This window comes from Chenopodium album, chromosome 8 (genome assembly GCF_948465745.1).
Source record: "Chenopodium album chromosome 8, dcCheAlbu1.1, whole genome shotgun sequence".
Lineage (NCBI taxonomy): Eukaryota > Viridiplantae > Streptophyta > Magnoliopsida > Caryophyllales > Amaranthaceae > Chenopodium > Chenopodium album.
In genome coordinates, this window is record NC_137841.1 from 16,758,436 (window position 1) to 16,830,524 (window position 72,089).

At 37.1% G+C, this 72,089-nt stretch overlaps 1 protein-coding gene and 3 non-coding genes across 5 annotated transcripts; 2 read left to right on the forward strand and 2 right to left on the reverse strand.

Moving 5' to 3' along the window:
• Positions 1 to 19,265: 19,265 nt before the first annotated feature.
• On the forward strand, positions 19,266 to 19,371 carry LOC145556837 (small nucleolar RNA R71). Its single transcript, XR_014091931.1, has one exon. It is a non-coding gene; the product is annotated as a small nucleolar RNA R71 (small nucleolar RNA).
• An 8,529-nt stretch (positions 19,372 to 27,900) lies between these two features.
• Positions 27,901 to 41,071, reverse strand: LOC145555863 (protoporphyrinogen oxidase 2-like). Of its 2 annotated transcripts, none has more exons than XM_081617579.1 (19): positions 40,888 to 41,071; positions 40,755 to 40,794; positions 40,286 to 40,421; positions 40,104 to 40,169; positions 39,898 to 39,948; positions 39,721 to 39,777; positions 39,334 to 39,410; positions 39,004 to 39,040; positions 38,853 to 38,918; positions 38,468 to 38,508; positions 35,611 to 35,731; positions 34,833 to 34,979; positions 32,085 to 32,159; positions 29,329 to 29,452; positions 29,151 to 29,259; positions 28,969 to 29,043; positions 28,770 to 28,876; positions 28,322 to 28,433; positions 27,901 to 28,138 (listed from the first exon to the last, which is right to left on the reverse strand). In XM_081617579.1, the coding sequence occupies exons 1-19, from the start codon at positions 40,994 to 40,996 to the stop codon at positions 28,135 to 28,137; spliced, it is 1,554 nt and encodes a 517-aa protein (XP_081473705.1). In that variant the 5' UTR covers positions 40,997 to 41,071; the 3' UTR covers positions 27,901 to 28,134. The 2 variants fall into 2 exon arrangements, with proteins under 2 accessions (XP_081473705.1, XP_081473704.1); XM_081617578.1 differs by having other exon boundaries at positions 34,833 to 35,006.
• Positions 41,072 to 45,677: 4,606 nt separating this feature from the next.
• LOC145557080 (small nucleolar RNA R71) lies at positions 45,678 to 45,784 on the reverse strand. Its single transcript, XR_014092156.1, has one exon. It is a non-coding gene; the product is annotated as a small nucleolar RNA R71 (small nucleolar RNA).
• Positions 45,785 to 60,876: 15,092 nt separating this feature from the next.
• Positions 60,877 to 60,983, forward strand: LOC145557036 (small nucleolar RNA R71). Its single transcript, XR_014092117.1, has one exon. It is a non-coding gene; the product is annotated as a small nucleolar RNA R71 (small nucleolar RNA).
• Positions 60,984 to 72,089: the final 11,106 nt, after the last annotated feature.

Consider the following 72,089-nt stretch of genomic DNA (forward strand, 5'->3'; position numbering starts at 1 on the left):
AAAATAATGTAAATAGAGCAAAAAGAGCATTTAGCACAATCTTGGTGTGCTAAACATAGCTGAAGTGTCACCGTTGTTAATTACTAGAGGTAAGTTCATTAAAACTCTTAATTGTATAAGTTATTAATTATGTACATTGCACATGTGTAGAAAGCGTGTTCCAATTGTGTGTTTTTATTTTCAGAAAGTTTTTTTTTTTTTGAAATTAAATGAATTTGGAAAGAAAAAGAATTTGGTAAAAATATATCCTGTTAACTGAATTTAGAAAAATTAATTGAATATGTTCAATTAATGACTGAAAAGTGAAAAACTCTTAATTTCCTTCACACCGATTCATTTATTATAAAAGGAATCTTCATCCACCTCTTTCACCTCACTGTCAAATCAATTTAACCCCTTTTCAGTAAAAACCCTTTGAAGCTTAAAACCATCTCAAGAATACCATGGTCATCATTGCTGAAATCCTCTCATCAGAAAATTCTCAAAGCTCCGAAAACACCATTCAAGAGGAAACATCTCCATTAGCCATGGTGAACTACAAACCTTCTACAACTTCAACCAAAACCCCTGAAAATCCTAAAACCTCATCATCTAAACCTAAATAAGTGGAGAGTAAGAATGACTAAGAGGAGTCATCCGTTTCAAGTGTCCTTCAAAGACTGAAAGAGTGGAAAGAGAAGAAACTAAAAGGGAAGTCACTTGAGGAGCAAATAGAAGAGGTTGACAAGTTTTCTCAAGAGAAACAATTAGAAGAAACTAAAGTGGATGACGAAGAAGGAGGAGAGATGAATGAGGGAGAGGAAGTGAAAGAAGATCACAACAACTCAGAAAAGGAAGAATCAGAAAAGGAAGATGAAGAAGAGGATGTAACTGATCAAGCCGAACTTGAGTCACAAGTAGGGAGATATGTTGTAGGTCATCGTATTGATCTTGATTGGTGTATGGAAGCTAGGTTCTTAGAGTTTCTTGATTTGATTAAGTTCCAAGGCTGAGAATACTTGTTATCAAAAAGTTTCTGCAAACTATTTGTATCCAATTGCTATGACTGAGTTCTGTCAAAATTTTCAAGCAAAATTGGGGGTAATTTCTAGTGAAGTCGATGGTGTAAAAATTGAATTAAATGTTGAAGCCCTAGGTAAAATTCTGAAAACTCCAACTGAGGGGTATGAAACTTACATTAAGGGTAAACCTAGTGTTAAAGTAGGAAATTACTTGACTGGTAACATTGTTGAAGCCCTTGGTGGTTAAAGGGGGAAGAAGATAATGAGTCACAATGATTTAAGCCCGTTGAACAAGCTGTTGTTCAACTTAGTTAAGAAAACTATCTTGCAAAGAACTGCAAAGAAGGGGGAAGCATGCTTGATGGATATGGCTGTAATTTTCTATTTGTCTAAGAAAATTAAAGTAAATTTTCCTGCATTGATGTATCAGCACTTAGCACATTGTGTTCCAAGTAGGACAAAAGTGGGCTATGGAGCTATTTTGTCAACTGTGTTTGAAAGTGCTGGAGTAATTCTGAAGGGTAGGTATGGTGCTCTAGATGAGAAGCCAGAGAATGTGCTAAATGAGGAAACACTGGCTGGACTGAGTTTGGAGGTAGTAAAAGGAAAAATTCAAAGAATGGAGAAGGGAGAGAAAAAGAAAGAAAAAGATAAAAGATAGATTTATTGTATTGAAGCGCGGCGCAGTAATATAATTTAGCTAAGGTTTTTATCTCCTAGATTTATTGTTAATATGTTAAGTAGGTTAATGCATGAGATTTATTAGAAGCATGGCAAGTTAGCTTGGTAAATAAATTAATAAGAAAAAGATAAAAGATAGATTTTAGAAAAATATTTTCTAAAATGTTTTATTTCTTAAAATCGGTTTGTTAAAAAGATATGATTCTTTTTAAGAATATCTTTCTATCTTATTTTCCGGAATAGATTTTCTTCAAATAAGATTTACTTAAAACCGTGTTTTAAAGATAAGTTAAGTTAACTTATTTATCTTTTAGAAAACCTACTCATACTTGTATAAATAGTAGAGATCGAAATGATTTAAGGTTTTTGTGAGTTTATGCGTGAAGAAACCACAGAGCATTAATTGAGTAAGTTTACCAAGCTTGTAACCTTGTCATATTAGTTTCGGATTTCGTGCATAGATTGCTATCATATACTAGGTGTCATACACTTGTATTGGTTTGGGTTATTTGGGTGAGTTTGTTATTTTTTACATTGCATACTGATGTGTCTATTTTATATAGTATTTTACCCCCGTCTCTTGGTCATAATTAGTAGTGTTTTTGGCTCTTTAGAGCCACTTTTATTACTAATTGGTGTTTTCTAGTGTTTTCGTAGATTTGGTTGACTTTTGCAGCGATTTGCACTTTTGGAGCATTTTCCCGAGATATTACGGAGCAATTACGAGCATTGGAGAAGCACTACCAGTTTTTATAGCCCAGGGCCGGTTAGAGCCATCGAACCGGTGATTAAGGGCTCGATATATGTGATACCGGGGCGTTTGGACCAAGTATTCAAGACCCGAAGAGGAAACCTAAATTGGCCCAAAGAATTGGAGCCCAATCGAAGTCCAAACAGTGGCCCAAGAGAGCCGCCCGACCAAAGAGGCTGGCGCGCCCGGCCGGGCGAGGGAAGCAAAGGCCGGCGCCCAAAGACGCGCCCGGCTGGGCGCGAGATTCTTACCTAATAGAGAAAAGGCGCGCCCGATCGGGCGGTGCCTCGCCCGATCGGGCGCGTGTTATTGTTAGATGTTACTTATTCGACGTTTAAGTTTGTTTTAGTTTAGGATTCTTACGAAGTATAAATACCTCTCCGTAAAACGAGTTTAGTACCCTTTCTTTACCTTCTTTTACTCTTTCTTAATTATTTGTTAGATTTTCTCTCTCTACTTAACTTTTAGATTAGTTTCTCTCTCTCATACTTTGTTTTAAACTCTATTCTTAATTCCAGATTTATTTGGTAACGATTTCTCTTCTCTTAATCTTAGTTGTTTATTTTATTCCTTGGATCATGTCTTGTTTTATTGCTTTGATTAGTTTAGTTTTTATTATGTGTGAGTAGTTTTATTTCTAGGGTTTGTGGGGATCCATAAATAATATAAAGGGGTAATTTTTTGTTGTTAATTGTCAATGCTAGATTAATTTCCTATTGATTGATTTAATGCTCTGTGACTAGATTTGCGCAGATCTTTTATGCATGAGTTTGACAATATTGATTCGAGATTCGACAGATGAGAATTAATGTTTAGGTCTAGTTTCAATAGGCAGGTTAATTTATAAATGGTTAAGTCGAGATTCGAAAGATGAGATTTAATACCGGTAAATTAATTGTGTGATTGTAATACGTAGCGAAAGCCCTTTATGATCTGATTAATGTATGCATTGATGATTGATTATTGTATTTTTACCCTGGAATATTATTTATTGGTGAACCTATGCCCTAGATCCTTTTATTCATTATTATTTTCTCCTTATTCTTAATCTTCGTAGTTTAGTTTCATATCCAAATTTACATATTGGTTACTTTATAATTTAGATTACTTTAACTAATTAGGAATAGAAAGACTCGTTTCTCTGTGGATTCGACCCTACTTCCCTATCTACATTAGTTAGAGGATTTAGGAATTACTTTAGATTAGGGGATACGACTTTACCCAGTCACATACAGATTGTGTAAGCTTCTAGGGTGAAGCTGAGAGTTTTGTACTTTGGTTGTACGAGTGCATCTAAGTGTGGGACTTAGATTGGGTAGGATAGGGTCCTATCGAGTAGCAAGTTCTGTCTGGAACTTGTGAGTAAAGGTCTGTGTATAATAGGTTGTAACTTGGTTTTTTCTGTATTATAGTGAAGTGGTTTGTGTTTGAAATCCCTAAGGTAGGGTCGAGGTTTTACTTCCAGTTGGGCCCTGGAAAGTTTCCTCGTAAAATCTGTGTGTCTTTGCAAGTTCCTAAAAGTATTGTTTTATTATTCCGCGAAAAGTAGTCACTAGGAACTCACATACAATTCACCCCCCCTCTTGTATTATTCGTCTCAACTAACAATATCTTGTTGAAAAGATCCATTAACTAGTCAATACCAATCTTACCCAAACACCTCCACACCTCTATCAATTAGGGGCGGATCTACATGGGTGCATGCTGATGCACGTGACTAAGTAGTGGTGTAAAAAAAAGTTTAATTAAACAAAAAAACAGAAAAAGAAAGACGCGTGATATCTGTGAAGCAAAACTGCAAAAGGCCACTAAATTGACATTCTATCTCCTCCCTTCTCACTCTTTTCTGACTTCCTCCTTTCTCTCTCCTCCTTTCTGACTTCCTCTTTTCTTCTTGACTTCCTCCTTTCTCACTCCTTACTCTCTCCTCCATTCTCTACCGTTTTGTTTGCAAATCATGAGCCTTCATTTTTTTTCTCTTCAAAGTTTACGGTTTTTTTTGGTGAATTTCAACCATGAAAATAATTCAGATCTAGAATTTTCATGGTTGAATTTGAGCATTTAAACCCAAAAAGGTGAAATATTTCAAGGTATATGTTGATTTTTTGGGGTTGATTTCGTTTTAAGTGGTTTAATTTTGATTTTGTTGTTTAATTTCGATTTATTTTGGTTGATTTCATTGATTAATGTTTTATTTTTGTGGGTTTTTGGTGTGATTTTTGTGGGTTTTTGGTATGATTTTTGTGGGTTTGCATGTATGGTATTTTTATGTTTTGTTCATTTTTTTTTTTTGTATTTAGATCTGAAAATTTTATGTTTTTTTTTCTTTATTTCGAAATTTTGGTGATTTTTGGTTGGTGGTGGTGGGTGGTTAACGGTGGCTGGTGGTAGGTGGTGGCTCACGGTTGTTAGATGTGAAAACGGAGGTGGTCAGGGCAGGAGTAAGGTTTTTAGTGGTGGTGGTAGGGGGAAGGCCTTTAGAGTGACTCACAAGCACGAAAATTCTAGATCCGCCACTGCTATCGATACACCATCAGGGCCAACTGCTGTAACACCCCCAAATTACTCTCTAATATTAACAATAATAATACAACTTTAGGGAGTAACTTGGGCGTATTACCGCCACGTGATTACGCAAGGCTTAACAGAGTTTTGCAGCGAAAAATGGTACTTGTCTTTCATTAATAATAATAGTAATAATAATAGTTTTAAAACACTTCCAAAGTAACTACAAAAGTAACTACCACACTAATACTATATTTACTAAATTAAACTAGGTGATCACCGCCCATCGTTCCCAATGCAGCATATAGTTCACGTTGTTCGATTGCCATCACCTACCTATTCATCAAAATGATGAGTAGGGTAAAGCCAAAACAAAACAAATACGTATTAGCCAAAATGCTAAGTAGATACAAATGCTAGACATGTAAATTGATTTAATTAATTAAACATGCTTTCGAAGAGATTTAACTTTAATAAATCATAATTTATCCAAACCATTCATGAATAGGAGTTCATGTATAAAAGCTTGTCAAAAGAACAAATCTCTGAAATAACGAACTTTCCAAAGAAAATTCCGGATAGGGTGGATCAATCCATATTTTCATAAATCATTTTCCCATCTAAGTGTGCACACCCCCCAAGCTAGTAACTCCTTTACATAGTGCTATCAAGGGGAAAGACTAGGTCATACAAAGTCCATAGTCTTCAACTTACTTCGCATAGTGGGAGTTAAAAATCCAAAGATCCAAGGAATAAATCCTGTTAAATAAACTTTCCAATGTCCCATACTCGGGATAATTAAAACAATAAAACTTCCTTTTTAAAACATCTTGAATATCAGTACAAGTTTATAATCAACCATATTAAACATTTGAGATCAAACACTTAAAACATGTTTCATCGAAATATATTTCGCAAACATTTAAACATGGTTCGAAATCACTTAACATGTAAATCACGTTGCATCTAAAATTCACTTTATAAAAGATCTAGCCACGTGTGCGTACCTTGATCTTTAAACACAATTACGGAGCTCCTAATTTCGAACCCGAAATTCCTCCTATAACAAACCAATAATTCTAATCAAATACTTTTCAACCCATAGACACGAGGACTTAGAATACCGACTTTATCTAGTTGTGCATGAACAATTTATTATCATAACCCTTATATAAAATTAACACTTGTATTTATGAAATAATCTTTAATGATCCATAATAATAATAATAATAATAATAATAATAATAATAATAATAATAATAATAATAATAATAATAATAATAGGAAGTAGTAGTAGTAGTAGTACGTAGAACATAGGAGTAGTAGTTGTAGTAGTAGTTGAGAGTAGTAGTAGTAGTATCAGTGTAGTTGAGAGTAGTAGTAGTAGTAGTATTACTAGTACTTAGTAGTAGTACTAAAATGAGAAATATATGGCTTACTTACGGTGAGCAACGCAAGGAAGGAGGTGGCGGCAAGGTGGTGGCCGAATGGCGACCGTAGGGTGGCGGCGAGGAGGTGCTCGTGAGGAGTTCAAGACTACAAAATGAAAGCTTAAAAAGAAGTACATAGGGAGGAGAAAGGAGAAAGAAGAAGGAAAGTAAGAAGATGAAGTAGGAGATGGTGAAGTAGTGCCATGGTCTCATGGCTATTTATAGCAATGGCTTTGGTACTATTTCAACCTTCACCATTAATGGAGGAAGCAAGTGGGTTGGTTTTCTCCCCCTTTGCCGACATGTTCACCAATTCTATTATTTTTTTTAATAAATATATATATATATATATATATATATATATATATATATATATATATATATATATATATATATATATATATATATATATATATATATATATATATATATATATATATATATATATATAAGTACAATGCTAGGTAATTGATGTACTATTTTTGTGTCGTACTAATATACTACACATATGAATTGGACTCGTGTATAAATAGCGAATATGGTACTTTGTCGTCTAAATCGGGTACAAGGTATTAACGGTTGAAATTTTGATTTGGATACGACAAACTTTGACTTGACTCATATAATTAAAATCTTTATAAAATATAATCTCAAAAATTATCTTCGTAAAATCATATTGATATTTTGTATAATAATAAAAATTTCGGAAAAAAATCCATAGTTAATAATAAGTAATTTAAAAATACGGGGTATTACAACTGCCTTTTTAGGCTTCATCTTCTTTAGTGCAATGTCCACCTCTACTCTCCCAATCCTCCTCACATACTCCATGTTGATTTCTTCATCACTCATGGGGGTATCTCCTATCACAACTCCATTACTTTTATTTTATGAATTTTTTTTTTTAAAAAATGAAGTACAAAATAGCAATCATATAAGGTTGAGAACCTTTATTATTAGTTGATTTAAATAATCTTAAAAGGATCTCATTTTTAATTATCTTTTAAAACACTTTTCATTATATAAAAGTGCTCTAACAGACTTATTGATGGGCGTTAGAACGGTCGCACATTCCACACTCAATCAAACACATTTATTAACAAACACCTTACAAACCAAGCATAATGACAAGTAAGAGTTCGGTCCACAAGGAACGGGATATGGTTGCCAAAGATCTTAACACTTAAGCTAATTCGAAGTCAATGGTGAATTGGGGTTCGTCAAGAAGACAAACAAACTATGGTTCTAAATCAATGGATTGAGGACACTAGGGAATGGGATCCACTCGACCAAGGCAAATAGACAAACGGGGAGTGAAAATGATAAGATATAGCAAGGACTATATGTAAGATCAACCCCATGCAATTAGGAAACAACTCACACTACTAAACTTAGATTCCTCATTAGTTTAGCAATAGAAGATACATAATCAAATTATAATAAGTAATGTCATGCTTCATTCACATTTCCATGTCAAACTAAGCATATCATGCTATCAAGCTCCTAAATCAAGGGTAGCTAATCCTATCATTGAAGAACTAACAAGCAATCTCATATAATCAATTTAATTGCAATACAAGCATCAATGCTTCTCCCACATTTGCATAATTAACCCAAAAGGTTGAGCTTCACCCAACCCCTAGCAAGTAGACTACTCACAACTCATATTTATCAACATGCAAACAAGTATTAGGGTTCTAACTTCTTCAATAATTGGGGAAAAATGATTAACAATTGAAATAACTATCATCCAATAACAAATTATCAAGAACTAAGAAGATTTAAATATCATGCAACAACAAATAAATTCAGAAATTAAATGAAGAAAAGTAGAAGGAAGTTACTAATTGAGGCTTGAAATTGTTGAATACAAAGTGCCAATCTTGAGAAACAAACTTGAAACCAACTATTACAATGATTGAATTGATGAAAATTAAGCTAAATTAATTAAAAGGAATGTTTCAAACTAAGAGGAGTCTCTAAAAAATAGGCTATATCTGTCTAGGTTACAAATGAATAAAGGAGGAAGTATTTATACTCCCCGTAACACATAGGGAAATCCGTCAAAGAAAACGGATTTCCCATCGAGGAGCGCCCGCTCCGAAAGTAGGAGTGCCCGCTCCACAGCCAGGAGCGCCCGCTCCTCAAGGCTGCACGCCCGCTCCTCATAGGGTGTGCAATTCTTGAAGCTTTGGCAGAAAGTTGGCAGAAAGATCGGAGCGCCCGCTCCTGAGGGGTGCACGCCCGCTCCTGCTGGAGCGCCCTCTCCATTCTTTAATTCTCTTTCCTTAAACACAAACCATGCACCGAAATCTTGCCTAATTGAGTCCATAGACCTGCAAAACATGGACAAACACAAACCAAGAGGGGGAAAGCCGAGACAAAACATTTTCATTCAAAATTGGGTTAGAAAGAGGGGAAATGATCGCAAAACCGGGTTTAAATTAACACAATAAGTGGTCAAATAAACCACTTATCAAATCCCCCCAAGCTAGCCAAATGCTTGTCCTCAAGCAATTCACATTGCCCAAAAACAAACCCAAAGATCAATTTGCTCAAAGAAAAGCACATGCATAGATATAAGAATACTTAAGCAATAAAACTCGAGCATGAGGTATATGCCTAAGATTAACCACGGTCATGACTAGCCAAAGCCTAGCTAACCTTCCCGAAAATACTCAACTCAAGCCTATTCAACATATCTTACCGCGTCCCTATAAAAAAGTTCAAATCCCCCCCCCCCTAATGGTAGTGTCTCGTGACTCCACGAAGGAGCCGGAAAAACATAGATAAAGCGGGTTTTGAATGCTCGACATCTCAATGAAAGAGTACCCTCTCCATATGCTTGCGAATCAACTCCCTCCACCGACAAAGGCATCCACTACTCTCCTAATCATTACAAGACTCAAGGACTACGACACAAGGTTAAGGCATATATATAAAACTAGAAGTGTTTTGCAATATGAGCCGACTAAATTGTATCATTTGTAGCAAACCCAAAAAGGCTTCTAACCTTGACCCAAGTTGCAACTATGAATGAACTTTTTAGAGTACACCCCCAAGCTTATTTGGTTGCTAGGGCGGTGACAATACATTCCTTCTTCGCATTATTTCCCTTCCTTTTTATTCTTCATTCATCCCTTTTTTTTTTTTTTTTTGGTATATACATCACTAACTACTAATTATAGAGAACTAAAAATTAAACTATGGAAATGGTAATAATAGAAATAAGGAAAATGATATGCCTTAACCCTTTGTGAATAAACATTATATGACACCTTTTATCAATACTAAGAGTAGTTTAGGCCACGGCCTTGGGAGTTGAGACTCAATTTCTTGATCTAGGTACCAAATCAAAGAGGATCCTTGCCACTCATGCAAAATGTAGTAGGCTTGAAAAATAATAAAACCTCACCTTTTTTGGAACAATGTGGGATCAAATACTACCATCCGGGGATCAAATTCCTTTGAGATAGGCGACTCCATCTTACCACAAACCTAGACTTAAAGTCTCGTACATTCGGGAAAGTTATTCTCACACTAGCCTAAACTAACCAATTCTATTTTCAACCAAGGGCATCTAAACCATGCTCGGAATTTTATTACGAAAATAAAACAAACATCCACCACATACAATTCAATATCATCGTTGCAAACCGATCAAAGGCAAACAAAATCCTTTTTTTTAGCTTTTTTTTTTTTTTTTTTTTAAATTTTTTTTTTATTTTTAGAAAGCTGAAAATGGGGGAAAGGAAAACTAATTAAAGAATTTGGATATTAGGGTTTTGGATATTAGGGAATTTGGATGTTAGAGGGTTTAGAGGATAAGAAAAAGAAATTTGGATATTAGGGGAAACCATCATCATAAATCCGCACAAATCATCATCAAAATTCATCATCAAGAAAGACCAAGGACAATGCCAATCAACCCATGATACCAACCAACAAGCAAACCAACCAAAGCATAATCATATCAAAGCCATAGATAAGATGCTCCAAATAGCACACACATAAGGAGAAGTGAGACAAAAACATCAATATGCAATTGTTCTAGCCTAGGCATGCCATAAAAACGTGAAAAGGGCAACAACCAACCTAAAATAGGCATGCAAACTAGAACATAATACCATATGAATCCTACCACAAGTCCCAAAGGCTAAACTAAGCCTTTCATGCCAAACATTCCACATACAAACTCAAACTTCTCCATACATAGCACAAAAAGCATCACAAGAAAGCACACATCCTACCAAAACCAAAACCCACTCATAGGCATAAAAACCCCAAGACTACCCCCCAAGCTAGACTTTTGAATACCGTACCCACAAAAGATAGACACGAAGAGGACAACTCTCCCCCCCAAGCTAGAACTTGACACCGCCCTCGGTGTCACAAAAGACGGGAAAGAGTAAAAGGGAACGGTAAATACAAAAGCCTAAGCCTACTCCCGATCACTCCTCCCTACTCGGCGATGGCATGAAATTGTAGTTAGGATCTACATCGCCGGAGTAGGAAGGTTGATCCACATAGGGAGGGAGATCATAGTTGGGGCTACTACGGTAATGACCGTAGTCCGGTGCATCACTAGTGCCCCAACCACCATTATACCCGGGTGGGAACCCGAAGTATCCCCTTTGGGGGTGGTTATCGATCTCCTCTAGAGTCATCCTACCACATGTCTCGGGGACGTGGTAGTAAGAGGGGTCCCCCCTAAAATCACAACCCCCGGGTTGTGTATAATCGTAGGGAGGGAAGGAACAAAGCTCCGAAATGGAGCTACGGGGTCCTTGCCAATAAGAGTAGGTGGGTTGGTTGTTGTTCCAACCCGTAACCGGCCCTTCTTGAACGGGTCGGTGAGGATAGTTGACATAAGGGAGAAAGTCTCCCCTTTCTACGAGGTTTTGGTAGGACATTTGGGAGACATAGCTTTGATATTCATTTTCTTGGAGAATTCTTTGGTTAGAAAGGTTAAGGTGGTGGAAAGCCGACTCGAGGTTGAAGGAGGAAGATGAGGAGGAGGATTGACCGCCCATGAAATTTGGAATGGTAGAAATGCTATGGCGGCGGGGTTGAGATGGTTGATCAAGGTCGGGAACATTGTCGGGGAGTGGCTCATTTGGCACTTGCCAAGTGGTTCCGACGGTGTTCATAACCGCCGCATTAGGGAGAATGCAACGGTGTTTCCCTTTGACCAACCAAGAGTAGGTGGTCACATTTCCCTGGATTTCCACAATCATATTCATTGTGGCAAAACCGGCAAGGTTAAGAGCATTTGGGCCTTCAATTGGGGTTAATTGGTTAACCCAATCGGTGAAACCCAATGCCTTGGCGATGATTGTGATCATCCCACCACACTTAATCTCACCCGTCAACTCCATGCTCATCTTAATATCGTAGCACCGCTTTATGAATATGTACCCCATATTCACGTTCCCCTCAAGATCCCCCTCAAATCGGGAAGCTATAAAGAGGCATTTAATCTCCTCTTTTGTTAGCTTCCCGAGATCTTGCTTAGTGAAGCAAGCATACCCCATAATTCTCATGGATATACGGAGTACGGGGTGGATGATATGGCTAGCGTGACTAGACCGGGATGTGAATGTGGGGTACCCCGCGATAGTGCTCCACCAGTTACACTCGTCGTAACTGGTGAGCTTGTAACTATCGGGTCTGGTTATTTGGTTGTTAACGGGCCACCCGAATATCTGATTGAGGTGAGTTAAGCTTATGACTTGAGGTCTATTGAACATGTTAAACTCAATCTCGCACTCAATCGGCTCTCCTTCCCCACTAGTCTTTACCACGGTTAGGGTGGATAGGAATTCGAGAGTGAGTGATTCGAATGTTTCCTCCCTTTTTTTAAGGAATTCTAACCATCCGAAATTAGCAGCCACTTGACGAATTCCGTCGTCTATTCCTAGAATTTGGCAAGACTCTTGGTCATAGAATCGTGTTGGAAGCATTTTTCGCGAGCATAGCTTTTTATGGAGACCTTTGGATTTTTCTGGTATTTTTATCAAAGGAGGAGGATTGGATTGGCTTATTGCTTTGTTTTGGGCTATTGTTTGGTTTAGGGATTCGGTAGGGCTTCCGGAGGAACGGTTTTCATTTATTTGGATGCCGGAAGTAGTCTTCCTCTTCTTCCCTCCCGCACCTCCAAATAAACGAAGAACCATTTTGAATTTTTTTTTTTTTTTTTTTTTTTTTTTTTTTTTGACAGGAAAGCTTACAAAAATCACCACAAACAACAGTCAACAAACCACAAACAATCTCCTTAACTTCAAACCCCCAAATAAATCCAATGTACCTGCTCACAATTCAATAATAATTCCACACAACCAACCAACAATCTCAACACAACAATTCCCACACAAAAATTCACAAATTCACAAAGTATAATCAATTTTTCATGCACAAGCCATTCTCTTACTCCACAATTATCCACAAAAATCAACAATTTAATTATCAAAGGCAAGAAAATTTGTTCAAATCACCTAATCATGCAACTAATTACACAACAATCATGAAATAAACAAATTGAGAGAAAGATTGAAGAAAAACCCTTAGGTTTAAGAGGGAAAGTGAAGTAAGGAAGAAGATTATACCACTTAGAGTATGAAAATACTCTAAAATCCTCCAATTTACCCAAATTTCTCCTTTTCTAACAAGCTTGGCCCCTTTCCCTTTGATTTTCTTCAATTCCCACTTGTGGGTCTTCAAAATTTTTGCCTAAAATTTTGTAAAATTGTGGTTTTTTGGAGAGAGAATTTGATGTAGATTAAGAATTTGTGAATTTTGATTGAAGAAAGTTGAGATTTGATGATGAAAATGAAGAGAGAAGTTGGAGAAAGTGAGGGTTTTTAGAGTGAGAAGTAGATGGGGATGAGGAGAAAGAGCATGAATGTTAGAATGATTGGTGAAAATGGGTGAAGGAGATTAAAATAAGGAGAAAGATTCCCCCCTTTTTTTTTACCCGGATCGGCTGGAGCGGGCGTGCAGGGAAGAGGAGCGCCCGCTCCGATCCTGGGAATTCACTTCTGTTTTTTTTTTTTTGAATTTTCCTGTGAGGAGCGGGCGTGCATTTTTTGGAGCGCTCGCTCCTGCTGGCGGATCGCCCGCTCCAGGTTATGGAGCGCCCGCTCCGAACTCTTCTTCACCCTTCTGTTTTTTTTTTAAATTTGGTTTACCCTGTGAGGAGCGGGCGTGCAAAATTTGGAGCGCTCGCTCCTGGCTTTGGAGCGGGCGTGCAGATCATTGGAGCGCCCGCTCCCATTCTTTGGAGAACCTTCTGTTTTTTTTTATTTGGGACACCCTGTGAGGAGCGGGCGTGCAAAATTTGGAGCGCCCGCTCCTGGGGGTGGAGCGCCCGCTCCGTATTCCGGAGCGCCCGCTCCAAACTTACTGGAACTTTCTGTTTTTCTTCTGTTTTGGCTGAAATTAATTTCCTGTGACGAGCGGGCGCGCAAGGCTGAGGAGCGCCTGCTCCTCACTGCTTAATGCTTTGATTAAATTCTTCCTTACTTTCTTTTTTTGCTTCCTTCTCCTACATTAAAACCACAAGGACATAATTCAACAAAATTAGCCAAAATCAGATATTCTCAACACTCTTATTCTTTTCTTCTCTCACTCATTGTTTAATTTCTCACTCCTTTTTTTTTTTTTTTTTTTTGGACTCTCTTTTCTCTCCTTTTTTTTTCTTTTTTTTTTACTCGGGTTGCCTCCCGGAAGCGCTTCTTTAACGTCAATAACTTGACGACCTCCACACTCAGGAGGTAAGATTACATTGAGTTGATTCTAAAACACCTACATGAGCACCCTCGTAGTAAAGCTTGAGGCGATGCCCATTCACCTTGAAAGATCTCTTGCCGTCCATATCCCAAACTTCCACGGCTCCATGAGGAAACACTTCCTTAACAACAAAAGGTCCACTCCACCTTGATAAAATTTTCCCGGGAAACAATTTCATCCTAGAGTTGCAGAGGAGTACCTTATCGCCTTTTAGAAATGATTTCTTTTCAATGTTCCGGTCGTGGCAATCCTTAGTGCGATTCTTATAGTTGCTAGCACACTCATAGGCTTCCAATCTTAGCTCTTCAAGCTCATGCAAATCAAGCCATCTTTGCTCTCCCGCGCTAGCCAAGTTGAAGTTAATCTTCTTGATTGCCAATTGAGTTCGGTGTTCAAGCTCCACCGGTAGATGACAAGATTTTCCATACATAAGACGATATGGAGTTGTGCCTATTGGGGTTTTGTATGCCGTTCTATATTCCCATAGAGCGTCATCAAGCTTTTCCGACCAATCCTTCCTATTACTTGCAACCGTCTTCTCAAGGATTAATTTAATTTGACGGTTGGACACTTCCACTTGCCCACTAGTTTGTGGATGATAGGTAAGGCCGAATCTTTGGTGAACCCCGTGCTTTCTTAGCATCTTTTGAAAAGCACTATGAACGAAATGTGAACCGTTGTCACTTACCACTGCTCTAGGAATTCCGAATCTTGGAAATATGACTTTCTTAAACATCTTCATGACTACCTTGTGGTCATTAGTTGGGGAGGCAATGGCTTCAACCCATTTTGATACGTAATCGACCGCCACAAGGATGTATTGATTTCCATAAGAAGTAGGGAATGGCCCCATGAAATCAACACCCCACACATCAAATACCTCTAGCTCAAGAATCGGTTGTTGAGGCATCTCGTTTCGCTTGGATATATTGCCGGTTCGTTGACACCGGTCACAAGTCTTCACAAACCCCCAAGCATCCTTAAAGATGTGAGGCCACCACAACCCGCTATGCAAAACCTTTAATGCTGTTTTGTTTGCTCCCATATGCCCTCCACAAGGATCGGAATGACACATCTTGAGCACATTTTGCACTTCTTCATCCGGAACACACCTACGGAGCAAACCATCTACTCCTCTCTTGTAGAGAATGGGGTCCTCCCACACATAGTGTCTTGCTTCCCTTTTTAGCTTATTCCTTTGATTTTTTGAGAAATCGGGAGGGAATTCTCCACAAGCCAAATAGTTCACCAAGTCGGCGAACCATGGAAGCTCCTTATCATTCAAGATATAGAGCACATCATCTCTCAATTCATCATAAATGGGAATTTCATCATCACTAGCTTTCACATTCTCTAATTGAGAAAGATGGTCCGCAACCACATTTTCGGCCCCTTTCTTATCCCGGATTTCAACATGAAATTGTTGGAGAGACAAGACCCATCGAAGAAGACGAGGTTTAGAATCTTTCTTTGCCACAAGGTACCTAATAGCCGCATGATCGGTATAAACAATAGTTTTGGAACCAATTAGGTAGTTCCAAAACTTCTCAAAAGCATGCACCACGGCAAGAAACTCCTTCTCCGTTGTGGTGTAGTTCCGTTGAGCTTCATTCAAGGTCTTGGACATGCATGTAGTAAATGACGTGAAGTTTCTTCTCAATTCTTTGTCCCAACACCCCTCCAATTGCAACATCACTAGCATCGCACATAAGTTCAAACGGCAAATCCCATCTTGGCCCTTGCACGATTGGAGTAGAGATCAAAGCCTCCTTTAATTTGTTGAAAGCTTAAAGACACTTTTCATCAAAAATAAAGATGGCATCCTTTTGAAGAAGAGCATTTAGGGGTCTAGCAATTTATGAGAAATCCTTGATAAATCTCCTATAGAACCCGGCATGCCCTAAAAAGGATCTTACTCCTCTCACATTAATTAGAGGTGGCAATTTTTCAATCACTTCAACTTTGGCCTTGTCGACCTCAATCCCCTTGCTTGATATCTTGTGACCAAGGACGATTCCCTCTTTAACCATGAAGTGACATTTTTCCCAATTTAGGACCAAGTTGACCTTCTCACATCTTGCTAAGCATTTGCCCAAATTGGACAAACAATCTTCAAATGAAAGGCCCCCAACCGAGAAATCATCCATGAACACTTCCATTTCGGCTTCAAGCATGTCTCCAAATATACTCATCATGCACCTTTGAAAGGTTGCCGGAGCATTGCAAAGTCCAAACGACATTCTCCTATATGCAAAAGTACCATATGGACAAGTAAAAGTTGTCTTCTCTTGATCATCCGGGTTTATGGGGATTTGAAAGAAACCCGAATAACCATCAAGAAAGCAATAATACTTGTGCTTTGTTAGTCTTTCAAGCATTTGGTCGATAAAAGGAAGAGGAAAATGATCCTTATTAGTGGATGCATTTAGACGTCTATAGCCTATGCACATCCTCCAACCGGTCACTGTTCTAGTTGAAATGAGATCACCATTCGCATTTTCAACTACGGTCATTCCTCCCTTTTTAGGGACCACATGAACGGGGGAAACCCATCTAGAACTCGAAATGGGGAAGATGATGCCGGCATCAAGGAGTTTGGTGATTTCTTTCTTCACCACCTCCCCCATTTGAGGATTGAGTTTCCTTTGCCTCTCAATGGAAGGCTTAACACCCACCTCAAGTGTTATGTGGTGCATACATAAAGCGGGACTAATACATTTGAGGTTATCAATGGTATAGCCCAAAGCACCTTGGTGGTTTCTTAAAATACCACATAACATTTGAGTTTGGCACTCGTTCAAAGAAGAATTCACTATTACCGGAAAAGTTGAATTAGGACCCAAAAATTCATACCTTAGGTGTGATGGTAGAGGTTTTAACTCTACCATTGGAACACCCTTACCTTATCTTGAGGTGGCTATTTTCAAGGCATCATTGCTTGTGATTCCCATGCATACTTGCTCAATGCTTTCTTCCGTACTTCCTTCAAGCATTTCTTCATACAATGTCATCTCCTTGCCTTGCTCACCTATCTTTTCCTTATTCAAAAGGACATTCTCAAGGGCATCATTAGTAGTGAGCAAGTTCTCATGCATAGAAGTCACAATAGAATCAATAGTATCAATCATCATACAATTATCAAGACTAGAGCTTGGATATTTCATGCTCTCATTCAAATCAAATTCTATCACCTCATCTCCTACTTTTAGTGAAATTTTAGCACTTTTAACATCTATTAAAGCACCCGAAGTAGCAAGAAAAGGTCTTCCAAGAATTATTGGAATGTTAACATCTTCATCTATTTCTAACACAACAAAATCCACCGGGATTACAAACTTCCCCACCCTTAGAGGAACATCCTCTACCTTACCCTTTGGGAATTTAATAGAGCGATCGGCTAATTGTAGGGTGATGTTGGTGGGTAGAAGTTCCCCTATCCCAAGTCTTTGGTATACCGAGTATGGCATTAGGCTAACACTAGCCCCTAGGTCACACAAAGCATTATCAATTTGCATCTTGTATATTGCACATGGGATAGAAAAGTTACCGGGGTCTTTCAATTTGGGTGGCATCTTGTTCATGATAATTGCACTACAATTCTCGGTGAGACTCACCGTTTCAACCAATTCACACTTTCTCCTTCCACTCAAAATATCTTTAAAAATCCTAGCATAGTTAGGCATTTGCTTGATAGCATCGGTAAAAGGAATCGAAAGGTGAATTTGTTTCAATGTTTCAAGAAATTTTCCAAATTGCACATCTAATTTGTTTCTAACAAATTTGTGAGGATATGGTAGCTTTTGCATTTGTTTTGTTTCTTTCTCTTTTTCTCTTCTCTCTTCACTCTCTTTTTCAAAATCTTTCTCTTTCTCACATTCTTTCTGTTTTTCATTCTCATGGTTTTGCTCTCTCTCTTGTTCAAAATCACTTTTAAGGGGAGGCTCACTTATGTTCATTCTCTCATTGCCTTTTTTAGGAACACTTTCTTCCAACACTTTTCCACTCCTTGTTGATATAACATTTACGGGTCTCTTAGGATCTAGTCCTTGGGGTGGTAGTTTAGAAGTGCTAGTCCCTTCCTTCAAAGCATTGGCCAATTGAGAAATTTGTGTTTCTAGCATTTTATTATGGGTCATCACTTCACTAAATTTCTTTTCACTAGAGGCCATGAAAGTATTGAACATTTTAGTTTGATTTTCCATAATTTCCTCCAAGCTAGACCTACTATGTGGTGCTTGTGCATAGTAGTTGTCTTGGGAAGCCCTATTACCTCTAACATTCGAATTGGACGCATTTTGATTAGAAGAACCTCTATTATTATTGTTGTTCCAATTGTTCCGATTATTAGAGTTTCCCCCTTGGTGAAATTGCCCTTGATTCCCATAGTTTCCTTGATTATTATGATTATGGTTACCATAACCACCTTATTGGTTGTAGTTACCTTGGGGATTTTGGTCCCTTTGGTTCCTATTTCCCCATTGATTTTGGTTATGGTAATCGTAATCATTTCCTCTTTGGTTATAGGAATTCCCCCCTTGTTCTCTTCTATTTGGTGGTAAGTATCTTTGATTGTCATTCTTATGTCTATTATCATAAGACAAGGCATTGACTTGTTCATTTTCATTTTCATTACCATCTTCGTATTGGGGTTGGGGTTGGGAATCATAATTACAAGAAGAGGTATCATGGTCATATGACCCACAATTTTCACAAAACAAACATCCATGAGGCATGTTATTAGAAGTAGAGGGAGAAGAGTTAGAATTCATACCTCTCCCCTTAGATTGGGAGGGATGCTCTTGTGTTGAACTAGAGGTCTCTAGTTTTGCCTTAATGGACGTCATCTCCTTTCCAAGGTTGGCGATTTGGGAAGTCAAATTGTTGATGGCATTAAGGTGATCGACGGAGTAAACCGCATTTCCTCCCTTGTTTAGAGAATCTCTCTCTCCTTCTTGCCAATCCATGTGGTGCCTCACCACATCCTCAATTATCTCTATGACTTGCTCCTCCGTCTTGTTCATAATCGGGCCACCCGCTCCCGCATCCAAGCTAGTCTTTCCTAGTGGGCTCAAGCCCCCATAGAAAATTTGAAGCACTTGATATGACGGAATGCCATGATGAGGGCACTCCCTTTGATATTCCTTGTATCGTTCCCATGCCTCATATATGGTTTCACTAGCCTTTTGACGGAAGCCTTGGATCAAAGCCCTTGCCTCGGCCGTCTTCTTTTGAGAATAGAATCTCCCTAAGAAAGCCGTGGTGACCTCGTCCCAAGTTCTCAAGGAGTTAGGCCTCACCTTCTTCTCAAGCCATTCAAGAGCCCTTCCTATCAAAGAAAAAGGAAATAGCTTTAGTCTCACAAACTCTTGAGTTACCCCATTTACCTTGATTGTGTTGCAATATTTTTCGAACTCGTTCAAGTGTGCAAGAGGGCTCTCATGTTTTGCTCCACTATATTGCCTTCTTTCAATCAAATTTATCATCGCGGGCCGAATCTCGAAGTCATTGGCTTGAGTGACGGGTGGAGCAATGCCACTTGAAGCTCTATAAGCTCCCGGAGTTCCCAACTCCTTTAATGGTCTTTGAGGTGGTGGTTCCGCGTCACCCATTTGATCTCGATCCTCCTCGAAATTGGTCTCTCTAGTTGGGGGAGTAGTAAACGGCCTAGAACCGGCTCTTTTTCTCCTTCTATAAGTTTGCTCAATCTCGGGATCGTAAGGTACCAAGATCCTGTTATGAGTTCTGCGCATACACTCTCAACAAACGCAATTATTACCAAGGCTACAAGTGTATCCAAAAAGAAACAATCTTTTTGAATTTTTTTTTTTTATGGTGAACTAGACTCAAGTAATTAATTAGCAATCAACAACACCGCTCCCCGGCAACGGCGCCATTTTGATGGGCGTTAGAACGGTCGCACATTCCACACTCAATCAAACACATTTATTAACAAACACCTTACAAACCAAGCATAATGACAAGTAAGAGTTCGGTCCACAAGGAACGGGATATGGTTGCCAAAGATCTTAACACTTAAGCTAATTCGAAGTCAATGGTGAATTGGGGTTCGTCAAGAAGACAAACAAACTATGGTTCTAAATCAATGGATTGAGGACACTAGGGAATGGGATCCACTCGACCAAGGCAAATAGACAAACGAGGAGTGAAAATGATAAGATATAGCAAGGACTATATGTAAGATCAACCTCATGCAATTAGGAAACAACTCACACTACTAAACTTAGATTCCTCATTAGTTTAGCAATAGAAGATACATAATCAAATTATAATAAGTAATGTCATGCTTCATTCACATTTCCATGTCAAACTAAGCATATCATGCTATCAAGCTCCTAAATCAAGGGTAGCTAATCCTATCATTGAAGAACTAACAAGCAATCTCATATAATCAATTTAATTGCAATACAAGCATCAATGCTTCTCCCACATTTGCATAATTAACCCAAAAGGTTGAGCTTCACCCAACCCCTAGCAAGTAGACTACTCGCAACTCATATTTATCAACATGCAAACAAGTATTAGGGTTCTAACTTCTTCAATAATTGGGGAAAAATGATTAACAATTGAAATAACTATCATCCAATAACAAATTATCAAGAACTAAGAAGATTTAAATATCATGCAACAACAAATAAAATCAAAAATTAAATGGAGAAAAGTAGAAGGAAGTTACTAATTGAGGCTTGAAATTGTTGAATACAAAGTGCCAATCTTGAGAAACAAACTTGAAACCAACTATTACAATGATTGAATTGATGAAAATTAAGCTAAATTAATTAAAAGGAATGTTTCAAACTAAGAGGAGTCTCTAAAAACTAGGCTATATCTGTCTAGGTTACAAATGAATAAAGGAGGAAGTATTTATACTCCCCGTAACACATAGGGAAATCCGTCAAAGAAAACGGATTTCCCAGCGAGGAGCGCCCGCTCCTCAAGGCTGCACTCCCGCTCCTCACAGGGTGTGCAATTCTTGAAACTTTGGCAGAAAGTTGGCAGAAAGATCGAAGCGCCCGCTCCTGAGGGGTGCACGCCCGCTCCTGCTGGAGCGCCCTCTCCATTCTTTAATTCTCTTGCCTTAAACACAAACCATGCACCGAAAACTTGCCAAATTGAGTCCATAGACCTGCAAAACATGGACAAACACAAACCAAGAGGGGGAAAGCCGAGACAAAACATTTTCATTCAAAATTGGGTTAGAAAGAGGGGAAATAATCGCAAACCACTTATCACTTATATTGAAAGTTTTAATTTAATTTGTTCATATGAATTATTATTGTGATTTGATCCCTCGTCACATATGAACTTGCTTAATGTTTTTTAAGTACGTAGTACAGTTTGTACATACTTTAGCTTAATCTTTAAAAAGAAGACATTCTTAACCTCAGATTTGCTAATGATGGTGTATGTTACTTATTTCTTGCATGAGTTTCGTGAAAATTAGTTGGTAAAAAAACTAATACCACAGAGAAAGTCAACTATACACTAAGTTCTCAATTTTCATTTGGAGAACCATTGAACTTCCATACACAAACAATTGTATTGAAATCTTTAATAGCTTCATCAAGGTCATTGTAGTATAGAGTAAGTGGTAAGCATTCGGGCTTGTCATTTGGTTGACCCAAGTTTGATCCCCAACCATGGAGTAGTAATAAAAAAAATTTCCCTTTGTCAATTTTTGTTTCTTGATACGGTTTAGTTTTGTTAAACCTCACAAGTCACCTCATCATATTTTTCTTTTTATTACACTATAAGACGATTGACTATTATAATTACTACTTCCGATTCGTATTTTGTGCAACTTTGGTGTATTATTTGTGAGATATAAAATATTTTGAAGTTGCATATAATAGGAATTGGAGGTAGCATTTTTATTGAAAGATGATTGCTTAAGAAATTTTATTCATACCAATTATTATTTTATTTGATAGGCGATGAAAGTCTAATAATTTTTTTTTTTCTGAATAGATATATTGTGACCAGCTAAAATTTTATCGAATATTATTTATAAGATATTTTTTTTTGAAAGTTACAACCTAGTTTATTCTTATGGAATTTAGAAATCCTATCATAAATAAAACTCTAAATAACTTTTTTTTTTCACCTAAAAAAACCTATCTTAAATATGCTTATCTAGCGTGAAAGGTGTCAAAGTATAATATGATAATTTGCTGATGTAGTGCGACACTTGGGGAAAAATTAGAATGCCAAGTGGCGCGGCATAATTTGCTTATGTGGCGCGACTCGGATTGTCCTAAACTTTGTTAATTGAATGTGAAATACGATCATATAACCCCTTTTAATATTGTAAAATATTTAGACATATGATGTCATATCGCTTACATTTATATAATAGTGTAATTTTTTTGATTTTATTTGAAAATAGATTTAATGTTATTATTAACTTGATATTTTTTTTTATTGCACTTAAATTATTTCTAATGAGCTGAAAGTATTTTTACCAAACTAAAATTATTTTTTCTTATTAAAACTTATTTTTGTTGATTTTTATTTTTAGTTAAAATATATTGTAAATGGATCTCATTTTAAAGAACTTTTTAAAATGAATTTTATGACGGAAATAGTACTGAGTTATTAGATATTTATTAAAAGTTATAATTACTTTTGTATATATTAAATATTAGAAGTATATCAATAATAAAACATTATACAACATTTTATCTATCCAAAATTCGCATACTTAGCATCTTATGTGTCACAATAATACCTAGTTGTCGCCCCACTTGACTAAAAACTAGAATGCCAAGTGTCGCTGTCTCGTGGCCTGGCTGCGAGACCGGCTTTATATATTAGTGATATGATATGATAAGTTTTTTATAAGATAAAATTTATTACTAGAAAAAATAACTTTTGTAATATAAAGGATAACTTAATACTTTTACGTTAACTTTAACTCGTCTTACAATGAATTGACGTTCACCCGCTCTCTCTCTTTTTTTTTTTTTTTTTTTTTTTTTGAGAATGTGGGATAAATATGAGAGTCTAATTTGAGTTTCAAGCTATTATGTATGATTTTGCTAATAAGTACAATATGTAGTAATTCTACTTGCATAGTACTTATTGTAGTTGGTATTGATTTCTCTTTTAAAACCATAAGATAGGAAAATTAAATACTACGTAAATACAGTCTACAAATGCATTGCGAAATGCCTTGTTGGGCGCCTAAAGCTTGTCCTTCCGTCCCTTATTTCGGATTACCAACATGCTTTCATCTATGGAAGATAATATTTTCATGTATCAAGAAATTATGTATTTCATTAACTCCAGAAACCGCTCTACTTATTTAGCAGCCATCAAGGTAGACATGTCTAAAGCCTATGACAGGGTGAACTGGCACTTCCTTCTAAAAACCCTGCAGGCTTTCGGCTTCCGAAGAAATGTATACAGTGGATTTCGCAATGTATTTCGACAGTTTCTTTTAAAGCCCTTGTGAATGGGAAAACCTCGGAACTCTTTAAACCAACTTGCAGTTTGAGGCAAGGTGATCCTCTCTCACCCTATCTTTTCTTATTTTGTATGGATGTTCTTTCTCGCATGCTGACTCTAGCGGAAGACATTGAGACCCTTAAAGGGGTTAAAATCTCTAGGAGAGCTCCCTCTATCTCGCATCTTTTCTTTGCATATGATATTATGTTCTTTTTCAAGGTTGATACGGACTCTTGTCACACTATAGTTGATATCCTCTCTAGGTTTGGGAAATCTTCAGGCTAACAGGTCAACTTCTCGAAATCTTTTATTAAGTTCAGTCCCTCAGTTACTCCATCCCTTGCGAGAACCTTCAAGGATATCTTGAGAATTCCGATTGTGGATAATATTGGGAAACATCTAGGTGTTCTAGTGGATATTGTGGGTAGGAAAACACAACACTTCACCTACCTTGTTGAAAAGGTGAAGAAGAAAATTATTTCTTGGTCTTAGTGTAGGCTGTCAAAAAGTGCAAAATTAATTTTGATCAATTCTGTGCTACTGGGGATTTCTTCTCATGTCATGAAATCATTCAAATTTTCTCTGGCTATAGCGCCAAACTTGACTCTCTCACTACCAAGTTCTGGTAGGAAAAAATAATGATGATAAAGGTCTCCACTAGGTGAATAGGTAAACAGTTCAACTCCCAAAAGGCATGGGTGGGCTTGCATTGGCATCCGTTCGGTGAGCATAAATAATGAGGCCTTGCTTTTCAAACATATCCAAAGAATGCATAATCATCCACAACTACTGGCTTCTAAAGTCTATAATGCTAGTCTCCCTTATGCTTTTTTCCCTGGCAGGGGCTTCGATAAGCCTCCTTCTTTTTTACTGGGTAAGGCAGAATATGCACAATCTAGTGCTTAAAATGAGGAAGGGTTTTGTGTGGAAGGTTAGCTTAGGGAGGAATATTATGGCGTGTGCGTGTAGCTCAAAATGGGTTCATGAGATGGTTCCGGTGGTTAATTTAGACCAAAACCTTTGCCAAAGTGCAAAGTGGACAGTTCATGACCTTATTGACCCCTCCTCCCATACCTGGAATGTGAGGATTATCAGGGAAAGATTTGAGTATGAAAGTGCGTAAAAACTTTAAACTGTGGATCTCCCCTTCCAAGAAGAGGATGACTTTCTCTACTGGCCAGGTCACTCCTATGGTAACTATACTGTCAAATCAAGTTATGCCTTCTTGACAGGTCTCCTTGATCATTTTGAGCCTCCACACTGGAAAGAAGCTTTTGACTTATTCAAAATAATTTGGCACCTTGATATGCCCCCTAAATGGCGTGTCATCCTTTGGAAATTGGCGGTTAATGGAATAACAGTAAATGGTAATCTTCTTTCTAGAGGTCTACATTCAGATGGTCTTTGTGGTTACTGTGGTGTGCACTTAGAGGATGTCCATCATATTTTTTTGGAATGCTCTATAGCTCGTTATGCTAGGGATAATTCTGGTATCCCAAATTGTAAAACTTCAACTGGCTCCACTTCCTTACAGAAATGGATCCAAACCTATATCCTAATGTTCTATAGTCAGGATGGTGTACAAAGTCAACGAATTCAAAGGTTCGTTGCTACCCCTGTGGTCTCTTTGGACCACCCGAAACAAGAGGGTGTTTGAGGGGGATAATGGTTACCTTAGAACCTTTTTCACCAACCTCAAACAAGCTTGTAACTATCTTCAGGATTTCTTAAGACCAGATGTTCGAAAGTTGGGAACACTCAGCATCTATGATTTGACGGAGCCTGTTCCTCTAGGATTCCTACTTGTTAACTTGGGACGAGAAAACCTCTCACTGTACTGTAGGTTAAATCCTCTAATAGAGGTGGTTCGTGTTGACTGTTGCTGGCACAAATTAAAGGCTCTAGATCTTTTGGAGTTGGCTGGATGGTGTCTCTTTTGGACCATTATGAAAAGGAAGTGGGGGGAGATTCTGGCATCACAAGCTTGGCTCTTCAAGCTGAAGGTTGGCTTGCCTCTCTACGCTATGTTGGAGTCTTAGTTGCGGGCTTCAAATAGTGACTCTCCATACAGATTCGACTTCGTTAGTGAATTCTCTTCTTCACAAGAATTTGGCTCCCATAGAAACTCATTGGACGATCCAAGAAATTAAGAAATTGGGTCGTTTGTTCCAACACCGTGCAATCCTGAAAGTAGGTAGAGAGGATGTTCATCAAGCTCATCGACTCGCCTACCAATGTCGGCTACTTCATACTTCTTTTAGTTCCCCTTTTCCCTTTTAGCTTCTTTCTAGTTTTCTGTGCTTTGATGTTGTCCAAAAAAAAAAAAAAAAAAAAAACCAAGTAAGTACTAGTTGTTGACTTGTGGTCTTTCCTATCAAAAAATAAATAAATAATAGTTGTGGTCCTTGGAGATAGCAAATTTTTATCTTCCCCTTCTTTCTATGGGCAAAACCTTTTTTTTTTTTTTTAAACCAGGGCAAAACCTTTTTAGCTAAGCGGGATTGTTTGCAATAAATTTCAATAAATAATTGTGTTTCCAAATTCATAAGTACTAACTTGTGATAAAAAAAATAAAAATAAAAATAAAAAAAATACACAACAACACAACACCAACAACAAATTACTAATTTATTTTTCAGTCGAGATTAACTTAGGACAAGGTTAAGGTAAACCACCACCAGATCCACCATCAAGGTTGGAGCCGGGGGGCTGGTGGAGGCCCAGCCCCCCCGTGGCCCAATTGGTGGCCTTTATATTTTGAAGGCTGGCCCCCGTAGATATATACAATAAAGGTGGACTTATATATAACTTTCTAGTGTATAGCTTAGTGGTTATAGTGGAATATGTAAATTTTATCACATGTTGGTCTGGTGTTTTATTGTTATGGGTGTCACTTTCATTTTTTCCCTTCAATCTTACGTTTTACTACCTCTGTTAAATGTTTTCTGCAACTTTTACTATTTTTGTCCGCTAAACATTATATGCAACAAAAAAATTTCTTTCCACTTTTAGTAAAAAAAAAACTAGTCAAATGTCAATTTTACCCTCATTTAAAAAATTAAAACACAATTTACTAACTATAACCCAATTTAATTAATCACTAATCTCTCACCCAATTTTTACCCCAACCACCTTCATCTTCCCCCATATTTTCTCTCTCCTCATTCCATATCATTATCTTTCATCATCTTTTTAGATCTTCTTTCTCTCTCTTCAACTTTCAAGAAATTGAATTCTTGATGGATTTGTTGAATTGGTGGTGATTATTTCGTAGTGGGTTTCCGTCAATCTATGGGGGCTTTCGTGAGAATGGTGGTGGTGGTTTCGTGGGGGTTTCGTTGGGCTGAAGGTGGTTTTGTGGGGGTTTCGTTGGGTTGATGGTGGTTTCGTGGGGGTTTTGTGGGGGTTTCGTTGGGCTGGTGGTGGTTTCGTGGGGGTTTTGGGAGAATGGTGGTGGTGGTGGTGGTTAATTCCGTCAGATCTAAAATGGTGGGGGTTTCGTGGTTTCGTGGTGGTATCGTGGGGATGGTAGTGGTGGTGGTGAAGCCGGCGTTGAAGGCGGCGGTGGTGTTGGTGAAGGCGGTGCCGCGGTGGTGGTGTTGGTGAAGGCGGTGCCGCGGTGGTGTTGGCTGGTCTGAGGGGTGGTAGTGGGTGGTTAATTAATCATCCAAATATCTCTCTCCACCTTAATTACATACCCTTATAATGCATTAATCACTATTATCAAATTTTGCTTCGTGAACCGCAAACCCTCCCAAAGTTGCAGAAAACATTTAACGGAGGTAGTATTTGTTTATCGATTGTTTTGATTTCAAACTTTCTTTTATTATTTTTTCTATATTCTAATTTACTAAATTAGTAAATTGCATAGCTTTTTTTAAAAAAAAAATTATTCTCTATTCCTATATATATTTTATTGATTTATCACCCAAAAAAAAAAAATTATTGATTTTTGTGCAAATGAACCACAAGAGAAAATACAAAATATAAACGGGAAGGACATAGGAGGAAATCAAGCCTATACTCTTATATCGTATACAAATCCTTCGCTTGAACCAGTAAGGCAAGACTTCATTGGTTGTAATGTTGATTATTTTGATGAAATACTTTATGTTGCTTTATAAAATATAGTCAAATCTAATTTATAATATCGCAAATACCATCGGGAAATATAATATTTGTTACTTAATAAATCTCCCCCCCCCCCGGCTTCGCCCCTGTCCACCATGTAACATTATCACCAAAAGACGAGCATAACATGGTATTAATTCTCAAGAATCGTTAAAAATTGATGGGAAATTCTAAATTGATTTTTCCAAGTTGTGTCCTCCTTTTGAAATTTACAAACTATAACCTTCTACTACAATTATGTATCAATAGACCTTGCCGTTATCCTACAATCAACCGTTAATGGGACCCACTTTGCACTTCGTAGTTGAGATATGATATTGCAAGTTCCACAGCTTTGTATCCAGAGGCTATAGATTTACCCAATGAATATCCATCCTTACGGTTACCTAAAACAGTTACATAAAAAAGAATTAGTAACAAGATAGTTAATTAAATTTTCATAATAATACAATGCAGAGCTATCCTGATACGAGTTAAACATTATTCTAGTTTGTATACATTAATGGGAAGTAATGTAATTTTTTGATGTCAGTCTATATGATTATAAAAATGACATAAAAATGACTTACAGAGTCTTCATCTTGGCATCTAATTTAGAGTCAAGATAAGATATAACATGTTCTGCAGCTTTGTATCCAGAAGCTATAGATTTTCCCACAGAAAGTCCATCTTTATGGTTACCTAAAACATTAACACAGGGAAATTTTTTTTACAAGATTATTAAATCTTCATTATAGAAGGTAGAACTACCATAATAAGAGTAGATGATAATTCTAGCCGTCTCTTTTCCATTCACTTTGATGTTTCATACTATAAATCATCAGAAACAATCAGAACTTCAAGCGATAAAAGCCACATAATTTCCCCTTTCAGCTGACAAAAATTCTACTCTATCTCTGCCTCAAGCTTGCATGAAATACAACTTGGAAAACACACACACTGCTGAAACAAGTCAATTCTCCTGATAGACATGCCAACTGTACTAGGACTTCACAATAACAAGAAAGGACAGATCACCTGCGTAAAAAACTCCGGGAAGATCTCTTTCCATCTTCTCTATTGCTCTCAGAACTGAGTCGTAATTGCGACCATAAAGAGGGAATGCATTGCTCCAGTAATAATGACTGTTGCCAAACAAGTACAAGGTCTTAGTTACAATGATTAGTCACAAATAAGAAGCACAAATCATGTAATGGTGCGTAAACAATATCAATACTTCACAAAACTAGGTTCAGCATCAGTGCCCAACAGCTGCTGGAGGTCAGACGAAACTATTTGCTTTAGTTCATCCCTATAATCAACAAATCAAAAGTAATAAAATTAGTAAGGCAGCCATATAAAAGTGGCAATATCAGTAAAAGAATAAACAGACATGACAAACATTGTAAAACCTCATACTTTGAAGCTTTTGCAAGTTCTCTATTTCGGCTACCTCCAACAAAGGTAGTATATAGATACACATCAGAGGGAGCACGATCAGGAAACATCATAGAGGAAAACAAAGTACCTGAGATGCTAAGAAACTAGCATTAGAGCCGAATATATGATTAACTATACAAGCAAATAAGAAAATTACCAAGAGTCTTCAATCCATTATGTTGTTCATTAGATGGGACAAGAACGCCAAAACCCTCAAGAGGTCTCTTCACATTGGCCTTCTTGAATGTAGTAATAATAACAGAGAGGGGTAGACAAATCACCTGCATAAAGGACAAAATCAGTATGACAGACTGACAGGTTGCCCCCATCAACAATAAACATGTGAGGAAAAAGAACAAAGCTTTATTATCCATAATATAAGCTCAAAATAGAATTAACAATAAATAATGAAGATTAATGAGATCACAATATAATACCAAAAGACAAAAGGTAAATTAACTATGCTAACAAATCAGACTTGTTCTCTTCAGCTTAATTTCAATTCAATTCAGCTCCAATCAATTCAATTCAATTCTTAATTTCCTTCTCTCATAAAATATTCATTTCAGCTCTATTCAGGTCAGTTTAGTTCAACTCCAATCAGTTCAGTTCATTAAATCAGAACAGGCCCTCAATCAATAGCCACATTTTAAAGATGAAATTGACTTTCAACCAACAGTGAGATACTGAGAGCTCCAATCTAACTCTATGGAAAGAGAATTTTCAATAAAAGACAAACTTCTAAAAATTTCAAAAGGATACAAAATCATGTGAGGTAGGATCATAATATACAAGATGCCACTATCCTACAATATACACTGACATGTATTATCAGAATTTTTTTATAATTAGAATCAAGGGGAAAAGTTAAGACATAAATTTAGCCAGATAAGCCGGCATTTCTTTAGAGATGTTAAGCATAAATATTTGTAAACTCGTTTAAGTTAATTAGTGAGGAGACCTTGTCCTCATGCTGAATTCGTTTACCAATAGTTTACTATCTAAGCCAATGCCAACAAATTTACGCAATTTTGTGGGAAGCTTACATTCAAACTTAAGATGCATTCCATCAATAAGCGCCTTTGAACCATTCAACCATAAAAATGTTCACATAAAGGATTCTAGCTTTTATAAGACAAACTATTACAAGTTTACAAAATAATGGTTTGAAAATTCATACATCATCATCCACTATAGTCTGCTTAGTGATCCATCGCCCAACATAATCTGCTTAGAGCAACTCCAATGGCAAGCTAATTTGACAATTAGCTTGCCATGCCACATAAGCTTTTAAGCTAATTATCATTTTAGCTACTTTTTGCTCCAATGGTTCCCTAATCCCTATTAGCTTAGTAGTAGTTGTTGGATAGAAAATACATGGAAAGAGTTTTATTGGTGCAATGAGCATTTTATTTTGGCAAGTTTAATTCCCAAGCAAATTAGCTTAGCAAAGCTAATTGACTTTTCTAGCTTCAATGGTCAAGCTAGTAGCTTAGGAATTATTGAAATTGCAAGCAAGTCCCTAACTACAACCATTGGAATTGCTCTTATAATGCTGTTACAAGAACAAAAATCATTTATCTATCCAAAATTTAAAAAAAAAATAAAAAAAATAAAAAATAAAAAAAAAAATCAAAACTGTTGTATTTTACACATATACCTTTATTATTTATTACTAATCTACTATGCTTAAAACCTTTTACTAACAATTATCTTTGGAGACAATTGAAGTGCATGCTTATTAATCATTTAGGCAATTGCATAGCAACGGTCTTGAGTCTTGATTCTCTAGTCACGACATCATAACCTCTAAAAATAATAAGGAAACTCCGCATTCCTCATAATCATGACTATAGCTAGTTTTGTGGTAAAGTACGTTAAAGGCTATGGCTCACAATTAGTCAACAAATCTCTTAATATTATTTCACCTAGATACTAGATGACATGTCGTTTTATATACTTAAGTCATGGGGTTTGATCATCAAAGTAAAGACCCGTATTATTAAGGACACTAGAAGAAAACCCTTGTTCAGTTACATGATGAAATGATTGTTTCAGGCATGGGGAATTGCCCTCAAAAATCTGCTGATTTTCTTGTATAAATAGGGTAATTTCCTATATAAGATTTTCTTGTCAGACATGTCAAACAATAACCAAACCATCCTAAACAATATAGCCTAAGAAAGCAATATATTGGCCTTGTTTGGCAATAAGCATGTTAGCACATAAAAATCATTTTACTAGTTTGGTAAGTTTGCAGCAAGGTGTTTCTCTCATTTCACCAGTAGTATATGCTCTTTGCCAAACACATGGCAAAAGCCTTTTTTTACTAATCAAATGGCTACCAGTTTCAAGTTTGTTCAATACTACTAATTTATAATTAGCCAAACAATATTAAAATATATAGAACCAACAAAGATACTATAGGCATATGTAAGCATCAGAAATAGGCCTATAAACCCTCAAATTTCTCTAGAGAAATACAAACTTATTTTCACCATTTAAGCTTGGATTTCTCACTAAAAAGGCAAAAAGCCGAAGGAGAAAATAAGAAAATCACTTCTTCAATTCGATGATAGGTTATGTGTTTTTTCTCAACTTGATTTTATAAGCTCCAAAGGCCCATCATTATATTCATTCAGGCTTGGTCTCCTATGACGAACAGGTTCATAAAATCTATTGGTCTCAATGAAAGCACCCGTATCAGAACATAAGTACCATAAATTTATCAGCTTCCATGATAACATATGCTGAAAAGAGAGCACAACAAGTCAACAACTAGGTAAGTTCTTTTATTTATTACTACTAAGATAATGTGAGGAAGCACTGTCAAACCACCACATCTGGTCACATTTAAAACTAATTACAATTATGTCATCCCTCAAATTTCCTAACGACAATGAAATTACATACCTCTGGAATGAAGTCAAGAGAAAATGGATTTCCACCTTGTATAATCTTCAGTTCTTTGACATTCCTGATTGGAGCCTATCATATAGAATATAGAATCAAACAATGAGGAACTTTGAAATACATGAACTAATAAAAACTTTAAATGGACACAAAGGTCAATATAGGATAGAGGAACATAGAGTAGAGAACACATGCCGAGAAGAATACATGATGAGAAAAGTGAGGTTCCATTTAACAGGTACATAGACACAAAGGTCAACTTAGACTAGAGGAATATACACATTAAGTAGAGGGATCATAATGAGAGAAAATGTAAGTGTTATGGAAATTTAAATTTTACAACCAAGGTGGTGAGTCCTGGTGACTTTTCATGCAAAGTTGCTATATAGATTATAATTCTCAACTTTTCACTCTCAATAAAGTAAAAACAAATGCTACCAAGTAACCTATGGTGATGAATTAGTTATAAAGCATGAGTCAATATCAGAAATAAAGATTGCATGTTTTTATCATGTTTGGATATTGACAAGGAAGAAAAATGCTACCAGCCTTTCATTAATCATTATTTGGATATTCATAAAGTTCCACAGAGAAAGTTTGATCCAAAGTACAATCCTGTTTCATTTTCTATCATACTACTATTCAGCACCCACTTCACTCCCACTAATGACTGTGGATGAGGAATGAGTTAAGTTAGGTGAATGGAGGTAGATTGAGTATGAATTTCCTTTGGTATTCCTACATCATACCTTCCTTTCATGAAATTCTTCTTAATATGCTTGTGCTCCCATTGAAACCACTCACAAGTGGCTCCATTCATTAGCACCACTATAGCCTCCAATTTTTCCTCCTCTCAGACGATAGAAATCAAAGTAAATTTTGGTCCACATGATTCAGTTATCGGGTCTTTCCTTAGGCCACCGCCTCCTGCCTCCTCTTGTACACCCTATATGGCAACATTTCGTCTCAAAGTAGACCTCTTTTCCCTGGCCCATCCCTTTTTGGACCTTTTGCCGTCAAACCTTCAAATTCAACCACTACTATTTTTGGGTTCTTTCGACTTCTTCTCCCCTAACACTATAGCACGGAGTTCCTGTTGAAATAACTCTCACCAACTCTTGCCACTATGAGCACCTCATAACTTTATCGGAAACGATTGATGCGTCCTTCTAGTTTTTTCGTTGCTCCATCAATAGCTTCTTTGTTGCTGATCGACTCTGCTGCAAGCTTTGTAAGAAATTGATCTATTTAGAATCGCTGGCCGGCTTCCGCAACCCTAGTCGTTCTTGCAACGATACAGTCAATCTCTTGTTGTTCTCTTTGATCTTGCGGCTAGCTCAATATGTCCCAACATCTTCGGCCTTTCTTGAGGCCGACAACGACATTGTGATTAACTAATTTTAGGTTGAATGTAGGGTTTAATTGATAAATATGGAATTTTGATTACCAAAAGAGGAGTAGCTACATAGAAGCTTAAGGTTATTAGTATTAACATGATCTTCTACTCTCTACACACTCCTTTATTGACTAGAGCATTAGCTGCCAAAGTCTGCCACTATTCATTAATTCATGTGTAGACTAACCTTAGGAGGGGTAATTGGGGAAGTCTAGTATTATTAGGTTATGGTCTTTAGCATTAGTATAAATAGAAAAAGGAGGAACGGCAAAGGTAGGCAGAATCTTGTGTTGCAAAACCTAGAGTATGGCCTCAAGCCATTGTTGTAGAGTTATGAGCCAAACTCACTACAAAGCTTGATAGGCTAATCCTATTGATTGTGTAAACCGTTGTTTTTTGTTAAGCAGCCTCAATCTTTCTACTCTATTAAACTGTACTATTGCTTTCTTCTCTGTCATTTGGTCGTGCTTGGTTCGTCTATTACATCATGTTGTTCCATTCTAGTACTAAAAACTGATAATTACCGGCGGCGGCACCTTAATAAGCTATTGTTGTCTTCCTCTCCCATGTTGTCCTCTGTTTCTTCCATGAGTTGCTTTTGACTGTCCCCTCCTCTTGCACTGGAAGCGTTTGTAGCTCAAGCAGGTTCATGACAAAACTCTTTCATAAGTCCACAGTTGTATCTAAGGAAAAAATAAAAATCAGATTTTAAATGGGTCTAGTTATTTAACCAGCTGTAAAGTTAACCAATCTTATACATACAATTCTGTTATTTGATGAACAGTTTGAATATAATTAGCCAGCAAGGAATTGTTTTGCTCCATCAAATTAGATTTGATACAACGACTATGCAATTCTAAACATATAAATAAGGTTTTCGACTTATTTTGACTTAATTAAACAAAATAAGTTGGTTAAGATGAGTTTGGATGAGTGTAGATAAGGTTAAGAACACACTTATAAATAATTTTACAAGAAAAGTCTAGATAATATAAGTCAATATTATAGAAGTTCAGATATTTATTGCACTTCCTAAATTTCTGAGATTCCTTTCGGATGCAGAGGAACAGTAGTAGGATAGCATATTAGAGCCATGCATATTTTGAGACTGCTAGTGCATCTTCTAAATATCGAATCCCCTCTCTTGATTTCAATTTATTCCATGAATCACACTTACCACAGAACTGAACTTCAAACAATCCTTTATAGACCTGAATCCCTGAAACATTCCCCTTTAACCTATATTGGATATATAGCATTGTTTCAATCTAGATAGCATTGCTAAATGGTACTCACAATGTTTGTCAGTAGAATAAATGCAATAGGAGGAAACAAAGTAAGCAAAAACTCACAGTAACAATGACAGCATCATATTGTTGATCTTGGATGTTGTTGTTTGACATGGAAGACACTGACCAATTTTCTGATGAAGGGCTCTCATTAGGGTTGAGTGACAACGACAGCACCTTACACTGAAGTTTGAGTTCATCTTTACCAAACTGTTTGCACATCGTATTAACAAGTGTCTATAGAAGATAGATTCATCAGTAAACAGAAAAAGTTTTATAAGCTAGCAGTACAGAAGTAAACGAATTCTATGTAATTATTCAGACTCATACGTCAAAGACAATACACCTTACAGGCAAGCTTGACAAGCAAGCTTTAATAGAGACTACTATAACATCAAAATCTATGCTACAATTTTATGGGTGTTGTCAATAATGTTTTGAAGTTGGATCTCTTGCCAAGTCACTTCATTAGATCTAATTTCTATGGCCGCTCTAGTGCTCTACAGTTTCACACCCCCATACCTTGGAAGCCTTTTTGGGACTTCTTTTTTAGATATAAAATCTGAATGACCCTCTTTTTCGACATTCTACTAAGAGAAAGGACTCTTGGTCCTCTCATGTAATATTTTATTCTTAATACAATGAAGTTCTTACATTATCTTAATACACACTGTGATATCAACATATCCCAAATTACAAACAATAGTAAAACAAAGCAAATCAGCTTTAACCAAAAAAACAATTGAAAGGTTGATGCGTGTGATTGCAGGTAATTAACAAGACCTGATATATTTTGGTAGAAGTAGTACAAAAGATAAATATTTAACCTACATGTGAATACCTGCATTCCACCCTGGAAAGAAAATGAACCACGTACACGTGGCTTCTTGTTAGATCTTCCTCCCTTTTCTTTCTTGGATGACAATTTAGATTGAAAAAATCCAGCAATTACCGAACCAAACCTACATTAGGATTCATGCAGACAATTGATAAGACATGGGTCACATAACAAATTGAAATGAACAACAAAACTTGTAATGGACTCGTCAGTTCCACATCCAAAACCATGTTCTACAATTCAGATGTTTTTCATAACAAATCTCTATTATTTAAGTGAAGGGAGAGGTTGTAGTGTCCCCTAAAATACACATTATGTCCCTTATTATTTGACAAAACAATATAATAAATCTAACCCAAAAACATCAGTCAGTGTAAAAATTAAAAAAAAAAAAAAAAAAAAAAAAAAGCTTAAACTGACAACTAAAAAGAAACAGCAATCAAACCAAAATAATATATTTCTTCATTGAACAATTTCAAGGAAACAACCAACCCAAATTTTTACATATCATTCTTGAACAGATAAGTAATACAATCCACTGATTGATGCTTTTACTTTACGTCGTTGAAAACAAGATTGCCACATTACTCTGCTTAACGACAATTCACTACCTGGTATGTTCAATTATAATTAGATTGCTGCCATCTAAGATGTGGAATTTGTGATTACTATGGAATGAAAGATCAAATTTAGGACATATTATGTTACCAAGGGGTCAAAATTCTCTTGAGCCTTTGGATTTAAGAATTACTTTTGGGTTTTACGTCCACCAATTAGAGACTCTAATCCACAACAGTTAAACAGTGTTGAGTATGTATTTGAAACACTGACTACGTATATGAAATTGAGTGGGCCAACAAGTGCATGTGGCTAACAAGCAAATTGGTGCAAATTAAAAAAAATAAATGATTACGAAAAACTCAAATACAATGTTCTTATGTTAGTTTGATTACTATGATTGTAAGCAAAACAACGAAATGTTTGTTTATGTTATTGTCAAAAAATTTGTCAATCATTAAATAATATCATAGCTTAAATGCTATTTTATTTCAGTGTTGATACTAATACATGATACATCAAAGTAGGCATCGCGTGCATAGAGGACTAGCAGCTAACAATACAACAAACCATACTAATAGCGGTCGGCTGAAAATTACTTGAATTTTTCTACTTCAGCAGCCACAAACACAGAATAGAAAATGATAAATTGAGATTCAAGAAAAAGCATTTGATTAAACACGAGGGATCACCAAAAATGTCCATCCACAACACAATTTAAAATTCCAGAGGGATAACAAAATATGTTTCATCCAAGGAAGAAAATCACAAACACGACTTCAAAAGTTTGAACACATGACATGGAAGGAAAAAGAAATGGTCTTACACAAAGAACAAAAATTAAACCACTATGCAACCCTCCTAATTCTTATTTACCCTTAAAAATAATTATATTTTATCCTACTAGAGAGCATTGTTGTTAGTACGTCATTTCACCTGTTTTTACCAACAAATATGAAAAACACTTTCAAAAAAAATTCCAGAGTATGGATTGATGTTCACTTCTTATTGCCCACTAATGTGTGTGAACTTAAAAGCTATCACCCATTTCAAAGTTCAACACTTCAACTATTGGTTGGCCATAAATATAGATTTCCAAACTCAACTTCAAAGCATATTACATGAAGTCATCTTTGTAAATGAATAACAACTTTTAATCTAAAATTGTAGGAAAATAGTTACTTCCTATGATTTTTTCCTTGCAACACATCCCAATGATAAGTTCTAGGTTGAAGGAGATTACACAAGGTAAACAAACCACTTTATCAAAATAATTTATATAATTAATACCCATACCCTTCCTCCTTACCAGTGTTTTAGTTTTCTTGATGATTTGGTCCATCTACCTACTCTAAGTGCTTCCTTAAAGTGCATGCCATAAGGCTGTATTTCAAATAAAATATAACAGAGAGAGAAGATATTTAGATAGAATTATTCTAACCCCCTTAATTACAAGTTCCCATCCCTTTCCTACTGCAATTTTATCTATCGTCTCCCCTCCCCTTTTTCTCTCTCTCATCTTTTCCTCCTTATAATTCCACATCACTGCTTCAACAAAAACATGAACAATAGGGAAAATTACAAGATCTTTATTATTCCCAGCACCCAATGTTTTTAAAAAATGGAGGCAATACGCATTATTATTCTAATAAAAAAAAAGGGAGCCAAAATTAAGAGTGCAAGAGCTTTTTGTCATAAGTAAACATACTTCTAGACAATTCTGATCAAATGTTTCCCAAACAATTACAAGCAAGTTCATTTTTACTGCATCATATCTACAAACCAAAGGCATGATAAGAAATTTAATCTGGGCAGCATGCAAGCAACACAATTGCATAACAGGGAGGTAAAAGTGAAGGGCCGTGGTAGGGGTTGAAGAAAGGTGTTAAAAATGAATAATGTTTCTCTTTTACTTTGATTTTCAATACGAAAAATCCAGGTTGAACACAAATATTATGATTAAATGTGCTAGAGTAAGGTGAGATCAAGTAATCTCTCAGCTGTTGCATACTTGCACAAGATTGAACACTGTCAAGACTTTTAATGTCTGTGTTGAGTGAGATATTAAGAAAAGCTGAGATAAAAAGATTGTAAAGTAAAAAACTAATGTTTAACGTAAACGAGTTCATTTAATTTATTTGTGATATAAGTTTATCAGCATACATAGGATCTTGAATGCAAAGTACAAATTTGAAAATTAAGCAAAGTAGAAACATAAACGGTCATGGAAAATCTGAAAGTAAAAATAACATATGGCCTAACAGACACAATAAATAAATATTAAGGCTTTTAAGGTCCACACCTGTTTTCAATATTCCATAATTCTGGAAATGCATGACGCATCTGCATAAAATATAAGATGTTAACACAAAGAGCAGTTCCATAAATTGACTTCAGTAAATATATAAAAATAATATAATAATACATATAATAAAATAAATAAATAAAACATACTTTTATTGAAAGATTAGATACATCTAACAGATTCTATGTAGGTCAAATTTAAGCTTCTATTGAGATCTACCACTCTTAACAATCATGAGTACAAGTATCAGTGTATAGCATAGGACCTACAAGTTTTTTTATAAATTAAAGGCTATATCCATCTTTGGCTGCACAACTGGAACGAAATTCATTTACAACCTCCAAAGGATTGGAAAGAAATGAAACAAGAAAAAATCACTCACAGAAAGTGATTGAGGATCTCCACCACTTGTACCCGCAACAAAAGGGTCAATTACATAATCAACAAACTACACACACACAAAAAGGGGAAAAAAAAAGTATCAGCAACATTAAAGCAGAAGAGAAACATCTGTTAAAACACCATAACTATACCTCTTTCCCAAAATGTCGCTCAAAAAATTCGCCCACACTGCAGAAAAATAGACATTTATGTCAATCCAATGGTCATACATCATAATTCACTAGAAAGTATTTACATAAGAGCTTACGTCTTAACAAGCTCTTACTTTAATGCTAGTATATATCATTGTACTTCAATAATTAGCAAATAAGTCCGTTTTATAATGAAATTGATCAGGCAAAAAACTCAGGAGTTAGAATTGTATGTTCAGCTCTCAGGATGATGATAAGTGAGTTTTGATAATTTCCTGAATTTCAGCAACAGAATATTATACTAATGTTTACATAAGGATGGACAATTACCTTTCATGAGCATGGTCATCAGAAACCTGAGTAGCATTGTGTTTTTTCCAAAGAAAAGGCTCCAGCATAATTTGTAGCTGAGTAAGAAGCAAATGGCCGTTTGTGAACAAAATAAATAAATAATTAAAGTTACATTCACACATCCTCCCTTCCCACAAACAGCCACTTTGAAAAACACATAAAGAAGCACGAGGATTTTCCTTTTGACTCAACCTCTTAGACAGCTATGCAATTTGCAATCCTCCCCCCCCCCCCACAAAAAAAAAAAAAAAAAAAAAAAAAAAAAAAAAAAAAACCCCACACACAATGTATTGCATATTTGCGCACACTAAGTATAAGGAAATAATTAGAATTCTCAGCATCAAGTACCCATTAACATATAATGACCTTAGATTGTGCTGAAAGTATATTGCTCTGCAGCAGTGCAATTGGATTTGAAGGTAACTGCATCAAAGATAAGCAGCTGTAAATACAATGCAGGGGAGTGAACTTGCCTCATGCATCATCGTGTTTCCAGAGTTAGAATATGATTAAAGTGATCAAATTCATAAGCAGCAAACTAACCAGCACAGGAAGACCATCTCTGACAATGTATCTTTTGTTTTGTGAGATTGGCTGTGACAGAATTAACAACCAAATATCGTATTCAGAAACTTAACCACAAAACAGACTAGGAAGCATTCTGAAGATATACCAAGCTGCAAATAAGAAACAAAGGCCACTCCAATCTTCTGCATAAAGATTTTGTCACTCTAAATTTGAAGACTTACAAGTTGTAGTTTCTCCCTAAGCTTGAGATCATCGAACAAACTCGTGACTTCCTCCTCACTCTCAGTCTGTAAACACAGAAGACGATCCCAAAATAACCACAATAATTAGCCTATAATTGAACCATATCCAGAAATTAAGTGTCAGCTAAAGCGTAAGACCCGACATTGTTAACAAACATTACCATAGTATTTGCCCCCTCGTCCCAGATCAAACCATCCTTTACAACAGTTTTGAGTTTCCCTCCAGCTCTACTATCAGCTTCATACAATGTCACATTCAAACCATTCGATTTCAGTTTATACGCCGCAGCAAGTCCACTACAATTCGACCAAAAGAATACACTAATCATTCAAATAGTTTATCCATCTCTAAAAAAAAATGACCCCATCCCATTTCTTTGAAGATAGGTACAGGGAATTTCTTACAATCCTTTCAACATATTCAATCAACCAATCAATCAAAGCCTTAATCCCATAATTGGGGTCGGCTACATAACCAAAGTGATTATTCAGTAAAATCTTACAATGCTTTTCAAAATATTACAATGCCAAAATGAAAGTGACTAATTTGAATTGCAATTATCACATAAATGGTTAACAAATTTTATTAAACGACATACAAGTAATATTGTAGCAGGGGGTTAAAATTACCTAACACCAGCACCAACAACAGCAACCCTTTTAGCAGAACCTGAAAAAAATTAAATTAGAAAAAAAAGTTAAATAAAAATAAAAACCGCAAAAAATGTGGAATGCAAAAGAGAATTGGTTGGAAGACTTTTACTGGGTTGATTCCGCTCAGAAACGTTGCCCATAACAGGATAATTTTTTGTGGGAAAAACCAACGATGATCCAAAATTTGTTGATAGGTGGGAAATGGAAAATATTACCATGTGAATATGTGATCAGTGAAAATATGCAAACGGAATATCGGATTATTGAATTTGACACATTTCGTTTGGAGCGAAGTGGTAGAAAAACGAACGATTCCCATAAAAATTGTTAAATTCTAAATTAATTCTCTATTTATGTCGGTTTAAAAACTTATTCTCATAGGATTGGAAAAAGGTTTGATGTTTTTTTTTTTAATTTTTACAAAGAACCGCTCATGGTGCTAGCGGTTCTATACTTGTTATAAAACCGCTAACGACGTTAGCGGTTTTTATATTAAGTTTTAACTTGTGAAGTTTTCTTATACTGTTATACAACTATACAAGTAACTAATACAAGAACCTCTAACGACATTAGCAGTTTTATAAGTATAGAACCGCTATCACCGTTAGCGGTTCTTTGCAAAAAAAAAAAAAAAAAAAAAAAAAAAAAAAAAAAAAAACTACCAAACCTACATGGACAATATTATGGGAATAAGTTTTTAAACCAATGCAAATAGGGAATTAATTTATAATTCAACAATTTTTAGGGAAATCTTCCGTAGAAAAACGACAGAGAAGACCGGAGAAAATAGAGACTAGCATAAATTTTAGGAAAAATTGACCTTTACTACCGGCGAAAACACCCCGTGTCACATTTACTACCTGTTTAAAAAAATATTTTAAATTACTACCACATAAATTCCCTAACTATATATATTGCTACCATTTAATAGAATCCTTTAAGATTCCGTTAAGTGGGCCCTATATTTCATTAAATAATAATTTAAATTATATAAAAAAAAAACTTTAAAAAAAAAAAATCTCAAACACCTCCCTCCCCTTCCCGACGTCAGCCACCCTCCCCCCTCCCCTTGCTGGCGGCCAAATGTTTCCCCGAAACCGGCAAACCCCGCCTCCTCCATTTCCCCACTTGCCAACCACCCCTAACCTCCCCTAACCTCGTGGTCGGTGCACCGAAATCGTCACCTGCCCACTGCTAAACCGTCACCTCCGTCGCGAAACTCCACCAAATTCTTCATCGGTGGCGCCCCGACCTTTCCCCCACCCCTACGCAGCCAGCGAACCCCTTTCTCCTTCTTGTTGCCCCGACCACCAGCCAATCGAAACCCTAAAATTCGAAATCGAAATCGAATTAGAAATCCTAAACCACCAGCCCTAAACCACCGAAATCGAAACCCTCGTTTAGGGTGGTTTGGGGCTGGTGGTTTAGAATTAGGGAGGGGGGCGATTTTTGGTGTGGATCATAGGGAGAGGGACGATTTTCGTTGTGTGGAATATGGAGGGGGCGATTTCTGGTGGGGGAAAGGGAAAGAGAGTGGTTTCCAGTACGGGGTGGGGGTCGGAGCAGCAACAACGGGAAAAGGGAGGGGGGTTGTTTGCGTAGGTGGGGGAAAGGGAGGGAGTGGGGTCGCGCGCGGCAGGGGGGATGTGGTGGAGTCGCACCGGCGCCGACAGGGGGGAGGGGTGGCAATGAAGTGGAGGGGTGGCTGCCGTTGTTGTGGAGGGGTGGAGGGGTGGCTGTCGTTGTTGTGGAAGGGTGGAGGGGTGGCTGCCATTGTGTGGGCCCCTCAAACGGAAACAGTAACGGGGTTAGTCACTGGTAGTTATTTCTACAGTTAGGGAATTATGGTGGTAGTAATATAAAATATTTTTTTAAACAAGTAGTAAATCTGATACGTGGTACTTTTGCTGGTAGTAAATGTGAATTTTCCCTAAATTTTATTAATTTTAAAAAAGGTAAGTCTTGTATGTGACTAGCCATCTAATATTCTAATGTATATATATAAGGGGGAGTTTTTTCCCGGGATTTTAGAGAGACACGTATGATTTAATTTTTTCAGCGCGCCACGTAGGATTATAAATTTTAGTGTAGCTAATTAAATGAGAGATTATTAATTTCTTTTAGAATTAATTTATTCAAATGCGCCACGAAAGCAAAATTGGTTAATGATATTTTTAAGTTTAAATTAATTAAATATAAAATATTATCTTTTGATATTAGATATTTTATCTAAATATGTAACAAATTAGCACATTGACAGGCTAAAGTCGTATCACCTAATCAAAAGTAATTCCTAAATCCTCTAACTAATGCAGATGGGAAGTAGGGTCGAATCCACAGGGAAACAAGTCTTTTTATTCCTAATTAATTCAAGCAATCTAAATTATAAAGTAACCAATATATTATAATCAAAGGAAACTAAACTACGAGATTAAGAGTAAAGAGAAAACAATGAATAAAGGCCTAGGGCATAGATTCACCAATAAATAACATTCTGATATGTCTATTTTATATAGTATTTTACCCCCGTCCCGTGGTCATTATTAGTAGTGTTTTTGGCTCTTTCAGGCCACTTTTATTACTAATATGTGTTTTCTAGTGTTTTCGTAGTTTTGGTTGAGTTTTGCAGGGAATTGCACCTTTGGAGCATTTTCCTGGGATTTTTATAAAGCAACTACGAGCATTGGAGGAACGCGACCACTTTTGGAGCCCAAGACCGGCTAGAGTCATCGAGTCGGTGATTAAGGGCTCGGTTATTTGGATCAGGAGGCAATTGGACCATGTATTCGAGACCCGAGAGGAAATATGGATTGGGCCGAGAAATCTAGCCCAATCGAAATCCAAGCCTCGAAGAAGAAGACCGGACCCGATCGGGCAAGCATATGCCCGATCGGGCGAGATGCATGCTGGTGCATGGCCCAAGGCGCGCCCGATCGTGCGAGGCTTAGCACGATCGGGCGGGGCTATGAGAAGACCTGAGCGAGCAAAAAGGCGAGCCCGATCGGGCGGCCTCTAGCCCGATCGGGCGCGTGTTTCTGGAGAACCATTTTTTGACGAGCAATTAGTTTCCAATTAGGAATTGTTTTAGTTTTGTTTTAAATACGTTTTGTGCGGAATAATTAGGGGTCTCTTCTCTTAGACCCTCTTCTTCTTCTCTTAATCCTTTTCTCTTAGACTTTCTCTCTCTACTTAGTTTTCTCTCTCTTAATCTCTCTCAAAACTTTTGTTCCTAATTCTTTCTTTAATTCCAGATTTATTTATTTCGGTAACGATTTCTCTTCCCTTAATCTTAGTTATTTATTCTATTCCTTTCATCATGATTTGTTTTATTACTTTGATTAGTTTAGTTTTTAATATGTGTGAGTAGTTTAATTTCTAGGGTTTATGGGGATCTAATAAATAATATGAAGGGGTTAATTAATTGTTGTTGATTATCAATGCTAGATTAATTTCCTATTGATTGATTTAATGCTCTGTGACTAGATTAGGCCTATCTTTTATGCATGAGTTTGACAATATTGATTCAAGAATCGAGAGATGAGAATTAATGTTTAGGTCTAGTTTCAATAGGCAAGTTAATTATAAATGGTTAAGTCAAGATTCGAGAGATGAGATTTAATACCGATAAATTAATTGTGTGATTGTAATAAGTAGCGAGAGCCCTTTACAGTCTGGTTAATTGATGCATTGATGATTGACTATTATTGATTGTTGGTATTGCATGATGATTTCTTATTGGATTGTTTTAATGTTTTACAATTTCGGCTTGTAAAAGTATAGCAATATTAAATTGATGAATCGAGCAGATGTTAATTTGGTATTAAAGGCTATTTTCAATAAGAACCTAGATCTAGTAAATTGCGAGAGCCTGTTAGATCTATGTTGATTAATAAATTGCGAGAGCCTGTTAACCATGTTATCTATGCCATGTCAATGATTGATTACCCTATTTTACCCCGGAGTATTATTTATTGGTGAACCTATGCCCTAGATCCTTTATATATTATTTTCTCCCTTGTCCTACTCTTTTTAGTTTAGTCTTATTCAACTTTAATATTGGTTACTTAAATAATTTAGATTATAATATTTAATTAGGATTAAAAAGACCTGTTTCCCTGTGGAGATCGACCCTACTTCCCTATCTACCTTAGTTAGTGATTTAGGTAATTATTTTTTATTAGGGGATACGACTTTACCCTGTCAAAATTTGGCGCCGTTGCCGGGGAAACGGTTTTATTTTTATTTCTGATTGTTTTTGTAGTCTAGATTATCTCCCTTTTGTCTCAGAGAGCGTTAGTTCTCTGAGACAAATCTCATATTTGCTTCTAGTTTTTGTTTATGCCCAGGTGTTCCAGATCCGGTTACATCCCTTTCGATCTTGAGATCGAACGTTCCTTCCATAGACAGAAAAACTTCTACAAGCAAATCCTGGCGGATTCTGGTGATACTAACAATAATCACCGCGATCCTCCAACTGATTCTAGCGATTTAGAGGTATCATCAGACACAGAATCAGAGATGGCGGCTCCAAAGAAGCTTAGTGATTATTCACAACCAAAGCTTACGGATTTTCCACATCTCACCCCTACTCCGGCTCTTGATGGGGTTCAATTCGAAATCAAACCTCAATTTATAACGATGATAGAGAGGAAGCAATTCAGTGGAGCAAATGGTGAAGACCCGAATCTTCACATTGCCGACTATTGTCAATATTGCAACACCATAAGGCAAGTCGGGGTCACTCAAGACCAAATCAGGGAGATTCTCTTTCCCTTTTCTTTAACTGGAAAAGCTAAACTGTGGTTCAATGGCTTAAATAGAACTACACTTGGTATAACTGACTGGGAAACTCTTGTTTTGAATTTCTATAACAAGTATTATCCTGCAGAGAGAACAGCAGTACTACGGAGTGCGATTCAGAACTTCGCCCAAGAAGCCGATGAGTCCTTATATGAGCCTTGGGAGAGGTTCAAGGACTTACAAAGAGAATGCCCCCACCATAATTTAGCACAATGACAGTTAATCCAAGCCTTTTATAACGGCATTGGAAATTCCTCTAGAATAATTTTAGACTCTGCAGCTAGTGGGAGATTTATGAATCTTAATGTTGATGATGCAGGTCAGGTTATTGAAGATATGGCGATACACAATTCCCAATATGGGAATCCCAGAGGATTTGATAATAAAGGGAAACATAGCGTCGACTCTGTATCCTTTTTGCAAGCTCAACTGACCTCTATTTGTCAAAAATTAGATAATCTGAGCACTGCTAGCGTAGCTAATGTTTCTGCAATTAATAACAATTCTAATGAGGCTTTCTGTGAAAATTGTGGTATTGTAGGTCATTGGGAGCAGGATTGCAGGAGTTCCGTGGAGCAAGTTAATGCCTTCCAAGCTTATAGGCAGAATAACCCATACTCCAACACTTACAATCCTGGGTATCGGAATCATCCATACCTTTCCTACCGGAGCACTAATGTTCAAAATCCACCACCACAAGAACCACAGGTGCCACAGCAACAGCAGCAGAAGTATTATCACCCAAATGCTAGCCAGAAGAATCAACCACAACAACCCCCCTCATCTTCAGACCCTTCTTTGGGGGAAATTAGAGCAATGTTGGTCAATATGCAAAAGCACATGGAGAGCAGAGATGCGACAATTGATCAAATTTTAGCGCATAATAAAATTGTAGATAATCTCCGCTACTCTACAAGCACGCCAACAGGGAGCCCTGCCGGCACAGCCGACTAGGCCTACGGATCAAGCATTTGCAATTACTCTAAGGAGCGGTTCAAACTATGAAGGGCCCTCTATGCCCAGAGTTGATGAACCTATTTCATTAAATAATGCTAATCTTGATTCCATTAAACCAAACAATGTAGTTGCTAGCCCTGCAGGGCTAGAGGATAATACTAACACATCTAATTCTACATTGCAGGGTAAAACTCCAGAGAAGGTGGCTACTTCAGACAAAGAGAAGAATGCTCAAAAGCCAATTATCAAACTTCCTTTCCCCAATTGTCAATTGAAGACAAACTTGGATAAGCAGTTTGGTAAGTTCCTGGAGGTGGTTAAAGATTTGAAGGTAACAGCTCCCTTTACTGAATTGATCACACAAATCCCCTCATATGCAAAATTTATGAAAGAAATTTTGACGAGAAAAAGGTCTATTAGTGAGGTAGAGACAGTAGCTTTCACTGCAGAATGTAGTGCCGTACTTCAAAATAAGTCTCCACCTAAATTAAAAGATCCGGGTAGTTTTTCTATCCCTTGTCATATTGGTAATCTCTTGATTGATAATGCTTTATGTGATTTGGGTGCTAGTGTTAGCGTCATGCCATTATCTGTGTGTTCTAAGTTGAATATGGGTAAATTAAAAGCTACCAATATAACTTTGCAAATGGCCGACCGTTATTTCAAATACCCCCTAGGTGTTTTAGAGGATGTTCCCGTTAGAGTAGGTAAATTTTATATACCTGTAGATTTTGTTGTTCTTGATATGGCTGAGGATATGCAAACCCCAATTATTTTGGGTAGACCATTCCTTAACACTGCAGGAGCAATCATAGATGTAAGAAGTGGTAAGCTAACACTATCAGTAGGGGATGATAAAGTGGTTTTTAATCTAAATAATACCCCCAAAAGCTCCATGACTGAGGAGAAATGCTTCAGTGTTAATGTGGTTGTAAATTATTCTAACAAGCCCCAAGCTCTTGAAAAAGATCCCTTGGAGGCGGTATTTTGTGTTGCATCCCTTTCAGATGAGATAGGCAAATGGCAGAAGGAAGTCGATGCAATAGAAAGAGCACTCTACAATGTTGGTCTTGGTTTCGAGGATGAACAAGTGGAACCGATCGAGCAAGTTGTGCGAACCGAGCCTACGGTAAGTGTTCCGCCAGATCGAGTTGCAAGTGTTGAACACAATGACAATTTGAAGCAACATTCGATCGAAGAAGGGTTTTTAGTGCGTCGCATTGAAAATCCCCCATTCCAAGTCAAGGAGGATCCACTACATAAGGCGACTTGGCGTCCCATAGGTTATGTCAGGAAGCCGTATCGCAGCCTAAACATCGCTAGGCCAGGTGAGAAACCACCCGATCAAGCGTTAGGTAAAGGGTCCTAGGAATTATACTTGGTAAGAAGGTCGTGCGGGACCTATATAAACCAGCGCTTTGCGGGAGGCAACCCGTATTCTATGCTTTCTAGATTAGTTTTCCTTTTCTCTTATTTTATTTTCATTAGAGAGGCGAGGAGAGTGATATTTCACCAGTTTTAAGTGTTGTTGTACAGGTATGAATTTGACAGGTATAAAGACTTAGAAATTTTTTGAAGAAGAAACGAAATCGGAAAGCAGGGCTTGGTACGGGCCCGATCGGGCGAGGCTCGCCTGATCGGGCGCGCAAGTGAGGCAAAAATCGGAGCACAATCCGCCCGATCGGGCGAATCTGCCCGATCGGGCGCGCAAGCAACCCAGATTTCAGCTTATTATTCGCCCGATCGGGCGCGAGAGGAGACCTGGAAACAAGTTCTCTTTTCGCCCGATCGGGCGAGGACGCCCGATCGGGCGCTCATCGAGTGAGAAGAAAAGAAATGTCGGGCGAAGCTCGCCCAATCGGGCGAGCAAAAGGGCGAAAATTCGTTCGCGTTCGCGCCCGATCGGGCGCGCAACTGGTATTCTGGAATTTCAACCCTTCGCCCGATCGGGCGCAACTTCAGGCCGTCCCCCCCTTTATTTTCTTTTCTCTTCTTTCTTTCCTCATTTTCTCCTTATTTCATCTCCTTCATTCACTTTCTCTCTCTAAAACCTCCATTTTCATACCTTCAACTCACACTTCAATCCAAGATCTCTTCCAATTCTTCCATCCAAACTTGAAAATTCTTACATTTTCCAACTCCTCTCATCTTCCTCTACAATCTACACTAAATTTTCAACACTTTCTCTCAATTTCTTCTCAAACCCTAAGAGAGAGAAAGCTTCAATTCCTACTATTTTCACTCTAAAATGGCTTTTAAGAGGTCTAGGACTGTTCGGGGTGAAGGATCGAGGCAACAAGCTCCTACCATTGACCCGGAGCTGCAAATTCCGGGGTGGGAGAGGGTGGTCATCACCACCCAAGAGAAAAGGCAAAGGATGCTCAACCTCGTCACGCGGCAGGTAATTCCTACCCGTTTTATTCATCACCCTACGCTTTCTAGACTAGGAATTGATAAATATGTTGAGAAATTGTTCAAGGGAATTGGCATGAGTGGTTTGTTCCAATTACATTATGATACATATGATTATTTGATTTTATAATTCATTTCTAGTTTTAATGTCATAAAATCAAGTGCTCTAATCTCTCATGTTCAATTTCGTTTGTTTAATAAAGATATTAGATTGTCTTTGAAGGATTTCGGTAAATTGTTTGAATTGAAAGCCGATAGACCAATTGAACCACCCCAAGACAACATTACTTTTGTCTACCGTGCTCTAACAGGGAATCCTAACTTAAACCTCCAACATGCCAAGGGCACTTGGATTCAACATCCCGTGCCAAAACTTTGGCAACGGTTTGTTGGCCTCACCATCTTTGGGAGGCATGAACCGGCTAATGTGAGGAGAGATGAACTAGAACTATTGGGATCATACATGATTCCTAAGAGTGACAAGCTTAACATAGTTCATAGGATGGCCCAACACTTTTAGAGGGTGGCCAATGCGGCCGAATCGGGTAGGTCTAGGGTCCCAATTTACTTTGGTGGGTTAGTAACCCACATTGCGGTCAAATACCTTAGTTGGACCCCTGATGATGATGGTAACGTAGCCGGACCAACCTTAATGGACGCACCCTACTTAGGAGGCCTTAACTGGATAAATGTGATAGGGGGTGAGACTTGGTGGGTGATTCATAGGGAGTCGGGTAGGAAAGACAACGCTTTCACCTTGCCTAACCCGGCCTCGACAAAATTCGAGAAGGGTCTTCCCTCCTATACCTTTGAATTAGGAGACCAAGGGGAGGCCCAAGCACACCACCAAGCACCTCCCTCACCACCACAACAATTCCACCAACCATCACCCCAACACTACACACATAACATTCCCACTTCCTCAACCAACTACAACATCGACCCTAACGCCCCATATGACTTTTCGGCTTTTAGAAGCCAATTGGATCGGATAGAGAGTGGGCAAGGGCGGATGGAGGGTATGGTTAGGAATTTGGTCTCTAGGGTAGGAGCCCTAGATGCTAGGGTTGGGGTTGTGGAGAGGAACCTAGGGCGGGGTTTATACCCCATGTATGATGATTATGCTCGTCGGGGGGCTATTCCCCCCGATTCACTTGCCCCTGATTGGTTCCAATACCCCCAAGGGGGTTACACGGACCCTAGTGCCTTCGGTACCTATGTGGACTATTCATCGGTCCATGGATATGGGACCGATGCTCCTTTTGGTGGGTTTGGGGGGAATGTAGACCCTAACTACTATACTGGTGGTTCGGGGTATGGTGGTGGTTCTAGCCATGGAGGAGCCGGTTCTAGCCATGGCGGGGGTTATTCTAGGATGGATGAGGATGAGGAGTAGGCTACTCTCCCAAGTCAATGAGGGCATTGCTTGATTTGGCTTGGGGGGGTGTTCTTTCACTTGGAAATTCTCTTCCTTCTCTCCCTTTATTTGCTTTCTAGGTTAGATTTCTTGCTTTCCTAGTGTAGTTTTTATTGCTTTCTTTATATATAAAAATACAAAAAAATTGAAAAAATAAAAACTTCAAAAATACGTTCCAATGAATTGTAAATCATGCTTCCTTGTGCCCTATACTTGAGAAAATAGTTTTGATTCTTGGTATTTGATGATGAATATTGTGGATTTGTTGGTCATGATTTGAAGTCTAATTGTTTGGATTCCTAAACATACGTCAATTTTGTCCAACTACTTGTGAATATAGTGCTTGACTAGTTGATTTGGTTAGGAAATGTGTGATAGTTCCATAATTCCTGGTGTGTCAATGAATTTGAGTATTGATTTGCAACTATGAGTAGTGTTTCATGAATTTTTATTATGCACATGAGGAGGACGAAGGCATTCATTCTTTTAGGTAGCCTTCAGAGTATTTAGATACATTTGTTCCCTTCTTGTCACCCATGTTGTTGCTTGTGCCCTTTTATTGTTTATAGCCACATTACAAGCCTTAATTGCCCCATTGGTTACTAGTCCCAAGCTTGGCTTGGGGGGGCTATTAGTGAGTGAGGTGAGGGAGTTTGTAGTGTGCACATTATTTGCACAATTTGGGTGGGTTTTGAGAAGTAATTTGTTCTTGATCATATTTTTGTTTTTATGAGTTTAAAAGTTGTATATATTTGAGAAAAATAAAAGTGTGATGGAAAAAAAAAGAAGTTCAAAAAAAAAAAATGAGAAATTTGAATAAAAGAAAGTGAACTTCTAAGAAAAAAAAAAGAAAAAAAACCATATGTTCAAATGTTCTAAGTGAAGGTTAATCAAGAGAAAGAAAAAAAAAAGTTGAGTTTCAATGTAAATATTTCAAGTTATGAGTTCAAGGTTTGTTATTCACTCTTGTTCTACATTATCATATTTTTATGAGTGAAATTGTGAGTGTTGGGGTTGCTTTATTGTTTGGAGTATATATTTGGTGGTTTGTTGTTGAAGTTGGTTATGTTGGAGATGTGTATGATCATTATTTTTTATCATGGATTTTTTAGGATTTGGCTCCCTTAATGCATAGCTTTTCTCTCACATTATCCCAAATTTATCCTACCTTTACCCTAGCCTTACATTACAAGCTTTAAAGACCTTCCGACCTTGTGCATAGAAGTTATGTAAATGTGAAAGTGTTGTTTTTCAATGCAAGTTATGACTTGACATATTTCGAGTCGACTAGTAGGATGAGCGTTCAATGTTTTTATACACACGAGAGTGTGAGTTGGGAGGGCATTGTTCACATTAAAGGGGTTGGGTGGAGAGCGATCGAGTACATTCTTTACTCGCCACATAAATGAGAGTCGAGTGTGTGAGCACTAGTCTTGAATTCTATATGCTCTTGTGGTTTGCTTTACTTGACAATTGTTGGGGAGGAAGGGTGATTAGATGAATAAGATTGATTGACGTTGAAGCATGTTTGTTTAATTTTACCTTGAATCGTTGGCTTTTGATTTGTTGATTGGGGTGAAGTATGTTTTATATGTTCATTGAAGAGCTCTTTGCTTAGGGACAAGCAAAGGTTTGGCTTGGGGGAGTTTGATATGTCTATTTTATATAGTATTTTACCCCCGTCCCGTGGTCATTATTAGTAGTGTTTTTGGCTCTTTCAGGCCACTTTTATTACTAATATGTGTTTTCTAGTGTTTTTGTAGTTTTGGTTGAGTTTTGCAGGGAATTGCACCTTTGGAGCATTTTCCCGGGATTTTTATAAAGCAACTACGAGCATTGGAGGAACGCGACCACTTTTGGAGCCCAAGGCCGGCTAGAGTCATCGAGTCGGTGATTAAGGGCTCGGTTATTTGGATCAGGAGGCAATTGGACCATGTATTCGAGACCCGAGAGGAAATATGGATTGGGCCGAGAAATCTAGCCCAATCGAAGTCCAAGCCTCGAAGAAGAAGACCGGACCCGATCGGGCAAGCATATGCCCGATCGGGCGAGATGCATGCTGGTGCGTGGCCCAAGGCGCGCCCGATCGTGCGAGGCTTAGCACGATTGGGCGGGGCTATGAGAAGACCTGAGCGAGCAAAAAGGCGCGCCCGATCGGGCGGCCTCTAGCCCGATCGGGCGCGTGTTTCTGGAGAACCATTTTTTGACGAGCAATTAGTTTCTAATTAGGAGTTGTTTTAGTTTTGTTTTAAATACGTTTTGTGCGGAATAATTAGGGGTCTCTTCTCTTAGACCCTCTTCTTCTTCTCTTAATCCTTTTCTCTTAGACTTTCTCTCTCTACTTAGTTTTCTCTCTCTTAATCTCTCTCAAAACTTTTGTTCCTAATTCTTTCTTTAATTCCAGATTTATTTATTTCGGTAACGATTTCTCTTCCCTTAATCTTAGTTATTTATTCTATTCCTTTCATCATGATTTATTTTATTACTTTGATTAGTTTAGTTTTTAATATGTGTGAGTAGTTTAATTTCTAGGGTTTATGGGGATCTAATAAATAATATGAAGGGGTTAATTAATTGTTGTTGATTATCAATGCTAGATTAATTTCCTATTGATTGATTTAATGCTCTGTGACTAGATTAGGCCTATCTTTTATGCATGAGTTTGACAATATTGATTCAAGAATCGAGAGATGAGAATTAATGTTTAGGTCTAGTTTCAATAGGCAAGTTAATTTATAAAAGGTTAAGTCAAGATTCGAGAGATGAGATTTAATACCGATAAATTAATTGTGTGATTGTATTAAGTAGCGAGAGCCCTTTACAGTCTGGTTAATTGATGCATTGATGATTGACTATTATTGATTGTTGGTATTGCATGATGATTTCTTATTGGATTGTTTTAATGTTTTACAATTGCGGCTTGTAAAAGTATAGCAATATTAAATTGATGAATCGAGCAGATGTTAATTTGATATTAAAGGCTATTTTCAATAAGAACCTAGATCTAGTAAATTGCGAGAGCCTGTTAGATCTATGTTGATTAATAAATTGCGAGAGCCTGTTAACCATGTTATCTATGCCATGTCAATGATTGATTACCCTATTTTACCCCGGAGTATTATTTATTGGTGAACCTATGCCCTAGATCCTTTATATATTATTTTCTCCCTTGTCCTACTCTTTTTAGTTTAGTCTTATTCAACTTTAATATTGGTTACTTAAATAATTTAGATTATAATATTTAATTAGGATTAAAAAGACCTGTTTCCCTGTGGAGATCGACCCTACTTCCCTATCTACCTTAGTTAGTGATTTAGGTAATTATTTTTTATTAGGGGATACGACTTTACCCTGTCACATTCCAGAATAAAAACAAAATAATAAAAAATCAATGCATAATTAACCAGATCATAAAGGGCTTTCGCTACGTATTACAATCACACAATTAATTTACCAGTATTAAATCTCATCTCTTGAATCTCAATCTAACCATTTATAAATTAACCTGCCTATTGAAACTAGACCTAAACATCAATTCTCATCTCTCGAATTTCGAATCAATATTGTCAAACTCATGCATAAAAAACCAGGCCTAATCTAGTCACAGAGCATTAAATCAATCAATAGGAAATTAATCTAGCATTGATAATTAACTAGAATAATTACCCCTTCATATTATTTATGGATCCTCACAAACCCTAGAAATAAAACTACTCACATATAATTAAATCTAAACTAATCAAAACAATAAAATAAGACATGATGAAAGAATTAAAATAAATAACTGAGATTAAGAGAAAAGAAATCATTTCCAAAGTAATCTAGAATTAAGAGTAGAGTTAAGAACAAAGTATTAGAGAGAGAAATTAATCTAGAAGCTAAGTAGAGAGAGAAAATCTAAGAGAAGGATTAAGAAAGAGTAAAAGAAGATGCTAAACTCGCTTAACGGAAAAGTATTTATATTAAGCAAGAATCCTAAACTAAAACAAACTTAAACGACGCTTAAACCGCCTAATAATGACATGAGCTCGATCGGGCGCGCCTTTTTACTCATCAGGTGTGTCTCTCGCGCCCGGCCGGGCGCGAGTTCGGGCGCCAGCTTTGTTTCCCCCTCCCGGTCGGGCGCGCCTTCGAGCGGAAGCTCTTTTGGCCGGGCGGCACTCTTGGGCCACTCTTTAGACTTCGGTTGGGCTCCAATTCTTCGGGCCAATTCGGATTTCCTCTTCGGTTCTTGAATACTCTGTCCAAATGCCCCGGTATCACATACACCGAGTCCTTAATCACCGGTTCGATGGCTCTAACCGGCCCTGGGCTATGAAGGATGGTCGTGCATCTCCAATGCTCGTTGTTACTCCATAATATCTCGGGAAAATGCTCCAAAAGCGCAAATCCCTACAAAAATCAACCAAATCTACGAAAACACTAGAAAACACCGACTAGTAATAAAAGTGGCTCTAAAGAGCCAATAACACTACTAATTATTACCAAGGGACGGGGGTAAAATACTATATAAAATGGACACATCAAACTCCCCCAAGCCAAACCTTTGCTTGTCCCTAAGCAAAGATCTCATCAATGAATAAATAAATATGTTTCACCCCAAAAAGTAAAAATCAAGCACAAACAATTCAAGGTAAATCTAATAAACATGCTTCAACATCAACCAATCTCATCCATCCAATTACTCTTCCTCCCTAACAATTGTCAAATAGAGCAAACCACAAGAGCATATAGAATTCAAGACTAGTGCTCACACACTCGACTCTCAATTTGTGTGGCGAGTAAAAGATGTACTCGATCGCTCTCCAACCAACCCCTTAAATGTGAACAATGCCCTCCCAACTCACACTTTCGTGTGTATAAAAAGATGTACACTCAACCTACTAGTTGACTCGAAATATGTCAAATCATTCTTTGCATTGATAAACAACACTTTCACATTCATACAACTCTATGCACAAAGGTTGGAAGGTCTTTAAAGCTTGTAATGTAAGGCTAGGGTTAAGGGTAAGAAACATTTGGGAATAAGTGAGAGAAAAGCTATGCTTAAGGGAGCAAATCCTAATAAAACCCATGATCAAAATAAATAATGATCAACATCTCCAACATAACCAACTCCAACAAAAATTCACCAAAAATAACTCCAAACATAAACAACAATCCCAACACTTACAAATTTCACTCATAAGCTATAATAATGAAGAACTGGAGTGAATAACAAACTTTATTTTCCAAACTTGAATTTTTCATTGAAACTCATCATCTTATTTCCTTTCTTTTGATCCACCTCCAACTAGAACATTTGAACATTAAACAATTTTATTTCTTTTGCTTTTTTTTTTTCTCTATTAAAGCTCACTTATTTTTTTCCTTGAACTTCTCTTTTTTTTCTTCATACCATCATACTTTATTTTTTCAAGAGGATTAAACTTTCAAACTCATCAAAAATAAACACGGTCAAGAACAAAATAACTTCTCAAAATCCACCCAAATTGTGCAAATAATAAGCACACTACAAACTCCCTCACCTCACTCACTAATAGCTCCTCCAAGCCAAGCTTGGGACTAGTAACCAATGGGGCAAAATAGGCTTGTAATGTGGCTAATAAACATCAAAAAGACAAGGCAACAACATGGGTATCAAGAAGGGAACAAATGTATCTAAAATCATCTGAAGGCTACCTAAAAGAACAAATGCCTTCGTTCTCCACAATGTGCATAATAATGAGTCCTATAAACATTACTTATAGTTGCGAACCAATACTCAAATTCATTAACATACCAGGAACTATCACACATTCCTAACCAAATCAACTAGTCAAGCACTATATTCACAAGCAGTTGGACAAAATTGATGCACGTTAGGACATCTAAGCAATCAAACTTCAAATCATGATCAACAAATCCACAATGCTTATCGTCATATACTAAGAATCAAAACAATATTTTCCAAGTATGGGGCATAGGGAACCATGATTTACAATTCATTGGAACGTATTTTTGGATTTTTTTTTAATTTTTCAATTTTTTTTGTATTTTTCATAGAAGAAAGCAATAAAACTAACCTAGAAAGCAATAAATTTAATCTAAGAAAGCACACCAAAAACAAAAGAAAAGAGAAAAAGAAAGATACCAAATCCAAAATCTCCCCCAAGCCAGAATCAGACAATGTCTTCATTGGCTCGGGAACTAGCCTAGCATGACTAATCCTCATCATCCTCATCCATGGAGCCGAAACCTCCACCTCCGCTGCCACCTGCACCACCTGTTCCAGAAGAGCTACCACCAAAATAATCAACGTGAAAACTCCCCCCCCCCCCCCCCGCCAGTCCCCCGAAAGGAATGTCTTGGTCGTACCATTGAAAGCAGAATAGTCAGTATAAATACCATGGGCAGTGGGATACTTATCGTATCCCTAGGGTGGAGGCTGAAACCAGTCAGAGTAAATGACATCGTCGGGAATGTTGCCCCGACGAGCATAATCATCATACATATGGTAGAGAACTCTACCTTGGTTCCTCTCAAGGTACCCTAACCTATGGTCAATGGAGCCTACCATCCTCCTAAGGTCAGTGTGGGAATGCTCAATACGGCCTAAAGCCTGACCTATACTCTAAAGGTCCCAAACTGGGTCAGAGTTAACATGGGGGACAGAGTGAGACATGCGAGGTGGTGAAAGCGCTACCTCGGGCTCAGGCTGGGGTGGTGGTACTGCTGGTGCTTGCCCCCTAGCATGGGCAACTAAAAGGTCGTACGTGTAGGACGCTTGCCCGGGGGGAAATGCGGTCAAGTCAGGACTAGGTAGGGAAAAGATAGGCAATGGCTGCTCGGTCCTAGTCCTAATGCACCAGTGGGGGGTTTGCTCACTATCCAGTTGTACCCAACCCAACTCCTCAAAATACCTAGCAGTCATATAGGTATCCGGTCCACAGTTAGTCATCTGGTGGGGTCCACTCTCAACAAAACCGACCTTTTTAACTGCTATCCTAGTGATAAGGCCTCCTATATGAATAGGGGTATGAGACTGGGTACTGGCTGTGGCATGTCTACTTAGGTCGTGGATGATGTATCTACCTATGTTCAGTTTACCAAACCCATACACATAGTGTCCGATAACAACTAGTTCGTTGGTTTGGGCGTTATGAGGCTCGTTCCTACCAAGAAAACACAATCCTGCAAATCTTTGCCAGATTTTTGGGATAGGGTGATGGATAGGTTTCGTACTAGCATGTTGGGGGTCGGGGGTCGGTAAACCAGTTAAAGCATGATAAATATCACCCATTTTATAATCAGCATGCCATTGAAAAGGTAATTCAGAGTTCAATTCAAATAATTTACAAAATTCAACATATGTCAAACTAATATTCCTATTGTTCAACCTAAAAAATAAGTTCGGTCCATTTATACTATTTACAACTTTCAAAGAAGACAAAAATTCACATGTTAATTCACGGTATGTAGGATAGTGCATGTCAACGAATTTTCTCATTCCTATATCAATCAAAAATCGTTTAACAAAATCATACAAACCATAAGATTCAAGAGTAGGACAGTGTAACCACCGTGAAGGAATTACCTCCCGCCCGGCAAGGTGTTCTAGCCGTTCCTTTTGCTCCTGGCTACCAATTCGGATTGTTGGCCAATAGGAGAGTTGCAAATCTGGATCGTACTCCTCCCTCGAACTAGAACTCCTCCCAAAAATTGATCAAGCCCTCTTTGAAGCCATAGTAGAAAAATGGGTGTAAAATTTTTTGATTGAAACTTGAAAATTTTTATATAGGATTGTAGAGGATGAAGAGAGGATTAAGAATATGTAAAAATTATTGGATTTGAGTGAGTAATAAAGAGAAGATCTTAGAGAGAAGGTAGAGGTTTTAAGGTTTTTGAGAGAGAAAGTTATGGAGGAAAAGAGAAATGAAGAAAGAAAGAAAAAGGAAGAAGAAGAAAAGGGGGTGGCTGGTGTCGCGCCCGGTCGGGCGGGCTGTCACCCGATCGGGCGATCTGTGTGTTTTATTTTTCGCTGCTCTCGCGCCCGGTCGGACGAGCTTCGCCCGATCGGGAGATCTAAATCACCGTATACGTCAAATCTCGCGCCTGGTCGGGCGAAAATTAAGCTTTTTGAACCCTTGCTCTCGCGCCCGGTCGGGCGAACTTCGCCCGATCGGGCCCGAGGCTAAATTGGACGATTTTTGTCTTTCTTATTTTCTTCAATTTTTTGATAACTCTTTTCCTTCAAACCTGTACAAAAACTCATTAAATTCCCTTCTCTCTCCTCTCACAAGAAAAAGAAAGAAAAACTAGTCTAAAAAGAAATAAAATACGGGTTGCCTCCTGCAAAGCGCTGGTTTATCTAGGTCCCGCACGACCTTTTTACCAAGTACAAGAACTAGGACCCTTGGCCTAACGCTTGGTCGGGTGGTTTCTCACCCGGTCGAGCGGTGTTTAGGCCACGACGCGGCTTTCTGACATACCATGTGGGACGCCAATTCACCTTATCTGGTGGATCCTCCTTGACTTGGGTTGGGAGTTCTTCAATGCTACGCACTAAAGATCCATCTTCGATCGATGGTTGCTTCAAATTGTCACTACATTTAGCACTTGCAACTCGATCTGGCGGAACACTTATTGTAGGCTCAATTTCCACAACTTGCTTGTTTAATTCCACCTTCTCATCCTCAAAGCCAAGGCCGACAGTGTAGAGGGCTCTTTCTATTGCATCAACTTCCTTCTGCCATTTGTCTATCTCATCTGTAAAGGATGCAACACAATATACCGCCTCCAAGGGATCTTTTACAAGGACTTGGGGCTTGTTAGTGCAATTTTGAACAACATCAACACTAAAACACTTCTCCTTTGTCATGGGGCTTTAAGGGGTATTATTAAGATGAAAAATAATTTTATCATATTGTTAATTTGCCACATCTCACATCTATAATTGCTCCTGCAGTGTTAAGAAATGGTCTACCCAAAATAATTGGGGTTTGCATATCCTCAGCCATATCAAGAACAACAAAATCAACAGGTATATAAAATTTACCTACTCTAATAGGAACATCCTCTAAAACACCTAAGGGGTATTTAAAAGAACGGTCGGCCATTTGTAGAGTAATATTAGTAGCTTTTGATTTACCCATATTTAGCTTGGAACACACAAACAATGGCATAACACTAACACTAGCACCCAAATCACACAATGCATTATCAATCATTAGATTGAGAATATGACAAGGGATAGAAAAACTACCCGAATCTTTCAGTTTAGGTGGAGATTTATTTTGAAGTACGACACTACACTCAGCAGTGAAAGCTAATGTCTCTACCTCACTAATAGATCTTTTTCTTGTCAATATTTCCTTCATGAATTTTGCATATGCAGGAATTTGTGTAATTAATTCAGTGAAGGGAATTGTTACCTGCAAATCTTTAACCATCTCCAGAAACTTACCAAACTGCTTATCCAAATTTGTTTTCAAGTGACGATTGGGGAATGGAAGTTTGATAACTGGCTTTGGAGCATTATTGCTCTTATCTGGAGTTGCTATCTTCCCTGGAGTTGTACCCTGCAATGTAAAATCAGATATATTAGTACTACTCTTTAGCCCTGCAGGGCTATTAGCTACATTGTTAGGTTTAATGGAATCAAGATTAGCATTATTTGTTAAAACAAGTTCATCATCTCTGGGAATAGGGGGCCCTTCATAGTGTGAATCACTCCTTAGAGTAATTGCAAAAGCTTGATCTGTAGGCCTGGTTGGCTGTGCTCGTAGGGATCCCTGTTGACGGGCTTGTAGAGTAGCAGAAATTTGCGCAATTTGATTATCTACAATTTTATTATGTGCTAGGATCGAATCAATTTGGGCATCTCTACTCTCCATGTGCTTCTGCATACTAGCCAGCATCGCTCTAATTTCTACCAAAGCGGGGTCGGAAGATGGGGAGGGTTGTTGTGGTTGGTTCTTCTGTCCAGCATTGGGGTGGTAATATTTCTGCCGAGTTTGTTGCGGCACCTGTGATTCTTGTGGTGGTGGTGTATTTTGGACATTGGTGCTCCGGTAGGAAAGGTATAGATGATTCTGGTACCCAGGATTATAGGTGTTGGAGTATGGGTTATTCTGCCTATAAGCTTGAAAGGCATTGACTTGCTCCACGGAACTCCTGCAATCTTGCTCCCAATGACCTAAAATTCAACAATTTTCACAGAAAGCCTCATTAGCATTATTATTAATTGCAGAAACATTAGCTACATTTGTAATACTAAGATTATCTAATTTCTGGCAGATAGAGGTTAATTGAGCTTGTAAAAAGGATACAGAGTCGACACTATGTTTCCCCTTGTTAGCAAAACCTCTAGGATTCCCATATTGGGAGTTATGTATTGCCTTATCTTCAATAACTTGACCTGCATCATCGACATTAAGGTTCATAAACCTCCCACTAGCTGCAGAATCCAATATTATTCTAGATGAATTTCCAATCCCATTGTAAAAGGCTTGGATCAACTGCCATTGTGCCAAATTATGGTGGGGGCATTCTCTTTGTAGATCCTTGAACCTCTTCCAAGCCTCACATAAAGTTTCATCGGCCTCTTGGGAAAGGTTCTGAATAGCACTCCGTAGTATAGCTGTTCTCTCTGCAGGATAATATTTGTTATAAAAATTTAAAACAAGAGTTTCCCAGTCAGTTATACCAAGTGCAGTTCTATTAAATCCATTAAACCATAATTTGGCTTTTCCACTTAAAGAGAAAGGGAAGAGAATCTCCCTGATTTGGTCTTGTGTGACCCCAGCTTGCCTGATGGTATTACAATACTGACAGTAGTCTGCAATATGAAGATTTGGGTCTTCACCCTTAGCTCCACTAAATTGCTTCCTTTCTATCATCGTTATAAATTGGGGTTTAATCTCAAACTGTATCCCATCAAGAGATGGAGTGGAAGTAAGGTGTGGAAAATCTGTAAGCTTTGGTTGTGAATAATCACTAAGCTTCTTAGGTACCGCCATCTCTGATTCTGGATCTGAAGATACCTCTGAATCGCTAGAATCAGTTGGAGGGTCTCGGTGATTATTATTATCACCAGAACCTGCCAGGATTTGCTTGTAAAAATTCTTTTGTCTATGGAAGGATCGTTCGATCTCAGGATCGAATGGGATGTAACCTGATCTGGAACACCTGGGCATAAACAAAGAGCTAAAAGCAAATATGAGACTTGCCTCAAAGAACTAACGTTCTCTGAGACAAAAAGAAATAATCTAGACTACAAAAATAATCAGAAATAAAAATAAAATTGTTTCCCCGGCAACGGCGCCAAATTTTGACAGGCTAAAGTCGTATCACCTAATCAAAAGTAATTCCTAAATCCTCTAACTAATGCAGATAGGGAAGTAGGGTCGAATCCACAGGGAAACAAGTCTTTTTATTCCTAATTAATTCAAGCAATCTAAATTATAAAGTAACCAATATATTATAATCAAAGGAAACTAAACTACGGAGATTAAGAGTAAAGAGAAAACAATGAATAAAGGCCTAGGGCATAGGTTCACCAATAAATAACATTCCAGGGTAAAACATAATAATCAATCATCAATGCATAATTAACCAGATCATAAAGGGCTTTCACTACGTATTACAATCACACAATTAATTTACCGGTATTAAATCTCATCTCTCGAATCTCGACCTAACCATTTATAAATTAACCTACCTATTGAAACTAGACCTAAACATCAATTCTCATCTCTCGAATCTCGAATCAATATTGTCAAACTCATGCATAAAAGATCAGGCCTAATCTAGTCACAGAGCATTAAATCAATCAATAGGAAATTAATCTAGCATTGATAATTAACTAGAATAATTACCCCTTCATATTATTTATGGATCCCCACAAACCCTAGAAATAAAACTACTCACACATAATTAAATCTAAACTAATCAAAACAATAAAATAAGACATGATGAAAGAATTAAAATAAATAACTGAGATTAAGAGAAAAGAAATCATTTCCAAAGTAATCTAGAATTAAGAGTAGAGTAAAGAACAAAGTATTAGAGAGAGAAACTAATCTAAAAGCTAAGTAGAGAGAGAAAATCTAAGAGAAGGATTAAGAAAGAGTAAAAGAAGATGCTAAACTCGCTTAACGGAAAAGTATTTATATTAAGCAAGAATCCTAAACTAAAACAAACTTAAACGACACATAAACCACCTAATAATGAAACGCGCCCAATTGGGCAAGGCACCACCTGATCGGGCGCGCCTTTTTACTCATCAGGTGTGTCTCTCGCGCCCGGCCGTGCGCGCCTTCGGGCGGGAGATCTTTTGGCCGGGCGGTACTCTTGGGCCACTCTTTGGACTTCGATTGGTCTCCAATTCTTTGAGCCAATCCGGATTTCCTCTTCGGGTCTTGAATACTCAGTCCAAATGCCCCGGTATCACATACACCGAGCTCTTAATCACCGGTTCGATGGCTCTAACTGGCCCTGGGCTATGAAGGATGGTCATGCATCTCAAATGCTCGTAATTACTCCATAATATCTCGAGAAAATGCTCCAAAAGCACAAATCCCTACAAAAATCAACCAAATCTACGAAAACACTAGAAAACACCAATTAGTAATAAAAGTGGCTCTAAAGAGCCAAAAACACTACTAATTATGACCAAGGGACGGGGGTAAAAAAACTATATAAAATGGACACATCACATATAAATACAAAAAAAAAAAAAAATTACAAAAATCAAACAAATTGTGCATCGCACGGACTTCATCTAGTATTTATTTATAAGAGTAATCTTCATTTATATGTAAGCGTAACCTCAATTTTTCATAAGAGTAACCTCCTGTTATCCATAAAAGTAAAAAAAATGAACTTGTTGGTTTTAAAAACGAAAGAATAATTCCACTTATTTAAGAGAGTAACCTATAATTTTCATTTAAGTAATCTACATACGCGTTAAGGTAACCCCATTTTCTCATCGCAGTAACCCTTTATTACTTAATTAATGGTCTTGTATGTGATTATGTGAAGTGGTCACACCATATGGCTAGCCACATATAAGAATTTGTGAAAAAAATGTTTTTTTTTTTTATTAAAACCAACAAGTTCATTTTTTTATTGCGAGAGAAAACTTATTTCCTTAATTATCCTCTTATTAACTTTTTTGAAACAACCCTCTTATTACCTTAACTAGTATTCTATTGCCAAAAAAAAATTAACTATTATTTATCCCTTTCAAAGCACGGGCTGAATTTTTTTTTTTTTTTTTTTTTTTTTTTTTTTTTTTTATCAAATCATATGAGTAATAATTATAATTTTTACATTTTTTTGGTAAAATACTTATGATAATGCAAGATATTCTTCTTAAATTATTAATAAGTTAGATTAAGAAATTATATCTTTCATGTTTCAAAGAAAATTGATGTAATATCAAAAAAGTAAAAGACATTACAATTTGAATAGTTAACGAAAATCGGAGTTTGGTTTAGGAAAAAAAATGCAACCCTTCATGACAAATACTAAATGAAAAAACAAATGAAATAATTTACAAATAAAATAATAAAACCATAAATAATTAAAAAAAATCACATATTATCACAACCCTTCATAAAAAAAAGGAAATATTTAAATGTAAAAGGTTTTAAAAATTATGGACAAATAAGAATATGACAATTAACAAGTGTCATAAAAAGATAAAAAGTTCCACTTATTATAGATATTATAGATTATAGATAAATTATAGATATAGATACACTTTAATTTCATCTAATAATTACCCTCTAATCCACCAAATTACTAAATAATTAGATTCAACTTATATATATATATATAAAAAAACCTCAACTCCCAACCACCAACTTATCAACCCCTCCTTTTTCCTCCTCCCTTCCCCCTCCCCCACCGGACACCTCGCCTAGATTTCCCCACCTTTGGCGACCTATCTCCACCGACGGCTGACCCTTCCATTCCCCCCTTATCCCCACCGACGACCACCTCCTTGATTTTGAAAAACCCTAGAAAATCGATTTGAGGGTTTATAATTTTGTGCATCTTCCTTGCAATTGATGCTTGTTTTGGCTTTGATTATGTATGTATGTGATGCTAGGGTGATTTATTAGCAAATTACAATTTATTTGGGCTTGATTTGAGCATGTTAGAGTAAAATAAGAGCCAAAAATTCAAAGGGGGTAGTGGTCATTGATGGGGATAAGGGGGAAAGAAGGGCCAGTAGACGGTGGATGTAACACCCTAGAAATTCCTTCCTTTTAAAAATACCTGTTTTGCCATGTTTAAAAATTTAAATAGGAAAATCTAAGATATTACTGCCACCGTGAAAACGGCTAAGGCAACTATAAAAAAACACACAACAGAAGACTCCCCTTTAGAAACATTTAAAACGACTCAACTTAAAAAGGCAACTCATGAAAGTAAAGTCAAACCAAAGTAAAATAAAGTCAAACCTACAACTTGAAACTATTGTAGGCCCTTAACAAAACTAATCAAATTTAAAAACTTTTACGTTAGTCTCGCAATAGAAATATCATAATATAATTAAATCAATAACACATCATAAACTTATGGAAACTAGCATGATTCACTCTTCATTCATGCCCATCATGAATATGCTTCATCACCTAAAAAGCTTCTCTCTACTTGTTTCCACTACTCTCCATTAAAAATGGGTCATCATAGGGCCAAGGTAAAGACAAGGGCAACAAACACACAATCAGCATAGCTGAGTACATACGCGTAATTAAACACACTAACATACTTTTACCTATCAACGCACAACTTACCTCGTTGCACCTGTTTTCAAGCACACAACATACAACGAAACTTCTCATCTAAGTAACTAAATAGTTTATTTAGTTTTGATTACGCATCGAACGGGGTTCCCCCTAACCTGCCCCAATAAAGGGGTACTAACACGGGAGCTAACCGTGCCAGTATAAAAGAACCACTCGTAAGTGGCTGATTTCCCGCGCATAATAAAAAAGGAAAATACAATGTCCTGTACTCCCAGTAGAAGTTATGGTCAAATATAAAGTCGCATAACTCCCCTCATATGTTCATACTCAAGGTATATACGTTCCAAAAGTTTTGATGCGTAATTCTCTTTCACTTTACGTTCTTTACATATTATTAAACTTAGTGATGACTCACAAATCATAATAACGTCAAACATTATAATTATTCAAACAATTAAACACTCCAATTTAATTCTTGAATAATTAGTGACTACATAATATTTAATGTTGAACCTTTTTAAATCTACCTCGGTGTCAAAGACACCTTAAACTCTTAATGTGCCAAAAATCCTATCCCTCGGTGTTAAAAACACCTTAAATGCACTACGACACCAACATACAATTTATTCATCGTGTACATAGACACTTACATAGCTCCTTTCTCATGCTTATAGCATCAATAAAAATTATATGAACCATAATTAAATTCCCTTTTAATATTCCAATCCAAATTAAACATTTAGTTTAATTAACCATGTTTTCTATCATGCAATAAATAAAAGTGTGGTTCATAATTAACATGCCAAAATATTATTTTTCAATCATTAATCCATCACAAATAAATCATGCTTCATAATTCAATCACTAATATCAACCAAATCACAATTTCCATTCATAATCTAGCATGATATTACTTGTAATTAATTAATCACATCTAGCATGCCACTATCTCATCCAAAAATATGTTAAGTATGCGAATGTATCTTGAATACGATCTTAATATCGCCACGACTAATAGAAATCACTCACTTCAAAGTCTCCTACAATTTAAAATAATAATAGAGCATTAAAATTCACTCTACACAAATTTCTAGCAATATATACTCTTATTAAACCACTCATAATTTAATTAAAATAAGCTGAAATTTTATTTAAAACTCATACTTTAATCCCAATTAATGGGTAATTAAAATTCCTTAAAGAAATTTGATTTTTTTTTTAAAATAGTACCAAAAAATTCCAGCATTATATATTAATGAAAACTTGTTGTAATTATTAAACCACTCATAATTTAATTAAAATAAGCTGAAATTTTATTTAAAACCTCATACTTTAATCCCAATTAATGGGTAATTAAAATTCCTTAAAGAAATTTGATTTTTTTTAATATAGTACCAAAAATTCCAGCATTATATATTAATGAAAACTTGCTGTAATTATGCTTTAAAACACTTAAATTAAAGGTTTAAACCACCCTAATTTATGAATCCTTCAATAATCAATTATTTATGAATCTAGGGTTTCAAAAATGGGGTTTTTAATTAGATTAAAATATGATAATTAAATTACATACTACTTATAATCAAACATTATAATATTAATTACAAAATCCATATTTAACAATTAGATCTAAGGTTTAAACAAAAATTAAAAAAAAATATTAATTTTTTTTCGAAGGGAAGAAGGCCGGACAGCAGGTCGACACCACTGCCGGCTGCTGCCAGCTGCTGGTGGCCGGTGGTGGTGATCCAAAACAAGGGGAAGGGGAAAAAAAGAAAGAAAGAAAAAAGAGAAAAAATAAAGGAGAAGAGAGAGAAATTTTACCTTGATACAAAAATATCCATCATTTATGCAAAGGTAAAAAAGAATAAACTCCCTCGAAAGAAAGGGCCGTGCTCTCTAGCTTGTGCCTAGGGTTTTACTGCTGTTATCTTTGGGTGTTGTGAATTGATTGCTTTTTCTGTGATTTCGATGGCGGATGATATTGTGAGTCGTTATGTGAACCTTAAACTGGATGATGAGGACGGAGGAGTGGTCGATTTGGGAGTGGTTGAATCGTCTTCATTAACAGAGAAATTTCATTTAATGTTCATTGGTAGACTTGTGACTGAAAGACCCTATAACGTTGAGGCCTTCAAGAACACGATGACGAAGGTTTGGGCGTTGCAGGACAATTTGGTGATTAGGGTTTTAGGCCCGAATCTTTATGCCTTTCAATTTTTCCATTGGAGAGACAAGGAGAAAGTTATGGCTGGACGACCTTGGTGTTTTGATAATCTTTTGCTTGTGCTAAGGGAGGTTGAAGGAGATGAGTAACCTGAGAAAATTCCCCTGTTCCATTGTCCATTTTGGGTGCGAATCCAATTTTTATCCTTTAATTGCCGCTCGGATGAGGATGTCAAGGAGTTGGTTGCAAATTGGGGTGAGGTGTAGGAGCTGGAAGAGGACACATTGGGATTGGATCGATTTTGGCGTGCTAAAATTATGATTAATGTTGCTAAGTCTCTCCGTCGCTTTCAAAGAATCCTTGACAAAAGTGGAAGAGAAATTTGTGTTGAATTTGCCTGTGAACGTCTTCCATATTTTTTTTAAATGCTTGTGGCATTATTGGACATTCGGAGAGAGATTGCTGCTTAGTTTCAGAGGAGAGTAAGAAGAAGAAACTTGGGTGGGGGCGATGGCTGAAAGCGTCTCCAAGGAAGGGCATAATGCGAGAAGTGGAGGAGCTAGAGGCTGTGCTCACCTCTAGGAAACAACTATTCATTACAAAAGAGGCAGAGTAATTGACTCCCCAAGCAGAACTTGACTCAGACGAGATTTTACAGATTGGTGGGAACAATGTGAGGCTCAATGCAGATTCATTCGTGAAGGGCTCGGTGAGTAACTCAGAGATATTTGTTGCAATTTCTTCGCCTGGAGCGTTGGTGGGGGAAGATGGGGAGAAGAGCGAAGAGGTGATGGCAGGAGAGGGTGTTAGTAGGGTAGATAATGTGGAAATTGTGAATAATGAGCTGCTTGAAGTTAGGGTTGATGGCGTTAGTGGAGAAATAAATAAAAAAGGGGAGGTAGTGGGGTTAATTTTTGGAGTTAGAGTGGAGAGTTATACTAAAAATAATACAAAGGGTTGGAATAAGGTGTATAAGAAAATAGTGAGGGAAAGGAATCAATTTGATACTCATATGGAGGTGGTGGATGATGTGGTATTAGGCAAAAGAGAAAGGGAGATAGGCTCTGCTGACGGGGAGTGTGTATTATCGAAGAAAAAGCTTTTGTTACAAGATAAAATTACTGGATTGCGGGTGGCGGAGGCTGTCAATGAGCAGCCCCGCCGAGCTCCATGAGTGCTTTGAGCCAAAATTGCAGAGGTCTGGGCAACACTTCTGCAATTAATAACCTTCGGAATCTAATTCGAAGGGAGGCCCCGTCTCTTATCTTTCTTATGGAGACGAAATTAAGTAGTGGTGAAATGTGTAAGGTTCGTGCAAAGCTGGTTGGGTATGTGATAGAGGAATAAACGAGTCGTTAATTGTCTATCCTAAAATCAAACACAATTTATAAAATTCTAAACCAACCTAATACAAGTATAAGGCAAGTATAGGGTCTGTAGGGAATAATTTCAAGCCTTTAAAATCCCACTAGCTTGAACCCCACTGTGATCATACACTAAAGTACGGTGGCGTCCAAAAGGGAAGAAGATAGAGCAAAAGAGTCGCCAACAAGTTTTTTTAGGAACTTGTAAACCGTTCACGAGGTGAAGGTTACACCCCTTAATGATCCAAGAGATCGTCAACTCCATAAGGTCTAGAACCAAATAAGGGTTCGGAGATGAAGGTACAAATCCAACCTAAAAGAGATTGAACCTGCCCTAATAATAGGCCTCTACTTTATTCTGATCGTATTCATGTGCGCTTTCTAATTAACATACAATCAATAGGATTACCCTAAACCTATTTAATCTATGTTGGTTGAATATTAATGCACAAACAAAACTGTTATTGGCGATCACTTGAATTATAATCAAAGTTAACCTAACAAGATTATTAATTATCTTATTAAGCATGATTACAAGTACAAATTCCCTTTAAACATGCAATAAAATGTGTGATCAAGCAATAAATAATAAGCATCAAGCAACATAATAATAATCATGATAATAATAATAATCATCATAAAATTATAATCATAATCAAAGCAATAATAATCATAAATAAAATAATCATTATCAAAATAATAATAATAATAATATTCATAATCATCATAAATTATAACAATTATAATTATAATCATGTTCATGTTAATATTAAATCATAATAAACATAGCAAGATCCTAGGCATGATACTAACAAGATTAATAACAAACCCTAGCATGTCACTAAACAATTAAAATCAAATCTTTAACCCTAACATGATACTAACAATCATAAATATTAGGAAGAACATAGGAAGCATCGTAACAATCATATTTAATATATTTGATATTATAACCTTTTCCCTAAACATGATACTAGGAATATCATAATAACAATATAAACATGATTTCTACATCATAATATCAATTAATCAATTAAAGTACTTACTTTGATGCTTCGTACCTCTTTCTAATAACAAAATACACATGTTAGTAACTTCAAGGAAAATAATAAACAAACAATAAAATTAAATAATTGAAGTAGAGATTTGGGACCAAACCCTCATAAATTAAAACCTTTCACGTCTAGGGCGAAGGCAACCTCGAATATGGCTAGGTGTTTCTAGATCTTGTGAATGCGGAATTTTGTATAAAAACAAAGTAAGAAAGAAAGAAAGATGAATGTTAATTAAAACTTGTGAATGATAGATGTAGATGACGAATGATTGTAGGTCCATGAAAACGAAATTTCTGATACGATAATTATAGAGAAAATCAGCCAAAAAGGATAATTTAACAAAACAGAGTCTGACGCTCGCAAAACAAGGTTGGCGCCAACCATGGCTAGCTGGCGCTAGGCACCAATGGCTAGCGCTAGGTGCCAATGGCTAGCATCTGGCGCCAAGCCTGGTTCCAGGCGCTAAGGCCTGGGGTTGGACGCCAGTCTTGATTTTAACGCGTTTTCGAAAATCCGATAAGTTTCCCGTACTGGAGGATAAAATAATATAATTTCTTCGAAAATGCTATTTGATTTTGATTAAAACTCTGAAAAGTCAACAAAGTCAACTTATCAATGCTAATTGAATTAGGAATGAAAAGAACCTTCTAGAAGATTCTAGAAGACTAAAACCATTCCTAATTGCATTAGGAATGATAAATCATATTAGGCCCTCCCCTAGATCATTGGGCCGTACATAAAGCTCAAACCGGGCCCAGTTTAGTAAATTGGCCATAACTTCCTCAATATTCATGGGCCTATAATATATCGTTGGAAAGGTCTTTGCAAGCCCCATCCAACTACACTACTATTAGACCCATATCATGGACCAACCAAACTGGATTGGCTGTTTTCTTCAAATAAAGTTTTCAAAAACAGAAAGAAGAGAAAAGAAACAAAAACTTTCCGCAACACTAGACCTTTCCACACTTTCGTTTCATTCGATTATGATTCGACATGAAAGGTACTCATCACTGGGTTTGGTTTTGGTGAGACACATTTGGGTGTCTACAGGGTCGAACCCAAAGGAGTGAGTTGGTATTAACTATAGCCTAAGTCAAGCTATTTCGAAGATTGTTGTGAGAAAATGGTTGGTATTATGGTAACAAAATTAGACTAATCAAGTAATTCAAGAAGCTAAATACTAGGGATATAGGTTCCACATGCTATTTCGATAATCGTGCTAATCGATAATTCATTCACCTGATTCAATCATTGCAAAGGACAAATAATAGTAGCAATTAAGAGAGTTCAAGAGCTATATCCTAGAGGCCAAGCTAGGGGTCACTATGAATGGCTAGTCAAGGAAATTCACAATCAAACTCAATCAATTAAAACAATTCTCAAATTGATGGTTCATGTCATTATGAATTGCAATGCAATCTAGATTAATCTTATAGGTTGATCATTCCTAATCTAATTAATCACATGCAAAACTATGTCAACCAATTTAATTGCAACAATTCAATAAATCAAAGATTATCAACTAGCACAAATTATCAATCAAGCATGCTTCCCTTTCTCCCTAGTAACTAATCTACTCACTAATCATGGTGTAACTCAAGAACAAATCACTAGAATTAGCATTGATCATCATTCTAAATCAAAATCAAGAGAAAACAATATCAACTACAATATCCAATTCAAATACAAGCAAATCGAACAATCAAACATGAAACTAAAACAAACAAGTAAAGAGATGAACTAGAAAAACAAATTCTTACTAACATTAATGATTGAAAATGAAGAAATCCAAGCACAATTGATCCAATGTTGAAATACAAATCCAATACCAAGAACTTCTCTCTAACTTCTCTCTAATTTCTCTCTCTAAAACTAAGCTAATGAAAATTATCTAAAAGTTGTTTTAAAAAAGGAATTACAAGTGTATTTATAGGCAAAGAAGGAAAACGGGATCCCCGCGCCCTCTCTAGTAAACCCCGCGCCCGGGGGGAAATGGGTACGGAACCCATAACAAACTCCGCGGGCTATTTGGGCAACACCCGCGCCCGCGGCAAAGGCCTCCGCGCCCGCGGCAAGGGCTCGGCGAATCCCCTGCTCCCAAAGGGTGATCAGAGGGTCGCGGTCTCTCTGGTCTGGAGCGGTCTCTCCAGACTACCCGCGCCCGCCGGGAGCCCGCGGAGAGTTCCTGGTCGAAATTGGCCAATTTGGTGCATACGAGCCCGCGCCCGCGGCAAACTGGTAGGGCTTGATTCCCTCTCCAAGCCCTCTCCGAGCCCTCTCAAAGCCGATTACTTCCTCCTTTCTTAGTCAATATAGCCAATCTTGATCCCCTTGCAAAGACAAATCCTAGGTACCTACAAGAACAAACAACGGAAAGGAATAAAAGGGAAAAAGA

Bases quoted from the DNA above. Each gene is read 5' to 3' on its own strand.
- LOC145555863 (XM_081617578.1), bottom strand. From the start codon at position 40,996: ATGGTAATATTTTCCATTTCCCACCTATCAACAAATTTTGGATCATCG. The intron at 38,919-39,003 runs GTATAGTTATGG...GTGTGTGTGTAG, and splicing joins AGCGACATTTTGGGAAAGAG to TTTGTTGATTATGTAATTGA. The intron at 38,509-38,852 runs GTGAGTGATTTT...TATTTTATGCAG, and splicing joins GAGATCCTCAATCACTTTCT to ATGCGTCATGCATTTCCAGA.